At 43.7% G+C, this 72,089-nt stretch overlaps 1 protein-coding gene and 1 long non-coding RNA gene across 2 annotated transcripts; both read left to right on the top strand.

Moving 5' to 3' along the window:
• The first annotated feature begins 51,795 nt into the window (after positions 1 to 51,795).
• Positions 51,796 to 52,380, top strand: LOC114280691 (uncharacterized). The gene has a single exon (XM_028223064.1). It carries the CDS (start codon positions 51,796 to 51,798, stop codon positions 52,378 to 52,380), a length of 585 nt encoding a protein of 194 aa, XP_028078865.1.
• Positions 52,381 to 68,026: 15,646 nt separating this feature from the next.
• On the top strand, positions 68,027 to 70,955 carry LOC145797191 (uncharacterized). Its single transcript, XR_014338407.1, has 3 exons — positions 68,027 to 70,052; positions 70,134 to 70,232; positions 70,449 to 70,955. It is a non-coding gene; the product is annotated as an uncharacterized LOC145797191 (long non-coding RNA).
• Positions 70,956 to 72,089: the final 1,134 nt, after the last annotated feature.

The following is a 72,089-nucleotide window of genomic DNA, read 5'->3' as shown; positions in this document are numbered from 1 at the left end:
TTAATTAACTACCCTAGATAATTAATTATTACAAAACCTTAACTAATTAAGCAAATTAATTAAATTACAAAACCAACTATTTAAGAAAAGAAAGAAGCTGAATTTGAGTTGCCACAGCTCTGCCTCGGGATGATGAATGATGCATGCTCGATCGCCTCACTCGTAAATCCGTTGTCGTGCCTCATGTTGCCTCTATCTGCACTGTTTTTGACTTCAGAAAACTGTGAAAATTTATGTGATGCTTTTGAACCACCTCATGGATGTGCTGAGAGGCCATCGGCCAAAGGATGAGGGTCATCGACCAGTTATGAGGCTATCGGCCAAGCATTGTTAGCCGATCGGCGCACCAGATAGCCGATCAGCCATCTCTTCCTGTAGACTGCTCCTTTTGTTGCAGAAGAGTACAAACAAGGGCATGGCAATACATTTGCAAGAAAATGTTGTGCAACTACACCCCCTTATCATATTTGAGACTCAAAAGAGTGTAGTGTTCGACTCTCGAGTCATCAACCACGTATTTTGATGCATGATGGCCAAAGAGGCCGAATTGCATAAATCAATATGGAATGAATGCACAAAAATACATGAATGCCTCACACTTTATCATGTTGGATCAAGAGTGTCGGCGACCAAGAATTGAGGCACGTTTCATCACTTCAAGTATGAAACGTCCCTCGTTCCTCGTGTTTGGTTTAACACCCAAACCAAACACAATGCAATGCATGGAACATGGAGATATTATGCAGTGCAACATAAGTATGCCAAATGTAATGTAACAAGCATGCAAAATGCAAAGATGGACTTAAACCAAAATGGGCAGACCTCAGCCAGGCCCAAATCAGTGGCCAAGTGATGAATTGATGACATGAAATGCAAGGCAAGCATGCATGCCAATTGGCCCAAGAATTAAGGCATGAAGACACCAACTCTTAAGAGCACTTAAAGAGTGAAAAGTGTGGACAAGTGACAATACTATAGGCCCTGAAATTAAGCATGGAATGATGCAAAATCAACCAAACAATGCAAGTGTAGCATATCAAGAGGCTCAAAGCCCAAGGTTAGCAAATTGGCTTAAACCATGGCCATGCAAAGCAAGCCTCAAAGGACTAAGGGCAACCAAAACAGTCCCAAGGTAGGTTAATACAAGACCAAAAGCATGCTCGAATCTAGCCAACACAAGCTAGAACAAAAGACCAAAAGCATGAAGCATACAAGGCTAACAAGGGGTGTTACACTACACCTATTAAAACCAAACATGGCATGACTTAACCAATAAAAATTAGAGTTATGGCATGTCAAAATAAGTCCAAAAACCCATTGAGATGGCATCCTGCAGGCCTAAGCATAGAGGCATGCACAATGGTCCCCTCTTAAGGCATAAAACACCAACTCTTCAAAGCATTGAAAGAATGACAAATGCAACTGTATGGCTACACTACATGGACTAAAATCACATATGAAATGATGCCAAATCATGAAAATGGTCTAAGCAATGCATGCTAATGACTTGGACACTCAAAGCTAACAAGCTAGATTGAACCATGGATATACAAAACAGTGCACGCATGACTAAAACAACATGAAACAGAGCTCAAGCATGGTAAAACATGACTAAAAGCTTCTTTGAGTTGAGCCAAAACATGCAAGAATGATGATCCAAATGCAAGATGCATGTTAAGACAATAGAGAGGATTACACTACAAGTGCATGATGCATGTAAGTGGCAATCAGACCAACTTTAGATAGAGGTATAGCATGCTAAGATAACACCAAAAAGTTGCTGAAATGGGGCCAAAACATGCCAAGAAAACATGCTACTATTATGAGCCATTTACACTAGCAAATGAGACACAAGGAGAGGGGGCGTCCCTCTCCTATTCAAGACTCCAAAACCACCTTTCCACCACTGAAAATCCTTTGGATTTCAGTGGTAGAAAGGTCATGCAAAGGCTAGAACAAGGGCCAAAAGGGATGGCTCAAAACAAGGCCAAACAAGGCCTAAGAGGGGGTAGACCACCCCCGACCAAAAAGTAACCTTAAACAAACATCACAAGCATGAAAAATCAGAACTTTTTTTAGTTTATAGTTAAGCTTAAAACAATATGCAAGTAGGTTTAAAAGCTTAAGCCAAAATAGGGGATTAAAAGCTAGAATCTCACCCTTGAAGAACACTTTCAAGAACACAACTCCAGCAACTTTTATGAGCTTAAACCACTCCAAAAACACTAAAACCAACTCCTCAGTACCTCAGCAACAAAAGGATAGTGTTCTAGTAGGTGTTTGTGTGCAATAGTGTGAAGGATTTACACTTTTGGGCACAAACAAGAGCAAATGGAGAGAGAGAGATAAAATATAGAGAGAGATATAGAACTTGTATCTCAGATTTTCAGAACCTCTGGAAAGGGAGGGGAGGCTCCCTTCTTATAGAATTTCAATTCTCAAGCTTGTTGAACATGCTTGAGTCTTGATTGCAATCCCTCTATACACATGTATGGAGAATAAGAATTGTGCCCACCAGCTGTCACAGCTGGCACCAAATATCTGTAAAAAGCAGATGGAAAGGTCTCGGCTCAAAAATATGGCTGATCGACCAAAAAGAGTGCCGATCGACCAAAAAGCGTGCCGATCGGCCAACACTTATGGCCGATGGCAAGAAAACATGGCCGATGGCACAAAGCCTTGGCCGATGGGTTGTAAGGATGGCCAACAAGCCACCCTCTTCCCTCAGAAGCAAAAGCACAAGTCCTTGGTCCACAACCAAGCACAAAACAGACAAGTTGAGAGATCCTAAGGCAAGGCGCGTAGCCGAAACCTCCAGAAACTCAAAACAAACACGAGCATGGATGATCATCGAGTGTTCAAATGATGACGTCCAAGTCTTAAGGATAGTCAAAAATGGGGTGTCTACAAGGGTATTCTGTAGGTTGAAGAAGAGATTTGGACTATGTACTTTGACGGCGCGTCTAACCAGTACGGTTATGGGATAGGGGTGTTACTGATAGCACCCGACAATTCCCACATACCTTTAGCTTTCAAACTCTGGTTCAAGGTATCAAACAATAAAGCAGAATACGAGGCATGTATCGCTGGCTTGGAAGCCGCTATGGAACTAGGGGTAAAACGGTTGGACATCATTGGGACTCAAACCTGGTTGTGTCTCAAGCAAAAAAAAAAACTGGAAGGTTAAGGAAGAAATGATGAAAATCTATCACCAAACCTTGGACGTTCTGATTCCCAAGTTTGAGAAGTTAACCTTCAAGCATCTGTTAAGAGAGAACAACATGTTCGCTGATGCTTTATCAACTTCATCTTCCATGATAGACATCTGTAGACACCCCATTTTTGACCGACCTTAAGACTTAGACGTCACCAGTTGAGCGCTTGGTGATATTGCATAAAGTGCTCGTTCAAAAGTTTCAGAGTCGCGGCCGTGAGCCCTGCCTCCGGACTTCCGAACCCTCCTCCGTGCCTTACCTCGGTTCGCGAACCAGACTCGATTTTCTCTGTTTCTTTTCCTGAGGGGAGGGAGAGGTCCTGTAGACCATCTCTTAGTGGCCGTGGGCTACGTTTTGTGGTCATAGGCCATTTTGCCCATTTCGGAGCCCAGTTCCCGGTTTTCGGGACTGTTGGCCGTGTGCCTCGGTTCAGGACCGCCTAACCATCTCCGTTTGTTCTGAATTTTGGCATACATCTTATTTTCTTCCTTTCAAGGGACACTGGGGTCGGAGAAACCCACTTCGTGGCCGAATGCCACTTTCGGTGCTTAACAGCCCATTTTCGAGACCCCGAACTGCGTGTTTTGGCCCCCGAGCATTCGTTTTGCATCGATTTTCGTTCATTTTTGGCAGGTGCCTCTGTTTCATCACCAGGAAGGCCGTAGAAGGGTGGGAGGCCAGCAATTATCCTAGCAACCAGTTATATTCCATTTTTCGACCTCCGGCGCCCGTTTTTCTCACTTCCAAGCCAATGTTGAACACCTTGGAGCTACTTTCTTCAACCCCAAACCACATATTTGTGATGTACACACATGGGAGGACCCTAAAAGTTCATGGCCGGCTAGAAAATCCAATTGACCCTTTTGAACTCCTCCTTCCGAGCCAATGTTGAACAACCTGGGCCCTTTTTCTTGAACTTTGAACCACATATTTGTGTTGTACACACATGGGAGGATCCTAATATCATATGGCCGGCCACTATTTCCTTTTGACCCTTTTGAACCCCTCCTAAAATTGGCTTGTTCTCTCTCCTGTTTTAGAATTTCCAAATTCGAACTACAGGGTTGTGATGAAGAGGCATGGGAGGACACCATTATGTGGTGGCCGGCCACTATTTCAAGTTGACCCTTTTGACCCCTAGCCGGCCGGCTAGGGGGGGTGGCCGGCCGGCCACTTCCAAGCCCAATAGGTGGCCGGCCATGTTCCTCTCTCCTTCCACTTTACAGCTGTGTACCCCTTTCCCCCAGAAAATATCTGTATCCGGGGGATATTTTGTGGGGGAAAGTCTTGATCCTTTTCCCCCACCCTTTCCTTCCATACTCCCTCTCCTTTTGGTCCATATAACCAGCAGGCCATGTTTTATTAAGGGGTTGGAGAAAATCATCTTCAAGCCTTGATGCAAAGTTCATCCTCAATCTCTCTCATTTCCTTGAAAACCTCCAAGTCCAACACCACCATTTCTTCTACACCACCACCCCCATCCTTCCATCCTCCATTCCAGAAGTGTGAAGGTGTTCTCCAAGGCCTAAGGAGCCACAAACTCAAGCCAAGAGGCAACCAAAGTCAAGCCTTCAAAGGTAAGTCCACTTTCCCCCTTTTTGAGCTTATTTTTGTAACATTTTTAAGCCATACATGCTTATTGATTTGATCTCCGACCAAAACTGAAAAGGCCATTTTTTTGAGCTCATTTTATTGTTTCATTAAGGGCTCAACCCTGTTTGAGCCCTCCATATTGCACTTGCTTCAATATCCCTCTTTGGTCCCCTTTTCTTGTATGCTTTGGCAGCCTATCATGCTTCTGTTTTTGGTCTTTTTACAGGCCTAGAAATAGTCTTATTTTGACCTTCTTAACATGTTTCATTAAGGGTCTTTGGCTGTTTGGTGAATGCTTTGCATACTTTGTGTTATAGCAACCTTTTGAGCCTCATTTTGCATTGCATTTCTAGCATGTTTTTATACTGTTTTGGAGTTTTTACAGTTCTGTAAATATGTTTACTTTTGGTCCCTCTTCAATGTTTTAGAAGGGAATTTTTCAGTTTGGGCTTTGCATATACCACTTGCCTCTTTGGCCACCTTTTGGCCCTTTTCCTTGCATAGGAGTGCAGCCATACCTGTGTTTGTTTTTAGGGTTTTTACAGTTCTGGAAAACATCATATTTTGGGCCTCTCTTCAACTTTTTTGAAGGGCCCTAACCTGTTTGAGGACAGCAGCTACGAGTTGCTTCTTAATCCCATGTTTAGGGCCATTTCTTGCATGTTAGTTTTGCCCTATCTTTGCTTGCTGTTCGGCCATGTTTTGAACTGGAAAAATTCTTATCTTGGGATTGCCTTGCTTCTGTATTTTCATTGCATGTCCATATTGTGCATGTTTGGTATAGCTATAAGCCATTTCGGATGCCAAAATTCATGTTTCGGGAGAAATTCCATGCATCGGGTGTGTTTTCGCCTCATTTCGGGGCTGTTTTCCCCCACATTTCATTGCTGAAAATCCATTAACATGTTTGCATATCATTTTCCATGCATTGCATTGCGTATGCCATTGCCTCGGTTTGCGTGCCCGTGTGCACGCATTTTGAGGCACTTCATTTTCATCCACCGGCCTCTTATGTGAGTGTGGCTGAGGCTCTCTCATGTTAGTATAAGTCCATGTTGCATTCTATATGCCATTTCCACGCATTTGCATTGCGTATGACATTGCCTCGGTTTGCGTGCCCGTGTGCACGCATTTCCAGGCACTTCATTTTCATCCACCGGCCTCTTATGTGAGTGTGGCTGAGGCTCTCTCATGTTAGTATAAGTCCATGTTGCATTCTATATGCCATTTCCATGCATGTGCATTGCGTATGCCATTGCCTCGGTTTGCGTGCCCGTGTGCACGCATTTCGAGGCACTTCATTTTCATCTACCGGCCTCTTATGTGAGTGTGGCTGAGGCTCTCTCATGTTAGTATAAGTCCATGTTGCATTCTATATGCCATTTTCATGCATTTGCATTGCGTATGCCATTGCCTCAGTTTGCGTGCCCGTGTGCACGCATTTCGAGCCACTTCATTTTCATCTACTGGCCTCTTATGTGAGCATGGCTGAGGCTCTCTCATTTTAGTATAAGCCTATATCATATTTCCATGTCATTTGCATTGTGTATGTCATTTCCTCGGTTTACGTGCCCGTGTGCACGCATTTCGAGGCACTTCATTTTCATCTACCGGCCTCTTATGTGAGTGTGGCTGAGGCTCTCTCATGTTAGTATAAGTCCATGTTGCATTCTATATGCCATTTTCATGCATTTGCATTGCGTATGCCATTGCCTCAGTTTGCGTGCCCGTGTGCACGCATTTCGAGGCACTTCATTTTCATCTACTGGCCTCTTATGTGAGCATGGCTGAGGCTCTCTCATTTTAGTATAAGCCTATATCATATTTCCATGTCATTTGCATTGTGTATGTCATTTCCTCGGTTTGCGTGCCCGTGTGCACGCATTTCGAGGCATCTCCTTTTTACAGCATAGTGCATGCTAGGTTGTATCTTAGATCGCATTCATGCATTTCCTCGATTTGCGTGCCTGCATGCACGCATTTCGAGACATCTCATTTTCATAGCATTGTGCATACTAGGTTGTATCTTAGTTGCATTTCATGCATATCATGCATATTGCATCGTGTTCGGGATAGGAGTTAGCCCGGGCACGGGAAACGAGGTGCATTTCGTACTCCGAGTGACGGAATGTGTCTCAATTCCCCAGTCACCGACACTTCGGATCATCCATGATGGAGTTAGGTCTTGTTGTGTTTTCATGTACATTCATTCTACATTGAATTGTGCAATTCAGCTCCTCGGCCATCATGCATCGATATGCGTGATTGGTGGCACGAGGATCGAGACATGCATATATTTGTGAAATACATTGCTATGCCCCTTTCCTGCTCTCTGTTGCAGCAAATCAAGAATTAGCAACCTTCTGGAGCTCGGCACGCTTTCCAAGAATAACTGCTAAACAGAGGCCAATTAGGGCATCCCAGTGGATTTCCGCGCAAGGCAGCCTAAATGTACATCATCCATCAGAAGCAAGGCAGTCCCTGGCTTGCATGCCAGTTTTATTTATTTTCTTAGTTAATTTGTTAATTAATTAGGAATTTGTATATTATTTGGACTGTAATATTTGAACTGTAATATTCTTTCATTCGGGACTGTATATTTATTCGGACCCTCTGCGCGAGGGCATAACTGTAATAAGTGTGCGTGTGTGTGTTGTATGTCTTCCAACCCCACGTCTTTCTCCCTTTTATTTATCCGCTTATGATGTTTAGATTAAGGCATATTTCAATTAGCATACAGTATGATAGCATGTTTGCATTCATTCATCTGTATTGCATACACCGGGCTCGGCGCATCATACTAACTGCATTGTACTTTCAATTCCGAATTGAATACATGTTAGCTGTAGCATTTCATATGCCGTGTTTAGAATAGCCGAGCCTGCTATAGTTGCATTTCGCATGTGTTGCATTAGGCATTTTTGTATACTTAGGATCATGCATGATTTCTAATGTAGTTTCTATTTTGGCTTGGAGTATTCGGTAAGTTTTATGCTTTAGCATCCTTGCATGCGTGTGAGTGACTGCCATGAATAGCATGCTTACCATGAGGCTAATTGCTTACATGATATATCTGCCTGAATGCCTGTGGGTGAAGGTTGGGTTATCTGGATTGGAATAAATCATCAAATGTTTGTTTTAAGCCCACTAGATAGTGGCAAAACCATCTTTTCTAAGCCCACCCGAGGGTGGCAAAATCTGTATTTTAAGCCTACTTGCGAGTAGCAAACCATCTTTCAAAAACAAACATGAAATGTTTTGTTTCAATTCGGGAGACCCAGTCTATACTTATATGCTGTGTGCATCACATAGTAACCTAGGCTAACAACCGGAATAAGAACACACAAAGTTTTCAAAAATAGATATCACGGTTAGTAGAGGCCGATCTTTGATCGGGCGAGCGGGGGTGCTCACGAAGTGACCTTCCCCAATCGTACCCAAGTTCCCGAGCCGAGGCAACTTTGGTGATGACGGACACGTGGCCTTTGGCACCGAGTCAGGGTTTCCTAAATTTCCCATTAAAAAATATTTAGGTGGCGACTCTGTATCTGGCAAAGCAGTCCATGTTTGGCACTTCTTTCAAAAAACCTATTTTTTCTCAAAACGATTTGCTGGATTTGGACTCTTTGGTTCAGACTTAGAACCGTGACAAATTTGAGAGTCCTGAGCTGTAGTGACCCAAAAAATGAACAGAACGGGAGCTCGTTCCTCCCGGGGCATTCGGGGGACGTCTACAACATCCCTTTGGGAGTCCGGATACGTCCGATCATTATTGACCAGAGGTATGTGCCGACCTACGAGCTGATTGCCGCAATAGAAGAAGTACATGATCAAAACCCCTGGTATCATGATATCTGGAACTTCTTGGAAAAGGAGGTTTATCCACTAAGGGAAAATATCAAAGATAAGAGGGCAATACAGCGAATGGCTACTCATTTTATCATCAACGGAGGTAAGTTTTACAAGCGGGGCCATCTGAGAATACATAAATTGTGTGTTGATGAAGAAGAGTCGAAGCACCTAATGGAGGCCATCCACGGAGGAGAGTGCAGATCGTACATGAACGGAGTGATGCTTGCTCGAAAAATTCTCAGACAGGGTTACTACTGGTCAACCATGGATGAGGATTGTATTGGTTTTGTTTGGCGATGCCACAAATGTCAAATTTATGCAAATCGCATGAACATTCCGCCGTCGAAGCTGTACAACATGACTTCACCGTGGCCGTTTTCAGTCTGGGGATTTGATGTTATTGGGGCAGTCACTCTGAAGGGGTCAAACATGCATACATCCTGGTGGCAATAGACTATTTTACAAAGTGGGTCGAGGCCCAATCCTACGCAGTGCTAAAAGTGTCACGCATAGCCAAGTTCATCAGGAATAATATCATCTGTCGTTATGGGGTCTCGAATTAGATCATCTTAGACAATGGTTCCCACTTTAAGAAAGAAGTGATCGACTTGTTGGAGAAATACAACATGGCTTTTCATAAGTCATCCACATATCGGCCGCAAACCAACGGAGCTGTTGAGGCCGCCAACAAGAACATTAAACACATTCTATAGAAGATGGTGGAAACCTATAGGGACTGGCCAAATAAATTGTCATTTGCTCTTTAGGGCTACAGGACATCAATTCAGACATCTACAGGGGCAACTCCATATTCTCTAGTTTATGGGATGGAGGCTGTTCTGCCGATTGAAGTTGAAGTTTCGTCGCTGCGGGTTATGGCTGAGTGCCAGATAGCAGAAGCGGATTGGCGACAATGCAGGTTCGAGGAACTAATGTTGTTCGACAAGAGGAGGCTGAAAGCACTGTACCACGTCCAAAGTTATCAACGCAGAATTGTCAGGGCTTTCAACAAGAAAGTTAAGTCCAGGAATCTGAAAGAAGGAGATCTGGTGCTCAAAGACAACCGAGCTCCCATCCACGACCCTATGGACAAGTTCAGACCCAATTGGATTGGTCCTTACATCATCAAATCTATCTAGTCGGGTGGAGCTGTCATTCTTATGGATCTAGATGGCCTTGAATTCTCCCAACCAATCAACATGGACAAATTAAAGAAATATTACCCTTGAGAGGCTCGCTAGGCCGAAAACCCGAAAGGGCAACCTAGGCAAAAGTTAGAGCACAAAACTTTTTAAAAAAAAGAAAAACTGAGCTCGCAAGGTTGAAAACCCTGAAAGGGCGGCCTTGGCAAAAGTTAGAGCACAAAAGGAGAATGTTAATACCCGAGTGAACCTGAACCGAACTACGTAAGGCTTGATTCCCATCTTCGGGATACGTAGGCAACTTCATTCTGAAGTCCAGCCATAAACACTTCCAAATCAACTGTGTCCATGAGATTGTTCTGGTCATCTTTGTCTTTTCTGCATCCAAGTGTTCGGTGGTCTTTACTATGAGAGCTGGTTACAGTGCAGTGCAGTGCTATTCAGATAAGGGGCAACTTTTCATTTACTGGATTCAGAGTTGTACATCTCAAGGATGGATTCTGGGTGTGTCCAGTTATGATCCTTTCTGAAAATGGTTTTGAAAAACTTTAATAAAAGTTGATTTTGTTCAAATTAATCTTTTTACATCTTAGACCATTTTTGGACCAAAAGGAAATTTTTCAGTGCCCACAACCTTCAGTTTCATTGATTTCAATACAGAGTTCTCCACCTCTTGATACAAATCAAAGTTGCTTTTTATTACATTCAAAAGGAAAACTTGAAAGTTAGAATCAAAGTAATAAACTTGGGGCACAGGTGAGTCAGGTGTTCCTGCGTCCCCTTCCAGAGCTTGTGGAAGCTTCAGATGCTAAAGTAGGTCCAGTTTGCGCGTCATCTTCAAGCCAAGCCATGCATTCGCTAGAAAGGGCATAACTGAAATTGGGAGCGGGAGCCAAAAGTTCTCTTGTCTTCCAAGTAGTGGGATATCGAGCTAGTTGTGAACCTCGGATTGGAAATGAAACCGGGTGCTCTACCTCCTCTTCTGGGCAAGTCTGGTCGTGTTCAAACTGACGCCTGAACCGGAATGGAAAGTAGAAAACATAGTGTGTCAAGCCAATCAACTGAATGCCAGGTTGTCGAGATATGCTGTAGCTTATCTCGGGCAAATCAAAGTAGATGCAACGCCAAACAATGTCAACAGCAGACCAGTTGCACATCCAATGGCACCACCACCCCTCGTTTGGAAAATTAACTAGCTATTGGTGAAAGAAATAGCCTTGTGCTGAATATGCAGGGCAAGAGTCCACTACTTTTAACCCGTACATGAGCCATATCTGGGGAGGGATGAAAAATAAGAGAGATTAAAGAATAGAGAGGTGTATGTGGAGAGAAAAAGTGAGAAAGGGTTTTAGAGAGAAATACAGAGCCTGAGGGCCAAGTGATGTGAGAAACACACATGAGGTAGGATGGAAAACATTACCTGCAAGAGTAGTGGAATTCTTGCGAATTTGGTTGTTTCTTGCTGGTGGAAAGCATCCAAGCCCATCAAAGTCTCGACTAGTGTCAAGCCAATGCAACTCTTGCCCTCTTTCAAGCCTTGGGCTACTTCGATCAAGCGAATGCTAGACCCTCTGAAGCCAGGGGCAAACAGGAAATGGGCCAACATACACAAGCAAAGGGCATGTTGCCGAAAGCGTTGCCAAAAATAGTCACCGCAGTCGCCAGCGTCAGAAAATTGATGAATCAAACTGGGAATATCCAACTCCCCATTGTGAACCAAAGATCGGGCGTCGTGTAAAGTGAGCCCACACATCCTTCCAAGAGCTGGGATGTGACCAAAACGAGACTGGGGAAAGATTTCCTCGTCACGCCGGGATTCTATCAAAACTTGGAACTCTTCAATTGTTGGACATATCTCTTGTCCCCCAAAGCTGAAAACATGCGTAACTGAATTCCAGCACCTAGCTGCGGCATGGAGGAATGGAAAACACAGCAGGGTACGACTCAGCGAGAATAGTGCATTTATTCCGAAACCTGGGAAATTCAGCTTTTTCGAGCCATCTAAAATTGCAAGCCAATTTGAGAGTTTTTCGACAAAGAATGGCTTCATTTGTGGCAAAAACAGAGCTGGAATGAAGAAATCACGAAGCTGGAGCTTTAATAGAAGATAAGGTAGTGAGTGGAGGGCAAGTGTCAATATTTTGGAGGTTTTGCACATTGATGGCCAGCAGGGCTCATTGATGGCCGGCAAAGGCTCATCAATGGCTGGTAGGGGCACATTGATGGCCGACAGAGCGAGTAGATGGCCGGCAGGCCATCCTTCATAGCCGGTAGCCTCCCCTTTTATGCCCACTGTCCTCCTTTGTGAAGATCCAGTTGCATGCAGCAGTTGTATTCTGCTATTCACGTCTTTTGAGGTCTTATTTTGAGTCCTTTTTGGGCTTATTGAGTTGCATTTGTCTAGTTTTGCTTATTGAGTTGTAATTGTGTTGTTTATCAAGTCCTTATTTTGCTTATTGAGTTGTATTTGCATTGATTGTCGAGTTGTTGTTTTGTTTATCGAGTTGTTTTACTCTTTTTGTCTTTTTAGTTGTTGGTCAGTTCATTACATAATTAAGACAACACTAATAGAATGTGCAAATTTTCAATCAAGGCCAATCTCATTTCTTTTTATGCTGTGCAATGTTATGCGATGCTCAGAATGCAAAATATAACACTTTTTTCATCAAAAGTTGTTTTCATTCCGATCATGGTCACTTTTTGCAAAAGAGTACAAGCTTTTAAAGAAATAAAACTCATCTAAACTGTACAAAGTGCCAATACTACTAGCAAAAAGAAACTAAGTCAAAATATAGAAAGATCAGTGCCAGCTGTCTCAGGCTCGAGAGGCCCTCTTCGTCTTCTTCCTCGGTGGAGCAGACTCTGAAGCACTGTCTCCATTGGTGCCACTGTCCGAATCTGAATCAGAGTCTGAATCGGAGCCCTCCTCAGCTTCCACAGCCTCACCATTAGCAGAATCCGAGCCAGCATAGTCGTCTCCGTCCTCAGATGACTCTGACTATAGACTCGCTGCCTCCTTATCCTAGCTCATCTCATCATCATCGTCGCCGAAGATGGGCTCTGAAGGGCCACTCCCATCACCATCGCCCCTAGCTCTACCTCGGCTGCGTACCGAAGCCTATCTCCCTCCCCTCCCTGCTGCTGGAGGAGGTGCTGAAGGTCTTGCTGCTGCTGCTGCTGTCGGTAAAGGTGGGACCTGAAAAGATAATTGGTATGTGTCAGCTATAGTATATGTATCAGATGCAATAGTAGTATGCAGAATAGGTACATGCAGAATATGAATACAATGCGAGAATGTTGTGTGCCTGGTGTGATCTATACATGCAGTGTATTAGTGCAGGGTGAAGAAGTGCTAAGTTGAAATGTTAGTTTCAGTATGTCAGCAGAGATATGATGACTGAAATGCAAGAAGACTGAATTTTTACCTCAATGCCATGGAAGTCGAGTATCGACTCCCTCCTCAAGATCATGCCTTCGAATGAGGCCAACATCTTGAGTAACCCCTCAACGTACCCTGTGGAGGTCTGCAAAATGCAATTTGAAATGATCAGTGTTTGGAATGAATGAATGACTGAGTATCTAAACAAGAATGAAAACTGAAATGAAAATTAAAGTGCGTACCGAAGGTGCATCAAGCGCCCTGACGTATCTATAACCTGCCAATGGAGGCTTGATGGAGATCTGATAAGCCTCTCCGGAGTACCGCCAACCAGTGAGCTCGGTCGGAAGCTCCGACCAACCAGCCCTCTACTCTACCTGGGGAGTCTCTCTGCCATGGGCTGTGCTCGCTCGACTCGCTCTGCGTGTCACCGTCACGGTCGGAGCTCTCACTCCCTCACCTCCACGAATGCCAGTCAGAGGCGGCATCAGGTGTGGCTGAATGAAGGTCGTATAATCGCCCTCTAAACGGAAATACTCTGCCGCCAACTCTATTATGAACTGAATCACCTCGTCAGCAGACAGTCTGTGTGTCGCTCTCATGGACGCTGGAGGTGCCATCGGTATGAATGGGGCAGGCAAGCCCAAAGTCTGGCGCGCGAAGTGCTCGCTCAAGAACCAGGTGCGGTAAATCGGGCCCTCGAGAAGAATGTGATGGCGGGTGATGACCAGAGCTGTATCATATTGGGCTCGGAGCCCTGACAGTATCATGGCCCAAGGCTGCCATGTGATCTAAAATAGAAAGTAAACAGAGTATTAGTCACTATTAGCTGTTAATATGTGGATTCAAATGGTTGAAAAGTGGGATAACTTTGTTTTAGGTTACCTCATGCGCCGCGACGACATCAAAATACTGGTCGGTGGTTCTACCCCTTGGCCGGTGACATCCCTCAGTGCTCGGGGAGTGGTTCAGAAGCAGCTTTGGGACTTGTGCAATTTTTAGAGGCATAAAACAATGCAAACAGAGGCAATGTAACGCCCTCAAAAAAATACGTAAAACCCATCATTTTAGACATGCAAGGATATAAGAAGATAACCATCTTTCCATTAATCAGAGTAGTTCTTACAAAAGTATTACATGTTAACAACAAAAGCAAATGCCCTACGGGCTTACAGCTTTCCAAGTTAACACTTGGTTACGAAAAGAAGAGTACTAACTCAATACATATTAAGCCCTTGGCTTGAATTTACATGTAATACATCAAAAGAAAACAAACAACAAAAGCAATCTGTCTGCCTCTAGCCTCTCAAACTATGTCCTTGGAGGTGGCATGTTACCTGTACCTGAAAATGATGTCCCATAAAGGGTGAGCCACAGCCCAGCAGAAATACACTAAACCAGCTATGAACAATGACTAAAAGATTAGTAGTTGATAGATGGTCAACACCGATACACTCACTTATATCACATTCCAGTTTCATGACATTTAAGTCCATGTTACATTTCATTTCTCATTTCTTTTTCAACCTTGAGTTTGAAAACAAGGCTCAAAACTTAGCCAAATAACTTAATGAGAATAAGACTCATCTTAAAAACACTTTCGAAATTCATGATGGATACACATTTTGATGCTGTATCAATAACACATAAAGCCCTCCCATACTACACAAATGATACACATTTTGGTGCTGTATCAACATAACATTGAAACACTTCTATACTTCACAATTAATAACGATATACATTTTAGTGCTATATCAAATCAATTTAAACACTTCCATAATCAACACTTGATACACATGGTAGTGCTGTATCAATGTCATACACAATCCGGTTTAGAGGTTCATCCCCTATCTTCCCCTAAACCGTGGAGTACATCCCCTATCTCATCCCACACACACAATGTATATAAACATAGATCATATACATAAACAATCAATACATAAAGTTGATGTATTATTCCAACCGCTATATTCGATAGCATACTCAATCGATTAGTTTTAGTTTGCCTAATCATCATGATTTGTCTACAACAATCAAGACTATTCTCCATCGATAGCCCAAAGCAGTTATTTCTAAACAGAAAGTAAATGCACCAAATGGATATATTATCAGCATTCATCCTGGGTGAGCGATTTAATGAATCCAACTACACCCGTTAATCCCATAATCTTTTCAATTTGAATATTCTCAATTCAATTCCTTATTTCTCAAAATTAATTATACAAATTAATTTATCCAACTAATTAGGGCATTTTCCCACAATTAACATAACAACCCCAAGGTTCCACTTTCATCTATAGTTCATAATCTATATCATTTCTCTATGCCAAACATGCATATAGGTTTAATTATAAATAAAACCCATCTTTTGTAAAATTACACAAAGACCCAAACTTTCTCAAAATTACCCAACAACCCCCAACATATCAAAATGCTAAAATTCAAAGACAAAGCTCATAAAGAGGAGTAGGATATCCCTACCTCGAAGTTAAAGCTCAAACGGGGAAGGAAAAGAAAATGAAAATCCTCCAAACACCAAGATGCTCGGATCAAAACGAAGCCCTCGATGATCAACACACTTTTTACAAAGGCCGGAGGATAGGGAGACACTCTAACTAGATCAAACCCTAGAGAGAAGGGAGATCCAAGAGAGAGAAGCTCTCAAAAAGTGTTTTTAGAAAGAAGAGAGAGAGAGAGAGAATGTAAGAAGTGATTTTAAAACGCCCAGCTGCCAATTGATATACGACATTCCCACTCGAGCGGATAACAGGACACTCAAGCGTCAAGAACGGAAAACTTGGTCCGCTCGAGCGCCAAGACACAAAGACAAAGCACACCCGCTCGAGCGTATATTTTCATCTCCCAGAACTTTCACCAACGAGGTACTACCTGCTCGAGCGCCAGCAAGCCTGCTCGAGCGCAACCCACTCGAGCGCAAGAAACCCGCTCGAGCGTAGAAAACACAACTGCAGAAGTTTTGCAGGGACTCGAAATGCTGGAAGGGTGTAAACCCCGCTTGAGCGCACCACTCAAAAGCTGGGCAACAACAATGGGAGCCAAAGCTCTACCAACCTATAACAACCAAGCCCAACACATCCTAAAACTCAAACAAAAAGATTTAAAGGACGACAACAAGATAGATACAACTACCAACTCCATGGAACCGAGTCCGGAATACAACTGAACAGAAAAGGGACAACCGGGATCGCTATAACCTCCCCCCTTAAAGAATTTCGTCCCCGAAATTAAATGCAAGTTTTCAAAAAAAATAAGTTTTCCTCAATTCCCAACAATGTTATAACACAACATTAAACAACCCGACTCATTACCGGTCGATCTCATCTCTTTTCAAGAGGCAAAACACATTATATATATATCAACCTGCATTATCAACATGCATTCCCTTGAAATTTACCAATTTCAACACATTTTCCACAATTCTACCACATCTGCAACATTAATGTCATATTTGCATTTCCACAATATTTTAACATACACGATGTTAAAACAAACTTCCATTTTCAAGGCAAGTTCTACAACATTTCCATAAACCAAAACATCACTATGTTTTACAACTTAAGACATATACAATGCTCTTAAAGCTCAATAATATTACAAAATCTCAATGCATAATTATACATCAACAAACAAGTCCGGATAATTCTCACGGACATCCGCCTCACGTTCCCAAGTGGCTTCTTCCACTCCGTGATGTTTCTACAAAACCTTTACCAAGGGGATGGTCTTGCCTCGCAAGACTTGATCCCTCCTATCCAAGACCTGAACCGGTCTCTCCTCATACGAGGCATCCTCATCAACCTCTAAGTCGGTCCAATCCAATACATGGGACGGATCCGGCTCGTACTTCCGAAGCATACTCACATGAAATACGTCATGAACTTTGGACAACTGCGGCGGCAAAGCTAAACGATAGGCAACCTCGCCAATCCTCTCAAGGATCTGAAAAGGGCCAATAAACCGAGGGGACAACTTCCCACTCTTCCCAAACCTCATCAATCCCGTCTTGGTGATATCTTTAGAAAGACATGATCACCCACCTCAAATACCAAAGGTCGCCTCCTACGGTCAGCATAAGATTTCTGACGACTCTGGGCTGTAACAAGCCTCCTACGGATAAGCTCAACTTTCTCCTTCGTTTCCCTCACCAACTCCGAACCCAACAAAGGTGTATCACCCACCTCGGCCCAACAAACTGGAGACCTGCACGGTCGGCCATACAAGGCCTCAAACGGTGCCATACCGATACTCGACAGAAAGCTATTGTTGTAGACAAACTCCATCGAGGGCAAGTGCCTCTCCCACATCCCACTAAAGTCAAGGACACAACCTCGAAGCATATCTCCAAGGATCTGAATAGTACGCTCGGACTGCCCGTCAGTCTGAGGATGATAAGCCGTACTAAAGGTCAACTTAGTACCTAAGGCACTCTGCAAACTCTGCCACAACCTGGCAGTAAAACGAGGATCTCTATCTGAGACGATCATCACTGGGACCCTGTGTAACCTCACTATGTCCCGAATATACAAGTCGGCAAGATGATCTACCGAATCTCTCGCGCGCATAGGAATGAAGTGCGCCGACTTAGTCAACCGGTCTACAACCACCCAAATGGCATCACTACCCTGCTGAGTCCTCGGAAGACCTACAACGAAGTCCATAGTGACATGCTCCCACTTCCACTCAGCAATAGGCAAGGGTTGTAACAAACCCGCTGGCCTCTGATGTTCGGCCTTCACTTGTTGACAAGTAAGGCACTTAGATACGAAAACTGCCACATCTTTCTTCATACCCCGCCACCAAAACTAGCGACCCAAATCCCGATACATCTTAGTGCCTCCCGGATGCACTGCAAGGCGTGAATGGTGGAACTCTCGGAGTACCTCCTCTCGGCAAGACTCCGGTAGAAACAAACGGTCTCGGTATCTCACACTCAGGTCAGGATACAGCATCAAACCCTTCTCAACTTTCCCGCTGGAGATCTTCTCTCGGAGGGACTCTACCTCAAGGTCACCTCTCTGTGCCTCTAACACTTGTGTCACAAGTGTAGGTTGCGCGACAACAGAAAACAAGGCCGCAGCCTCAACAGATTCACCCAAAAGCAAATCAAACTCACCAAGAGCACCCAACATCTCCCACTCCCAGATGGCTATACAAGCTACATCACTAACGAATTTCCTGCTAAGGGCGTCGGCCACAACATTGGCCTTCCCCGGATGATAATGCAACTCGAAGTCATAATCCTCAATAAACTCCATCCACCTCCTCTGCCTCAAGTTCAAGTCTTTCTGTGTAAACAGGTATTTCAGACTCTTATGATCCGAGAACACCTCGAATCTCTCACCATAAAGGTAGTGCCTCTAGATTTTCAAGGCAAAGATCACTGCTGCTAGCTCTAGATCATGTGTAGGGTAATTCTTCTCGTGTATTTTCAACTGACGTGAGCCATAAGCAACTACTTTCCCCTCTTGCATCAACACACAACCCAAACCCTCTCGTGAGGCATCACAATAAACTACATAACCCAACCCTCTCTCCGGAATAATCAAAACCGGAGTGGTGGTCAATCTAACTTTCAATTCCTGGAACGACTTTTCACAAGTCTCATCCCATACAAACTTGACTCCCTTCCGAGTCAGTCTAGTCAACGGCGAAGCTAGCTTAGAGAAATCCTTCACAAACCGGCGGTAATACCCAACTAATCCCAAAAAACTGCGGATCTCAAAAACGCTCTTAGGCTGTGCCCAATCCTGCACTGCCTCAATCTTGGATGTATCAACGGACACCCCTTCCCTGGTTACCACATGGCCTAAGAACTTGACTACCCCTAGCCAGAACTCACATTTCCCAAACTTGGCATACAGCCTATGGGCTCTGAGCTATTCAAGCACCACTCTCAAGTGTTCCCCGTGCTCCTCCTCTAAAGGCGAATAAATCAGGATGTCGTCCACGAAAACGACTACAAAACGGTCTAAGAATTCCCGGAAGATCCGGTTCATCAAATCCATAAAGACTGCCGGTGCATTGGTGAGCCCAAACGGCATCACTAGAAACTCATAGTGGCCATACCGCGTACGGAATGCCGTCTTCAGAATATCCTCCTCCCTGACCCTCAACTGGTGGTAACCCGATCTCAAGTCTATCTTAGAGAAATAACGGGAACCCTTCAACTGGTCAAACAGATCATCTATACGGGGCATAGGGTACTTATTCTTGACTGTAGCCCGATTCAACTTCTGGTAGTCTATACACAGTCTCAAGGCACCATCTTTCTTTTTAGCAAAGAGGGCCGGAGCTCCCCACGACGAAACACTAGGACGAATAAAGCCCTTATCCAGCAACTCTTGGAGCTGAACCTTCAACTCAACTAACTCGGCTAGGGCAAAATGATAAGGTGCCATAGAAATCGGCGCCATGCCGGGCACTAGATCAATAGAGAACTCAATCTCTTGATGAGGTGGCAAACTAACGAGATCCTCGGGAAAGACATCCGAGTACTCACAAACCACTCTCGGCAACACAGTCTGGGTCTCACCGCACTCACTACTCAAAAAGCTAGCAAGTAGACCACTAAGCTCACTCCGCCCTCACGGATCATACACCGGTGGCAATACACTACCAACCCAATCTCCCAAGAAATGGAAGCACTCCCCGCTCAAGGTGCAAACTATGACCCTCTGGCGGTAGCAATCAATAACAGCTCGGTATGACGATAGCTTGTCCATACCCAAAATAACATCAAATCCCGACATGGGCATCACCACAAAAGGAAACGGAAGCCGGCAATCGGCAACCTCTATATCACGACCTCTAACACCTTGTTTCAAGATCAACTCACCGCCAACAGGTGATACTACACATATAGGAGAGGCTAACTGTGCCAATTCCAATTCCAAAATGGATGCAAATGCAGCAGATACAAAAGAATGATATGCACTCGTATCAATCAATACACTAGCAACCGAGTTGCAAAACAAGAAGGTACCTCTCACAACTGACGGAGCAGGTACAAGATCTTGCGCGGTAACAGCATACACGCGCCCTGTAGGCCTCTGATCCAACTACTCACCCCTCGGAGCAAACGACTGTTGCACTGACTGGGACGACGAACCTCCCGGATTGGGCCTCGAGGCCTGCACGGACTGAGCTGGCTGAAAACCCTACATCTGCCTTGAACCAGACGCGCCCGAAGTGGCACTCAACTGTGGGCGAAACCTCTTCAGGTGCCCAGGCTGACCACACTGATAACAAGACAAGGGCTGGCCCCTGCCCTAACTCTGGCTCTGCGGTCTAGCAGAAGATGAAGCAGCTCTCTGACCTCCTCCCTTCTATGGGCAAACTGAAGCCTTGTGGCCCAACTGACCACACTTGTAACAGGTGAAATCCCCCTGATTACCTCTCCCTGAGCCTGCACTCAGCACCGGAAAGGTCGATCTAGCAACACCCACCTGAGACTGCTGAGGGTTAGCACTCCTCTGTCTCCTGCCATCACCCTGACCATCCTGGCTCCTCTTGGAGCCTCTCTGCCCCTCCTCTTCCTGCATCATGATCTCCATATGGGCTGCAGCATCAACCAAGCGCCCATAGTCTCGGATCATCGAACCTCCAACCCTCATCTTGAGGCTGCGCCTTAACCTTTTCTCGAACTCGATACAGCGGCGTTCCTCGGACGCCACAAGTTCAGGTGCTAACCTGGACAAGCTAGTAAAAGCAGCCTCATACTCGGCTACTGAAGAACTCAACTGCAAAAGCTAACAGAACTAGTCTCTCAGCTTCTCCCTTACTGCTAGAGATAAATACTTCTCCTGAAAAGCCTCCACAAAAGCCTCCCACGTGCCAGCAATACGGCCCCTCATGTATTTCCACCACTGACCCGCACCCCCTTTATTCTGGAAGGATGCCAAGGTCACTTTCAACGCTCCGTCCTCGATGCCAAGCATCTCAAACGTCTTACTCATTTGCTCTAACCACTCGTCAGCCTTCAGTGGCTCCTTCGGATCCCCAATAAACTCGTCCGGGTTAGACCAGAAGAACTCCCCTTTCAAGAAGGAAGGCCATGCCTCAACAACCTGGGCCTGAACTGGAGCCTGAACTGGATTCTCAGCTCTGAGAATTCCCATAGACTCCCTCAAAGCATCGGCTATTCCTCGGGCTAAAGCGCCCATAGCCTCCTGACCTGTTGGGTCGGCCACATTGGCCTGGCCAACCCCCTCCTGCTGTGCCGGAACATCATCCGGTAAAGGCATCTCCTGCCTACCACGTCTGCCTCGTCTGCCACGTCTATCACCTCTTCCTCATCTTGACATCTTAATAAAGGTAACGGAGAACATTAGCACATTCATAAATGTGCCCAAAACTAAACACTCGCGTTCTAATACATGGACAACTGTAATTCATTCCACGCAAGCACATAAACACATAAGCACTTACGAATTTCATTTCTGGATAATGATAGTCCCGAGGCGTTACTAGAGTTCCAGTTAGAAACAGCATTGATCAAGTGCTTTTCCAACAAGACACACAGAAACCCAAGGATCCAATCAACATCTTAGAAACTAAATCCCATACCCAAGTAGTCATATAAACATGTTATCAAATAAACACATAATGTCACACATAAGTCTCTAACAAGCGAGACAAACCCATTGTGATACTAATCACTTCCCACGTACTCAAAGTATTCGAACCCGGTACACTCTAATACCAAGTTGTGACGCCCTCAAAAAAATACGTAAAACCCATCATTTTAGACATGCAAGGATATAAGAAGATAACCATCTTTCCATTAATCAGAGTAGTTCTTACAAAAGTATTACATGTTAACAACAAAAGCAAATGCCCTACGGGCTTACAGCTTTCCAAGTTAACACTTGGTTACAAAAAGAAGAGTACTAACTCAATACATATTAAGCCCTTGGCTTGAATTTACATGTAATACATCAAAAGAAAACAAACAACAAAAGCAATCTATCTGCCTCTAGCTTCCCAAGCTATGTCCTTGGAGGTGGCATGTTACCTGTACCTGAAAATGATGTCCCATAAAGGGTGAGCCACAGCCCAGCAGAAATGCACTAAACTAGCTATGAACGATGACTAAAAGATTAGCAGTTGATAGATGGTCAACACCGATACACTCACTTATATCACATTCCTGTTTCATGACATTTAAGTCCATGTTACATTTCATTTCTTATTTCTTTTTCAACCTTGAGTTTGAAAACAAGGCTCAAAACTTAGCCAAATAACTTAATGAGAATAAGACTCATCTTAAAAACACTTTCGAAATTCATGATGGATACACATTTTGATGCTGTATCAATAACACATAAACCCCTCCCATACTATACAAACGATACACATTTTGGTGCTGTATCAACATAACATAAAAACACTTCTATACTTCACAATTGATAACGATATACATTTTAGTGCTATATCAAATCAATTTAAACACTTCCATAATCAACACTTGATACACATGGTAGTGCTGTATCAATGTCATACACAATCTAGCTTAGAGGTCCATCCCCTATCTTCCCCTAAACAGTGGAGTATATCCCATATCTTCTCCCACACACACAATGTATATAAACATAGATCATATACATAAACAATCAATACATAAAGTCGATGTATTATTCCAACCGCTATATTTGATAACATACTCAATCGATTAGTTTTAGTTTGCCTAATCATCATGCATTGTCTACAACAATCAAGACTATCCTCCACCGATAGCCCAAAGATATTATTTCTAAACAGAAAGTAAATGCACCAAATGGATATATTATCAACATTCAACCTGGGTGAGCGATTTAATGAATCCAGCTACACCCGTTAATCCCATAATCTTTTCATTTTCAATATTCTCAATTCAATTCCTCATTTCTCAAAATTAATTATACAAATTAATTTATCCAACTAATTAGGGCATTTTCCCATAATCAACATAACAACCCCAAGGTTCCACTTTCATCTATAGTTCATCATCTATATCATTTCTCTATGCCAAACATGCATATAGGTTTAATTATAAATAAAACCCATCTTTTGTAAAATTACACAAAGACCCAAACTTTCTCAAAATTACCCAACAACCCCCAACATATCAAAATGCTAAAATTCAAAGACAAAGCTCATAAAGAGGAGTAGGATATCCCTACCTCGAAGTTGGAGCTCAAACAGGGAAGGTGAAGAAAATGAAAATGCTTTAAACACCAAGATTCTCAGATCAAAATGAAGCCCTCGACGATCAACACACTTTTTACAAAGGCCGGAGGATAGGGAGACACTCTAACTAGATCAAACCCTAGAGAGAAGGGAGATCCTTGAGAGAGAAGCTCTTAAAAAGTGTTTTTAGAAAGTAAGAGAGAGAGAGAGAATGCAAGAAGTGATTTTAAAATGCCCAGCTGCCAACTGATATACGACATTCCCGCTCGAGCGGATAACAGGACGCTCGAGTGTCAAGAACAGAAAACTGGGTCCGCTTGATCGCAAGAATTCCCGCTCGAGCGCCAAGACACAAAGACAAAGCACACCTGCTCAAGCGCGAAAGACCAGTCCGCTCGAGCGCAGATTTTCATCTCCCAGAACTTTCACCAACGAGGTACTACCCGCTCGAGCGCCAGCAAGCCCACTCGAGCGCAACCCGCTCGAGCGCAAGAAACCTGCTCGAGCGTAGAAAACACACCTACAGAAGTTTTGCAGGGACTCGAAATGCTGGAAGGGTGTAAACCCCGCTCGGGGGCAAGATGACCCGCTCGAGCGGACCACTCAAAAACTGGGCAACAACAATGGGAGCCAAAGCTCTACCAACCTGTAACAACCAAGTCCAACACATCCTAAAACTCAAACAAAAAGATTTAAAGGATGACAACAAGATAGATACAACTGCCAACTCCACGGAACCGAGTCCGGAATACAACTGAACAGAAAAGGGACAACCGGGATCGCCATAGGCAACATGTGGCATGACAACGGGTTTCCGAGCAAGGCGAATCGAGCATGCATCATCCAATCATTTCGAGGCGGAGCTGCGGTGGCCTCTTTAATTTCATATTTAGGTTGCTTTGTAATTAATTTGTTAATTAATTAAGGGTTTTGTAATATTTAATTAGCTAGGGTAGTTGATTAATTATTCGGTTTGTATTATTCTTTCGGTCCCTCCGTCGAGAGGGCGCAATTGTTTAATAAGCGTGCGTGTGTGCGATGCATGTCTTGCAAACCTCCATTTCTTTCTCCATTTTACTTAACCGCTTACGATGGTTAGTTCTAGGTCATTTTCAATTAGCATCCTTATGCTATGCATGTTTGCATCATTCATCTGTATTGCATGCACCGGGCTCGGCGGATCATGCTAATTGTATTGTATTTCAATTCCAACTTGAATACATGTACTAAATTGCATCTCACATAACATCTTATATTAGCCGAGCCTATTCTAGCTGCATTTTGCATGCGATGCATTAGCCATCTTAACATGGACTTGGATCATACATTTGATTACTAACATGTTCTTTGTTTTGGCTCGGAGTACACTGTAAGTATTTATGCTTTAGCATCTTGCATGTATGTGAGTGTTAAGATGACAGCATGCTTGCCATGAGGCTAAGTGCTTATATGATATAACCGCCTGAATGCCTGTGGGTGAAGGTTGGATTGCTTGAATTGGAATAATTCATCAAAATCCGTGTTTTAGCCTACTTGCGAGTAGCAAACTCCGAACCATTTCCAAACAAACGGATATGCTATGCTTTGTTCCGAATTAGGCGATCTAGTCTATACTTGTGTGTCGTGCGCATCACATAGTAATTCTAGCTAATTAACCGGAATAAGAACGCATGTTTTTTAAAAAACAAGATATCATGTTTAGTACAGGCCGATCTTCCCCAATCGTACCCAAGTTCCCGAGCCGAGGCAACTTTGGTGATGACGGGCACGTGGCCTTAGGCAACGAGTCAGGGTTTCCCAAATTTTCTCAAAACAAAATATTGAGGTGGCGACTCTGTATCTGGCAAAGCAGTCCATGTTTGGCACTTTTTTCTTAAAAATCAATTTTCCAAAACGATTTGCCGGATTTAGACTCTTTGGTGATTTATCAATCTCACATTGCACATTGTGATTCGGACTCAAATATTCACGGTTCTTAATCTGATCTCACAATGTGCAATGTGAGATTGATAAATCACCAAAGAGTCTAAATCTGGCAAATCGTTTTGGAGATTGATCTCACAATGTGCCATAGAGACTGTTCCAAACTAGGACAGGTTGCTCACCCGAATGTAGGTTTGTTTGAAACGCTTGCTTGCGTAGCGAATCCCTAGTTCCTAACGAAACTAGGACAGGGAAACCCTACCCCATCATACGGATGTTTTGGCTCTCACTTGCTTGATATGTGCTTTTAGAGTGTGACTCTATAGGAATGTATGTATCAGTTGCAAGTCTGAGGATTAGTTTGAGGGTATCAGTTTTGAGATAGAAATTTGGGACAGAAATCAGTGTTTGAGTACAGATTGTCCAGCTTATGATTTCAACTGTGTTGTCCTTGTCTAAGCTGAGATGTTGTGCGTTTACTGATTGTTGTTTCTTTTTTTACTTTATTTTCTTTTTACAAGGTAGTATTTCACAATTGCTTCCGACGAGGTAGCTACCCCCCGAGCACTCTAGACTCGAGTCAGGAGGATTTACCGATCTGAGGATCTCATTGGAGGACAACCAGTGTTTGCTTCGCTACCTCCAGTTACGAGACAGAGGACAGTCCGGCATAGATCGCTGGTTCAGTAGTCGCCAATTCAGCGGTCATTATCTACGTCACCTGTGTGCAGTCGGGCCCAGTTTTCTGTTTCCACCTCAAAAAGAGAGTATACACCGATTCTGATAGATCAGCACCCCTCAAACAGTATGGAGGATATGATGCGTCAACTTCAACAAACCATCGAGGCCATGTAGCTGGACGCTGCTTGCCAAACGGAAGTTACCGCTCGCTAAACAGAGATTGTAGCCCAGCAGGCTGAACTGATTGCTAGGCTTCAACAGTAACAGCAACCCTAACAAGCAGCACATTCTGCTCCGCATTCATCCCTAGTCAGGGTTCTAATACCCGGGGATACAACTAATGCCCAGGAGAATACGGGCATTCCAGCAGGGCCAGTCCCATCTCAGACTTCCAAAGCACCGGTCTACCCAACGGAGGCACTGTTTGAGTTTGAGGTCGACCCTCCGCTCTGAAAATGAGCAAGCTCGAGAAGCTTTTCAAACGAGGTCAGGGTGTCAATTCGATCCCAGATATAGAGGACGGCTATACAAATTCAGCGGTGACATTGCCGGATAGATTTAAAATGCCACACATAAACCGCTTCGACAGCTCGGGCGATCCCATGGTCCACTTGCGGCTATTTTCAGATATTCTGCGACTGATGGGCCTGACTAGATTGCAGAAGTTATCCCTCTTTGGCCGGACCTTGTCGGGTATCGTGGCTATTTGGTATGCTAAATTGGAAAATTCTGTGAAGAGGAGCTGGGAAGAGATGGCTGAGGCCTTTATCGCCCAATATTTCTATAACACTCAAATCGAGGTCACAACTCGTGATCTCGAGGCTACTCGTCAAGAGCCGAAGGAGGGCTTCTCTGATTTCGTGACACGGTGGAGGGCCAAGGCCTCCATGATGACAACCCGACTAGCTGAAAAGGACCAAATAAGAATGGTCGTACGTAATCTACAACTGAGGCTGCTGTAAAAGATGATAGTCCTACCTCTACCTATATTTGTTGGCCTTCATGAGATAGGGGTGCAGATAGAGTATACGATGAAATAGGGTCTGATTGACCATGAAAAAGGGCAGCCCAAGAGGGCTTTTACACGCAGTTCAAATGCGGCTATGAGTAGTAACGCAGCTGCAAGGACCTCTAATGTTGGTATGGCCACCACCACACCGAAAACAGCCACCCATTTACCGGTACATCCAGAACTACGCCACAACCTGCAAAGTACCCACCACGAGGCCAGAGGGCTTTCAGCCCACTCTACATGTCTCTATCTGCGGCCTTAAGGGTCCTGATCAGAAAGGGGCATCTAAAGCCCCTGGAGCCGCGCCCATTGCCTAATCCCCTCCCTTCGACACACAACTCGGCCAAGTATTGCGCCTTCCACCAGCAGCATGGTCATGATACCAACCTATGCTTTAGACTCCGTCATGAGATTCAGGATCTCATTGACAACAAAGTGAGAGCGCATCCTAAAAAGCCTAATGTCACTATGAATCCCCCCCCACCACATAACCAACCCCTACCACCTGGGCAAGTAAACCTTATCCAAACAATGGTCGTCCCATACGACCCCAACATATATATCACCCCCTCTCACTTGCCTAAGCCAGCGCTGTTCATCCCAAAAAGCACAAACTTGTGCATGATGAGCGCGTCCATATCCCAACCTAAACCCGTGGTAGTGGCTGTGGTAGAAGAAGGTATGCCTGAGGGCTCCATGAGCTTAACTAAAGAAGAGTACAACCCCTGTCGCTACATTGTACCAACAAGTCAGGCCAAACTAGGGGTGGAATTGTCGAAGGGAATCGAGGTTAATGTAGTCCAGGAAGACGGGCCAAGCCAAGGACTGGACGACTTAGCTGAGCTTGAGGAGGACATCAGTAATCTGCAGTTCTTTGATGAACAGGATCTGGGGAATGTACAGATTGGCTGGTTTGATATGAACGAATCAACGAATAATTCAGGGTGGCTTAGTGATGAGCCGGATGTTGATGAGGGGTCTCAACCGAAACAGGAACAATTGGAAATGGGGATTGCTGCAATGGCCGGAATGGTCGACAATAAGGGGAAGTTGCTGGAGAGCACCGGTAATAAGAATTTTGTTCAAGAATTGGGTAGTGTTTATACAGCCAATACAGAATAGGAGGCTGTGCTGAAGCGGTTCAAGCATGAAAGAACTCAGACTGATCAGAAGGTTAGAAAAGCCAAAAGCCCTGTGGGGACTGACTGGGTTGCGGATACAGAAATGCGTACAATGGAACCGGACAACTACCAGTCGGTTGCCGAAGGAATATGGTAGGAAGATGATGATTTGTATCTTGCCCACACGGATGAAGATTGGGGATAAAATCTGCCAGATGATATATGGTATGCTGAGGAAGTTGATCACATGACTCGGAGTAGGCGGTACTTTAAGCCCCCACAGTTGGACCAACCAGAAGCATCAGGGAAAGATAAGGAGGCAGAGAAACAGAAAGATAAACTATTGGAAGAGGAAGCTGTACTGAAGTAGCTGAAGGAGATTCAGGCGGATATATCCATTTGGGGATTGCTCATTGCTTCACGGGTGCATAGACAAGCCGTCCTATCAGCAATGGATAAGGCCAAGCTCTCTATCGACACAACCCCTGAGCAGTTAATGGGACTGGTTTTCCCAAGTGGCGCTTCACCGACTTTGACTTTTACAAATAAGGAATTGCCGCCTGAGGACTTCGAGCATAACAAATCACTATACATCTCTGTTGAATGTAAAGAGAAGTGGATACCAGTTATCTTAGTTGATACTGGGTCTGCAATTAATGTGTGTCCGTCGCGCACGACCTATGCTATCGATTTGAAACCCGCAGACTTCGCACCAATGGCCCAGGTGATTCGGGCTTATGACAATACTAGTCGGGAAGTGATGGGGATAGTTCGGATCATAACTTAGGTTGGCCCGGCACAACAGGACATTGAGTTTCACATCCTAGATGTTCCCACCTTTAATTTACTCTTTGGACGTCCGTTGCTGCACCAAGTAAGAGTTGTCTCTTCCACTTTGCATCAGATGCTGAAGTACCCCCATGGGAAGGGGGTAGCTATTGTTTTTGGCAAGTCTTCCATACATCCTCCGCTCGAAGTCACTACACCGGTACTAGAAATTGTACACGGCGAGGTGGATGTCTTTTTGTCTGGATTCACCTTGGCCGAGGCCCGTGTTATGCAAGATATTCTGGCTATTGATGAGGGGTTGTATGTCAATGCTTAATCCGTCTACTTCATGAATAAGCTGTAACATGTACCGAAATGGGATTGGGAAGGAGCAGCCAGAAGAGCGTTGTTGTGTTGGCCGAAGTGCCACACAACCCTCACACCTTTGGTCTAGGTTACACGCCTACCAAAGAGGACTGGATAAGAAAGGGAAAGGAAATGGCAGAAAGAGCCAAGGCTAAACAAACTGGGAAGCACTACGAGCTGGTACATAGGCCCATTCAAGGAACCCTGAACGGCTGTTTTATCCAGGAGGAGGAAGATTTTCCATTTTACGACTTTACCGAGCCATGGCTGAACTTTGAAAAGCGGCGTTTGCCCGGTTTTGAGATCTTTTTCGACCTACAATTGCAAGGGGATGAGGTTGCAGAATAGCAGACTGACCTACCAGATGAGGCTGAACAATGTATAGAGGATGAGTCAGATGGCATAGAACTTGAGATACGAGCAGCGCTGGCTTATTTCCTTTTAGATCCTCAGATCACACCAGAGAGCTTGGGGGATGACTTCTCTGTTTCCATGATTGGAGATCAATCGGCTGTGGGCCCTTCTTCCGGCATTCTGGATGCATCTATCACACCCTCCCTTATTTGGCAGTTCGAAGAGGGCTTTTTTGTCTAGCAGTTCTGAATTAGATAGTGAACCGAAATCTGATTCCATAGAGTCTGTGGAGTCGGAATCAGATTCTAGTTCTTCTGAGTCAGAGTCCGGTATTCATGGGGTTGATAACTTGGATGCCGTTGTTTTGTCCAGGTCGTCTTTTTCCTTTTCTTTTGAGTCGGTTGTAACAGAGGAATTGGACTAACGGGAAGCTGTGAATGAGAATGGTACCATTGCTATTTCTGAGTACTTTTCTGTGCCACTTGTGTATTGCATTAATCAGGACTTTCAAAACTTTGATAAAAACGAGGAGGAAAAAATTCCTTTGGTTTTGAAACATTTGATTGATCGAGAGGAGGAGAGGTTTGTAAAACCCCTGGTTGATTAAATCACTTCAATTAACATTGGTACTGAGAAGGATCCACGTCTAGTCCAGATCGGGTCCACGTTGTCTTCGGAGAAACGCGAGCGCTTAGTCACTTTATTAACAGATTTCAAAAATGTTTTCGCGTGGTCTTACGAAGACATGCTTGGAATCGATCCTGAAATTGTACAGCACCGAATCCCTCTTGACCCTGAGACCTGACCCGTCAAGCAGAAGCTTCGGAGAATACGCCCGGATTGGGCTCTGAAAATCAAGGAAGAGGTCACCAAGCAGATAGATACAGGGTTCTTGCTAGTATCTGAGTATCCTACTTGGTTGGCCAACATTGTTCAAGTGCCGAATAAAGATGGCAGAATTCAAGTGTGTGTGGATTTCAGAGAACTGAACAAAGCTAGTCCGAATGATGAGTTTCTTCTACAACACATCGACGAATTGGTGGACTTCGCCGTAGGCCATGCGTTGCTCTTCTTTATGGATGGGTTTTCTGGGTACAACCAGATCTTGATGGCACCCGAGGATAGGGAGAAGATTGCCTTCACCATGCCGTGGGGAACCAATTGCTATAAGGTGATGCCGTTTGGTTTGAAGAATACTGGGGCTACTTATCAACGGACTGCAACCACGATCTTACACGATATGATCCACAAAGAGGTTGAGATGTACATGAACGACATGATTGTCAAGTCCAAGGAAAGAGAGGGCCACTACACTGCCTTGAAGAAGTTTTTCCAATGGATTAGAAAATATCTGTTGCGACTGAATCCTCAGAAATGCACTTTTGGTGTCACAGTAGGGAAAATGCTGGGGTTCTTGATTACACAAAGGGGCATTGAAGTCGATCCTTTCAAAATCAAGGCCATCCTAAAAATGCCACCACCAAGGACTGAAAAGGAGGTGCGAGGCTTTCTAGGTAAAGTGCAATTCATAAGACGGTTTATTACAAAATTAACCTTGACTTGTGAATCACTATTTGGTCCCCTGAAGAAAGGAAAGAAATTCCAATGGGATGACCGATGCCAGGTTGCTTTTGAGCAGATCAAGCAGTATCTACAGAACCTACCCATGTTGTCACCGCCAGAGTTGGGGAAGCCGTTGATTTTGTATCTGTCAGTAACCGACACAACAATGGGCTGCATGCTTGCGCAAGAATCTGAGGATAGAGTGGAGAAGGCCATCTATTACCTGAGCAAGAAGATGCTAGAATATAAGACCCGTTACACTCCGCTGGAGAAGGCTTGCTTGGCCTTGGTATGGGCTACTAGCAAGTTGAGGCACTACCTATTAGCTCACTCCATAATTCTAGTTTCGAGATTGGATCCTATCAAATATCTCTTCAAGAAACCAGCACTTACAGGTAGGCTAGCTCGTTGGTTGCTTCTTCTCTCCGAATTTGATTTGAAGTATATGACTTGTAAGTCTGTGAAGGAGAGAGCAGTAGTGGAGTTCCAAGCCGATCACCCAGTGGAGGGAGACGAAGTAGTAAAGTATTTGTTCCCAGATGAGGCCATTCTGCAGGTCGAAGAAGAGATTTGGACTATGTACTTTGACGGAGCGTCTAACCAGTACGATAATGAGATAGGGGTGTTGCTGATAGCGCCCGACAATTCCCACATACCCTTAGCTTTCAAACTCCGGTTCAAGGTATCAAACAATGAACAAAACCAAGTTCATCAGGAATAATATCATCTGTCATTATGGGGTCCCAAATGAGATCATCTTGGACAATGGTTCCTACTTCAAGAAACAAGTGATCGACTTGTTGGAGAAATACAACATGGCTTTTCATAAGTCATCCACATATCGGCCGCAAACCAATGGAGCTGTTGAGGCCACTAACAAAAACATCAAACACATTCTACAGAATATGGTGAAAACCTACAGGGACTGGCCAGAAAAGCTGCCATTTGCTCTTTGGGGCTACAGAACATCAATTCGAACATCTACTGGGGCAACTCCGTATTCTCTAGTTTATGTGATGGAGGCTGTTCTGCCGATTTAAGTTGAGGTTCCGTCGCTGCGAGTTATGGCTGAGTGCCAGATAGCAGAAGCGGATTGGCAGTAGAGCAGGTTCGAGAAACTAATGTTGTTCGATGAGAGGAGGCTGAAAGCACTATACCACGTCCAAGGTTATCAACGTAGAATTTCTAGGGCTTTCAACAAGAAAGTTAAGTCTAGGAATCTGAAAGAAGGGGATTTGGTGCTCAAAGACAACCGAGCTCCCATCCATGACCCTAAGGGCAACTTGAGACCTAATTAGACTAGTCCTAATATCATCAAATCTATTTGGTCGGGTGGAGCTGTCATTCTTATGGACTTAGATGGCCTCGAATTCTCTCAACCAATCAACATGGACAACTTGAAGAAATACTACCCTTGAGTGGCTTGCTAGGCCAAAAACCCGAAAGGGCGACCTAGGCAAAAGTTAGAGCACGAAAAATTAGAAATAAAAAAAACTGAGCTCGCAAGGTTGAAAACCAGAAAAAGGCGGCCTTGGCAAAAATTAGAGCGCAAAAGAAGAGTGTTAATACCCGAGTGAACCCGAACCGAACTACGTAAGGCTTGATTCTCATCTTTGGGATACGTAGACAACTTCATCCTGAAATTCAGCCGTAAACACTTCCAAATCAACTGTGTCCATGAGATTGTTCTGGTCATCTTTGTCTTTTCTGCATCCAAGAGTTCGGTTGTGATCTCCAGTGCAGTGCTATTCAAACAAGGGGCAACTTTCCAGTTATTGGATTCGGGGTTGTACATTTCAAGGATAGATTTTGAGTGTGTCCAGTTGTGATCCTTATCGAAAATGGTTTTGAAAAGTTTTAATAAAAGTTGATTTTGTTCAAATTAAACTTTTTACAACTTAGACCATTTTTGGACCAAAAGGAAAATTTTCAGTACCCACAACCTTCAATTTCATTGATTTCAATACAAAGTTCTCTACCTCTTGATACAAATCAAAGTTGCTTTTTATTACATTCAAAAGGAAAACTTGAAAGTACAGATTAAAGCAATAAACTTGGGGCACGGCTGCGTCAGGTGTTCCTGTGTTCCCTTCCAGAGCTTGCGGAAGCTTCAGATGCTAAAGTAGGCCCGGTTTGTGCCTCATCTACGCATTCGCGAGAAAAGGCGTAATTGAAAGTGGAAGCAGGAGCCAGAAGTTCTCTTGTCCTCCATGTAGTGGGATAGCAAGCTAGCTGTGAGCCTCGGATAGGAAATGAAGTCAGGTACTCTACCCCCTCTTCTGGGCAAGTCTAGTCGTGTCCGAACTAATGCCTGAATCGGAATGAAAAGTAGAAGACGCAGTGTGTCAAACTAACCAACTGAATGCCAGGTTGGCGAAACATGCTGTAGCTCATCTCAGGCAGATCAAACAAAAGGGCAACGCCAAGTAATGTCGACGGCAGACCTGTTGCACATCCAGTGTCACCACTACCTCTCATTTGGGAAATCAACTAGCCGTTGGCGGAAGAAATAACCGCGTGCTGAATACGCAAGGCAAGGGTCCACTAATTTCAACCTATCCATGAGCCATATCTGGGGAGGGATGAAAAATAAGAGAGATTAAAGAATAGAGAGGTGTACTTGGAGAGAAAAAGTAAGAAAAGGGGTTTTTGAGATAAAAACAGAGCCTGAGGGCCGAGTGATGTGAGAAACACATGTGAGAAGCGTGGGAAATATTACCTACAAGAGTAATGGACTTCCTGCGAACTTGGTCGTCTTCCGGCGGTGGAAAGCATCCAAGCCTATCAAAGTCTCAGCTAGTGTCAGGCCGATGCAGCTCTTGCCCTCTTTCAAGCGTCCGAAACCAGGGGCAAGCAGAAAATGGGCCAACATACACAAGCAGAGGGCATGCTACCGAAAACTTTGCCAAAGACGGTCGCTGCGATTGCCGGAGTCAAAAAATCGATGAATAAGATTGGGGATATCCAACTCTCCGTTGTGAACCAAAGATCAGGCATCGTGTAAAGTAAGCAGACACATCCATCCTAAAGCTTGGATATGGCCAAAATGGGACTGGGGCAAGACTTCCTCGTCACGCCGGGATTCCATCAAAGCTTGGAATTCTTCGATTGTGGGGCATATCTCTTGCCCCCCGAAGCTAAACACATGTGTAACCGGGTTCCAACATCTAGCTGTGGCATGAAGGAACGGAAAATATAATGGAGTATGACTTAGCGGGAATAGTGTATTTATCCCGAAACCCTGAAAATTCACTTTTTCTGAGCCATCTAAAGTCGCAATCCAATCGGAGAGTTTTTTTGCGAAGAATGGCTCTATTTGTGGCAAAAACAGAGCTGGAATGAAGAAACTACGAAGTCCTAACTTTTGTAAAAGATAAGGCACTGAGTGGAAGACAAGTGGCAGCAGTCTGGAGACTCCCTGCATCACTGGCCGACCGGCCACCTTTTGTGGCCGACAATCACCACCAAGTGGCTGACAGCCACTGCTTGTGTCCAACAAAATGTCTTTGGTCTTCCTGTGTGTTGAGAATGTTGAGAACTTGTGTTTGGTTCTACTTTGGATGCATTCTGCTGCTTCGTTTTAGTAGTTTTGTTGAGTTGCTCTCAAGTTTGTTTCAATTTGTTTATCGAGTTGTCGCAATTTGTTTATCGAGTTGTTTTGTTATTGCTTGTCGAGTTGCATTTGTTTCATTTATCGAGTTGTTGTTTTGTTTGTCGAATTGTTGTATTAGTTTTTTTTATTTGAGTTGTTTTACTCTGTTTGTTATGTTTTGGTCAGTTCATTACCTGACTAAGCAATTGTCAAGACAGTGTACAATATTCAATTTTCATCAATCCCGTTTTTGTGTAAAATGGTACGATGCGATGCTTAGAATATAGAATACAACACGTTTTCATCAAAAAAGTTGTTTTCATTCTAATCATGGTTTCTTTTTACAAAAAGTACAAGTTTTTAAGAAAATAAAACTGCCTAAAGCTGTACAATGTGCTAACACTACTAGTAAAAAGAAACAAAGCAAAAACACATGAATCAGCACTGGATATCTCAAGCTCTAAAGGCCCTCTTCGTCCTCTTCCTCGGTGGAACGAACTCTGCAGAGCTATCCCCATCCGCGCCACTGTCTAAACCCGATGAAGAACCGGAACCAGAGTCGTCATCCTCTGCATCTGAACCTAACTCAGCCTCGTCTCCACTAGTGGAACCCGAGCCGGCATCATCATCTCCGCTCTCGGATGACTTGGTGTGCAAATCCCTGGCCTCCTCGAACTCAGCCTCGCTAGTCTCATCATCGTCATCGCACATAACGGGCTCCCGACGCCTCCCCTGGCCGCGTACCAGAACCTCTCTCTTTCTCTCTGCTGTTGGAGGGGGCGCTGATGGTCCTGCTTTAGTCGCCGCCAGTCCTGTCTGTAGAGGTGTGACCTGAAAAGGCAGTTTGAATGTATCAGCCATAGTATGTGTATCAGATGCAAGTATGGTGTGCAGAGTGAGTACATGCAGAAGTTAGATACGGTATGTGAATACAATGTGTCAGATGTGATCTATACATGCAGTGTATTAGTGTAGTGTGGGGAAATGTTCAGTTGAGATGTCAGTTTCAGTATATCAGCAAAAATATGATGAACGAAATGCAAGAAAGCTGAAAAATTACCTGAATACCATGGGAGCCAAGTATCGACTCCCTCCTCAAGATCATGCCCTCGAATGAGGCCAACATCTCGAGTAACCCCTCGACGTACCCTATGGAGGGCTGCAAATGCAAGTTGAAATGATCAGTGAATGAATGAATGTCTGAGTATCTGAGCGCGAATGAAAAAAAAAATGAAAGCTATAATGCATATCAGTGGTGAATCGGGTGTCCTGACATATCGATGACCAGGCAACGGAAGCTCAATCGGGATCTAATAAGGCTCTCCAGAGTACCGCCAACCCGTCAGCTGGGTCGGAAGATCTGGCCATCCAACACTCTGCCTAGCGAGAGGCACCCCTCTAGCCTTGCCCCTCGGTGCTCGGGCCCTGCTCGTCGAAGGGGCATCTGTTACTCGGGCACTGCTCAACGAAGGGACATCAGCTGCCCTCCCTATGTGAGCACGAATGCCTGTCAAAGGAGACATGAGGTACGTCTGGATATAAGTCGTATAGTCCCCCTCCCCATTGAAGAGGTTTGCATCTCCACCCCACATGAAGTCAATGATCTCCTGAGGGGAGAGACTTTTTGTGGCTCGCATAGAAGGCGAAGGTGGTAAGGGAACCGACTGTAACGGCAGACCTAGCGTCTGGCGCATAAAGCCCTCACTTAGGAACCAGGCTCGGCCTACTAGTCCCTCGAGCACGAGCCATTATCGGGAAGCGCCCAAGCTCCGGCAAACTGAAATCTGGCATCCTCTAGCATCGTCGCCCAGGGCTACCACGTGATCTGCAGACAGCAAGTGCATAGATTGATAAGTTGCCATCAGATATCTAAAATGAATTAGAGCTGAAAGCAAGAAGAACTGTGAGTTTTGAGTTACCTCTACCGCCCTCACTGTATCGAAATACTTGCGAAGGAATGAGAGGCTCTCCCGGGTCCTCAACTAACACCGACCATCGTATCAATGCAAGTATGGCACTCCAAGAGGCATCTCGACCTCCGGCTTGGGAGTAAGTGTCGGGAAATAGGCGTACACCCATAGCTGTGAAAAGAAATAGGGCGATAGTGAGAATACAGATGAGCACAGATAATGTGGAAAGCAAAGTATGTGTGCAATGTCCAAAGAATGCAGAATACAGAGAATACAGAATACACAGATAATACAGAAAGTGAAGTACGTAGTACAATGTAAAGAAAGTACAAATGCAGAGATCAGACTATGTGTGTGCAGTGTACGGTGGGTGCCGTGTACAGAAAGTACAAAGTAGAAAGCACGACAGAGAATGTAAACCAGAAAAGTAAAGCAGACCTCCCAGGCTCTCCAATAGCCGCCAACTCTGTTCTTGCTCTTGCAGGAGGTCGAGCTCATATAACAATACAGGGTAGCAAGGTCGGCGCCGCCCCAACCATAATGCCGAACCTGAGCTAAGTCCACTAAGGCGCTCAAAAGATATAGTCTGACTGTGTTTGCCCTGTCGGCGAATAAGGTAGTGCCGAAGCGGAACATCAGGAAACCTCGAGCATACTGCTCGGTCCCCTCTATAGTCGTTGGGGCTGTCCCTCTGTAGTGGTTTGTGAACCAGGTGTATCAGACTATCCCTGATGTAGACACCCCATTTTTGACCGCCCTTAAGACTTGGGCACTACTGATGGTTTACTTGGTGGTGAAAGGTGTGCAGGGCAAAAGTTCGATTTCTTCGGCAAGAGAAGAGTCAAATCCTAACCTCACACCCCATTTTGGACCAAAGCTATTTTGAATGGTTTTTAGACCTTAAAACCCTCTCTTTCAAAACCTTTTTGAAAATTGGTTCCTACGATGTCCCGACACTCGCATTTTGTTAAATGTTGCGTTTTTCAGCAAACCGAGCAAGGACAAAGTGGAAATGAATGAAAGAGAGATGAAATCTTTGAAAAATCTTTCAAAACACCTTTTTTAGGGGTTTGGAGCTGAAGAAAATGGGAAAGGAGAGAAGAGAACTAGTTTGGGAGAAGTTCGGCATGACTCCGGGTAGGACCAAAACTGCGCGGCTTCACCAAAAGAGGGATATCTCTTAGCACAGCTGGAGGTTTGATGCAAGGCTACCACCATTGGAAAGCTTACTTCCAGGGCTTCAATTTTCACACAAGAATGACCTGCAAAGGCATCCAGATGATGGAGTTAGGCTTTCTTTAAGTCGGGGACTAAGGCTGATTTTTTATGCTGGCCTCTATGGAAGTGTGCCGGCCATTTATGGCCAATGCCTGCCCCATGCCGGCCAAAAATGGTAGGGTGCCGGCCAACAATGATAAGGTGCCGGCCATTGATGCCAGAAAGCAGATTTCAACCGATATTTTATCTCCAGCTGGCACAGCTGTCTTGGCTGAGATATTTTCGACCAAACCTTTGTTTTTTGCTATATATGAGGCCATATATCATATATTCAAGGAGGTTAGAACAATTAGAACTTCTTGAGCAATTTTTGAGAGCCTCTCTCTCTACACCTCTTTCTCCTCTTCCATTCCATGGGTTGACAAAAAGATTTGGCTGGAGCATTGCATACTCCCCTCCATAACTCTCCATTCCAAACTCAAAGCACCCTTTTTCTTGGCCATTTACACTACACCTCTAAGCCTAACACCTCCACCATCCATTCTAGCACCTTGGAACTCATTTTCAGAGGTTCAAAGCTCACTTTCTTGGTCCAGGGTTGGCTGCATTGCTGTGCTACAAGGGTAAGTCCTCATTTCCCCCATTTTTGCATTATTTTGCTCTATACCTTAGCTCCATTTGAAAGCATTTTCGAGCTTTGACATGAACTGAAAAGTGTCTTATTTTGAGCCCCTCTTGAACTTTGTTTAAGGATACTTTCCTGTTTGAGATCATCTACCTCCTTGTTTGCTCTATTCTCTCTTTTAAGGCTTATTTTGCATCATATCTTAGCCTCACTTGAAAACCTTTTTGGACTTCTACATAAACTAGAAAAAGTCTTGTTTTGACCTCCTCTTTAAGTTTGATTGAGGTCACTCTTCTGTTTGGATTCATCTTCTTCCTTGCATGCTTCATTTCCTCATGCTTTGAGCCATGCATTTGAGCATTTGCATTGGCCTTGTTTTGGCCTCTTAGCCACTGAAATCCAATGGATTTTCAGTGGCTTTGATGTATCTTTGAGCTCCAAAATCATAGAGGGGTGACCCTCTCACCCCTCATTCTCTTTACTAGCGTTGTTGGCCTTCCAAAGGAGCTCCATTTTTCATGTTGTGAAGTCATATTCCAGGACTTATTTTGTGATTTTTATAGTCTGCATTAGTTCTTTCCAGAGCCCATTTTGCCATATTTTATGTCTATGATGCATGTGTAGAGCAATCCTATTCAAGGCCCTTCAAAGGGACCTTTAATTGCATGCTTCCTAGACCAATTCCAGGGCCTATTTGGTGAGTTTTAAGGTTGTCATAACTCATTTCCAGAGGTGGTTTTGACCTTTCATGTGTCCATCATATAGGTGTGGAACAACCCCTTGCATGACCCTCCAAAGGAGCCTATCATTTTTGCATGCATTGACTGAGTTTCAGTGGTTATTCGGGCATATTTTAGCATGGCATACTTCTTTTTTTGGCTGGTTTGGTGAGCTCTCATATGCTTCATATAGTTGTAGTACAACTCATGGTTCACTAGCTTTCTTTGCATGCTTTGTTGACCCTTCATTTTAGCACTTTTTGGCCATGCCTTAAACTGATGTTATGCATATTTTGGACTGCCTTAGCTCTGTTTTTGGGTCTCATGGTCGAATGATGTTTGTTTTCCATGCTTGTAGTTCAATACTCATGCTTAACTTTGAGTTTTAAGGCTCATTCCATGCATATACTGAGGTGTTTTCATGCTTTGGGGTCATTTTGCATCATATTTCAGAGCTTGTATGAATGCCATATCACCATGTTTTCTACTCCTTAAGTGTGCTTGAGAGTTGTCCACGAGTGCCTTGTTTTCGGACCATTAAATGAACTCCATTTCTTTGCATTCTGAGCCATCATTTTAGGCCATTTCCCCACTATTTCAGACCTGCCTAGGGTCTGTTTGAGGTTAGTTTTGCCATTTGTGCATTGTTTTGGGTACCTCTAGTGTAACGCACTTCACTAGTTTCGGTACCCGGGCCCCCTAGCATGCATTGTGTGACATATTTGCATATTTCGGGACCATCTTTTGTGCCATTTCAGAGCTGTAGTATATGTCATTCTATGCCATACTTCATCCTCTGCCATGCTTAGTTAAAGTTGCATGCTATGTCTTAGGATCGGTCCTTTGCATCCATGCATGTTTGCATGTGTTTCGGTCGCCTCATTTCCATCATATGGCCACTAATTTGGGCTAAGTTGAGAGCCGCCCACATTAGTTTAAGTCCAACCCTTTGCATGTTGTCGCATGCCTGTCTTGCATATTGTTGTATGCTTGCTCCATCTTTGCATGTTGTCGCATGCTAGCCCCATTACATGTTGTTGCATGTTCATGTTGCATTTTGTCATGTTGTCTAAGGTTGTCACCTCACATCATGCCTATGTGCTTGTTGCATGTCATTAGCCTTGTTAGGTTATTCACATTGCATATTTGCCATCCTTACGTGTTGCATTGTTTGGATTAAGTGTTAATCCGAGCACGAGGAACGAGGGGCATTTCATACTCTGAGTGATGGAACGTGTCTCAATTCTCAGTCGCCGAAGCTCTTGATGATTCATGATAGAGTTCTAGGCTTTACTTGCTTTATTTGTACATTCATTTTCATATTGATTTGCACAAGTTGGATCTTTGGCCATCATGCATCGGGATGCGTGATTGATGGTCGTGGATCCGACTATACCTCTTCCTTGATGTTTTGAGGTGATTTGGGGTGGCATAGTACATATACACCCTTGGGAGACCCTCCCTTTTCTCTATTTTGTGCTTTGTTTCAGCTTCGTGTCACAGCACACCAGTAGCCGGCAGTGCACCACTAATGGCCGGCAGTGTCACACCCTTGGCCGGCAGTGCCCTGTTGTTGGCTGGCATCTCTCCTTTCATGGCCGGCAGGCCACTGGTGAATTCCCCAGCAATGTTTTGGTAAGTTGCAACAACAAACACTGGAAGACACCCTGCAAACAGAGCCTCTAAAGAGCAACCGGAAGGCATTTTGAGGCAAGAAACGGAAGCGAGCATGCATACCCTCCTCTTCTTCAAACAGAGCTGGAGCAATTCTCTTTTACTGCTTACTAGTTAGTTAGCATTTGTTATTTTTAATAATTAATTTGTTAATTAATTAAGTTGTGTAATAATTAGTTGTAACTAGTTATTCATAGGGTTTTGTAATAATTAAGTAGCTTGTTAGCTAGTTAATTACGCGGCTTGTATTATTTATTCGGACCCTCCGAGCGAGGGCACAATTGTAATAAGTGTGCGTGCGTGTGATGTATGTCTTCCAACCCCACGTCTTTCTCCCTTTTATTTACTCGCTTATGATGGTTAGATTAGGGCATGTTTCAATTAACATACTTATGCTTGCATGTTTGCATCATTCATCTGTATTGCATGCACCGGGCTCGGCGCATCATACTAACTGCATTGTATTTCAATTCTGAGTTGAATACTTGTTAGTTGTAGCATTTCACATGCCATCCTTAGAATAGCCAAGCCTACTATAGTTGCATTTTGCATGTGTTGCATTAAGCATTTCTGTATATTTAGGATCATGCATGATTTCTAATCAGCTTCTGTTTTGGCTTGGAATACTCGGTAAGTTTTATGCTTTAGCATCCTTGCATGCGTGTGAGTGACTGCCATGATAGCATGCTTACCATGAGGCTATTTGCTTATGTGATATAACTGCCTGAATGCTTGTGGGTGAAGGTTGGGTTATTTGGATTGGAACAATTCATCAATTTTGAGTTTTAAGCCCACTTGAGAGTGGCAAATCATCTTGTTTTCTAAAGCCCACCCGAGGGTGGCAAATCCACGTCTTAGCCTACTTGTGGGTAGCACCATCAAACCATTTTCAAATAAACAAACATGAAATGTTTTGTTCCAATTCAGGCGACCCAGTCTATACTTATATGTTGTGCGCATCACGTAGTAAATCTAGGCTAATAACCGGAATAAGAACGCATAAAGTTTTCAAAACTAGATATCATGGTTAGTAGAGGCCGATCTTTGATCGGGCGAGCGGGGGTGCTCACGAAGTGACCTTCCCCAATCGTACCCAAGTTCCCGAGCCGAGGCAACTTTGGTGATGACGGACACGTGGCCTTAGGCAACGAGTCAGGGTTTCCTAAATTCCCCCAAAATAAAATATTTAGGTGGCGACTCTGTATCTGGCAAAGCAGTCCATGTTTGGCACTTCTTTCAAAAAAATCTATTTTCAAAAACGATTTGCCAGATTTGGACTCTTTGATGATTCATCGGTCTTGCATTGCGCTCTGCGAGATTAGATACAGGACCGTGACATTTCAGTCCGAACTGTAGTGAGCCCAAATGAACAAAACGGGATTTTCCTCCTGAGACGTTCGGAGACGTCTACACCTGATCGAAAGATAGGTGGGTGTGCTCCCAACAAATAGGTCCAGGTGACCTCCCACTCGCCCATATCGGTATCATATGGGATCGGCTGGCCCTCTACCTTGAGGCCCGTCAACATGACAAAATCATATAGGGTCATCGTCATATCCCCAGCAGTAGAGAAATGGAAAGAGTTGGTGGTATCCCACCATCTCTCTACCAGTGCACTCAGAAGGGTCCTGCTCGCCATGAGGTGAGACAGCCCCATGCAGAACAAAACCAAACCCTACCTCATCGATGATCTGTCGGACACCATCGGGGAGGTCCATGTACCACTCCCTCACTGAGGTGGACCCATATCCTGGGGTAAAGCGGGAGTCTACCTGTGTTTAGAATGAGTAGAAGAAATACAGTGTGAATGTGTTTAGAATGAGTAGAAGGAATACAGTGTGAATGTGTTCAGAATGAGCAGACAAAATACAATGTGTGAGTGTGTTCAGAATGAGCAGATGAAATATAGTGCAAAAGTATGAGCTATGCAAGAAATGTAAAATACATCGTAGAAAATTTAAGAATATAGTGCATACCTCGGAGGCACCCTGAGACAGGTGAGACTCTGGCTCTCGCAGCAGGAGATCTGCTAGTGCGCCTCATGCAAATCCACTGAAGTGACGGACTGTACTGGGTGGTAGTGCATACGCCTCAGGGCGGTACCTCTCCAAGTCAAAAGGTCGGACTCTAGGCGGCAATTGTATGTACTCAGGCTCTCCCTCCATCCTTGGAGAACCTCCATCGTGAGGAGCGTCGTCTGCCATCTGGAAAGAAGAAGAGAAAGTAGGCAAAAATGAGCAAAATATGTGGAAAATGCCAAAAGTCAATAAGAGTCAACTCTCGAAGAGAGAAAATGGAAGAAAAAATCAAAGCCCAGGAAAAGGCATCAAACTCAAGATAAACTTGAGGGAAACAAACCTCAAGTGATGAAAATGGAGAAAAAAGCTTCGAAGACAAATTTTAATCGGTTCAAAACGGAGGAAATCGAAAGGTTTTAGCGAATCAACTTCGCGAGGGGTGTTGGAAAACGCGTGGAAGTCACGAATCTAGGAGGAAAAAGTGTCTAGGGATGAAGAGCAAGCAATTTTGGCAATGGGGGTGTGAGGAAATGTGATTTGGAAATGTGTTTTTAAAGATCTCTATGCAAAAAGACCAAAATGGCCCAGATTTACCACAACTGGCCGACCGGCCAGTTTTTGTGGCCGACAATATGTGCAACTAGCCGACACTGCTTCAGGGTGGCCAGCAGGTGTCCAGTGTTCTCCCTGTGTGTTTTTATGTTGTTTTGTGTCCATGGCTCTCGAGAAAGTGCAAGAAAAGTCCACTTTTCAGCTCAAAGTGTTTCTGCGGAAGTTTCAACTCATGCCTTTGATGCATGACTCATCGTCAGCCAGCATGAACGAGGTGTATCCTTTTGAAATATATTATAACTCCTTCGAGAGGTAAATCGGAGGTTGCAATTGAATTGGTTCTATTAGGACACGTCCTGTTTGTCACTACATAGAATGCACGTTTCTTTATTCGGTGTTTTGCATCGAACATGCTATTGATGTTGCATTGAATATGCATTGTTATTATTGTGCACAGAATGTGTATGTTGCATTACATTTCATCACACATGTTCTCGTGTTTGCATAGAATATGCATGTCACATTGCATTGCATTGTACATGCCTTTACATACGCATAGAAAATGTTCGTACCTGTTGCATAGAAGATGCATTTGGTATTTAGCATAGAACGTGCTGTTAATCTTGCATGGAACATGCATTCCTATCTTGTTGTATCAGTTAAGTTTCTTTCTTATGCAGGCATGATATTGTATGTACGGTTCATTAAAAGCTGGTGCAACTAGACGATATTGTATGTATAGTTCATTCAAAGGAACTACAGGTAAGATCATTCCTGTCCCTTAAACATCTTGTTTGGTTAGAGACACTCGGGTACGCCCGGTGTTTATACCACCTCTTTGGTTAGAAACATTGGAATGTGTGCTCGATGTTTATCCCCCCATTTGGTTAGAAACATTAGGTCGTGTGCCCGATGTTTATACCTTGCTTTGGTTAGAAACATTGGGACATGTGCCCGATGTTTATACCACCCTCCTGGTTAGAAGCGTTTGGAAAGTGTTCCGATACTTATACCACTCTGTTTTGGTTAGAAACATTGGGACATGTGCCCGATGTTTATATCACCCTTCCGGTTAGAAGCGTTTAGAACGTGTTCTGATGCCTATACCTTACTTTATTTAGAAACATTGGGATGTGTGCCCGATGTTTATACTCCCGTTCCGGTTAGAGGCGTTTGGAACGTGTTTCGACGCTTATACCACTTTGTTTTGGTTAGAAACATTGGGACGTGTTCCGATGTTTATATCACCATCTGGTGTTCGCACCACTCTCTTTTCCCTCTCGCACGCGGCGCGTTAGGACGTTTTGGTTAAAAGCATCCGGACGGATTCTGATGCTTATATCGCTCTTTGTTTTGGTTACATAATGGTTGGATGTGTTTCACTTGTTATCACCATTCTCTGTGGTTCATAGCCTTAGGGCGTGTCCCTGGCTTCACACCATTTCTCTCCTCGCGTGTGCCATGCGTTAGAATCTTGTTTCACGCCTCGGATGCGCCTGAGGGTTGTGTTGTTCTTTATCTTTCCTGCGTGAGGCGCAGTTAAGCTTGCATAATTTTCTTACATATCCTTTCTGCATAAAATATGGTTTGGTTCATGTTTACTTGCTTAGGTACGAGTTTGTTGTAGCGTTTCTTTGCATAACATTTGCATCTAGATGTTTCATTACAGCACTCATTGCATAATCATAAGTTATGTTCTACATCGTGCATATCATTTGCATCTTGCCCCAAAACTACGCTGGCTTGATTCCTTGTAAAGAGATGCGTAGGCAGCATACAGGCGCAACCGTTCTTTGTTTTGTTTGCTTGTTTGTCTGAGACTTCGGCCTTGTCAAAAATGGGTCGTCTCTGGGCTTTGACATTCACTCCCGTCATTTCAGGACTTCTGAGTTCTTTCAAAGAGGGGCAACTGTAGACACCCCATTTTTGACTGACCTCAAGACTTAGATGTCATCACTTGTGCACTCGATGATTGTGCTTGTTTGTGCTTGTTTTGAGTGCCTGAAGTTCTCGACGGAACGCCTTATCTTTGAGCCTCTAAACCCCTTTTGTTTTGTGCTTGTTTTTGGGCTAAACCTTGGTGCCTCTTGCTTGGAAGGAGGAGAGGCCTTGTCGGCCACTTTTCTCTCTTATCAACCACTTGAAGTGGTCGGTCGTCTAGTTGAGGTGGCCGGTCGGCCACCTAAAGTGGCCGATGGCCATTTTTCTCGTTTTTCAGATATTTCTTAGCCAGCTGTGCCAACTGTTGTTCACTGAAGGCCATCTCCATACACGTGCATGGAGAGATGAATACAAGCCTTTGGCTTGATTTTCTATATATAGGGGGGTCTCTACCCCATTTTGAGGGGTTGGATATTTTTGAGCAAATTTCTCTCTCTCTCTCTCTCTCCTCTCTTGTTTTATGCTTGATAGTTAGAATTCTCTACACATTTGCACACTAGCCCTTAACCAATTGGACCACCTTGGAGCTGAGGCCTCTTAGAACCTATTTTGGGTTGTTGGAAGGTTGTTTAAGCCTAAGAGAGTGGCTATTTTGTGCTATGCTTCAAAGGTATAAGGCTTACCTCATTTAAGCTCTTTGTACATACTTGTTTTGCCATCTCTTTATACTGTTTTGGGCCTAGTTTTCAACTACAACAAGTTCTAATTTTTTGGCCTTAACATGTTGGTTTGAAGTCATTTTGTGTTAAGGGGTGTCTACTCTTCTTGTTGCGTATTTGTTTGAACCTTTGCACCATCTTTTAGCATGTTAAAGTCAAACTTTTTGGGCCTTTAAACCACTGAAATTCAGAGTTATTCCAGTGGTAAAACGTATGTTTTGAAGTCCAAATATGGAGAGGTTAGCCTCCCCTCCTTGTGTCACACTTCCATGCCTAGTTAGCATCACATGGTAGCATGTTTTTGTAGCTTAACTTAGCTTATTTCTAGCATGTGTTTGCCTCTGATTTAGCATGATTTAACTATGTTTTGGGCTGCTTTGGTCATGTGGGCTTTGTTTTGTATAGTTGTAGTGCAAATGGCTTCACTAGCTTGACATTTTAGGCCTCTAAACATGTTTTGCTTGGAATAATTGCATGTTGTAGTGTCTTTTAACATGTAATTTTAGTGTACACAGCTCTGCCACATGCTCATTTATTTCACTCTTTCATTGCTTTTGAGAGTTGTGTCTTGAGTCTTGTTTGCAAGCTAACATGTGAGCATGTTTTTCTAGCCCTTTGTACCTCAATCTCAGCATGTTTTAGCCACTATTTTGGCATATTTTAACTCTTTCCAGAGCTAGTTTGGTCACTTGAGCCTTGTATTGCATGCCTATAGTGTAGTGATCTTCACTAGTTTGGTGCTTTTGGCTTTTAAACATGTTGTGCATGATTTGCTTGCATGTTGTAGTATCATTTTACATGTCATTTCAGCACTAAAATATCTACAACCTCCCTCATTTCTTCACTTTTCCATTTTCTTTGAGGTTGGTTAGCCTTAAGGTTATGTTTAAGCTTGAGATTGAGACTTGTGCTAAATAGTTTTAATCCTCTTTTGAGGGTTTTTACTAACCAACGACATGATCTCTTTCATGTCTTAAGCCAACCTTTGGTTGACCCCTCTATCATTAAAGGACACTCACCTTGGACTTAACCGGTTAAAGAATGATTTGGTAATGTAAAATGTGTAAACAAATTGGACAAGTAAAACATGAACAGGATAAGCATGTTGTGTTGCATTGCATGTGTTTGGATCGGACGTTAATCCAAACACAAGAAAAATTGGACGTTTCATACTCAAAGTGATGAAACGTGTCATTTTTCTTGGTCACCGTCACCCTTGATCATGCATGCTAGGGTGGTGGTTGTTTTAGTCTTGTTTGTGCATTCATTGACCTTGTATAAGCTTGGCTCTTTGGCCATCATGCATTGAAAATGCTTGATTGGTGGCTTAAAAGCTAAGAACCACACTCCTTTGAGCTTGAGAGATGACAAGGAGGGTAGCAGTACACACATTTCTTGAAAATGCATTGCTTTGCCTCTATTTGCTCTCTGTTGCAGCAAAAGTAAAAGTCCGGAAATGGAGGTGGCCGACCGGCCATTTGAAGTAGCCGACCGGCCACTTAAGGTGGCCGACAGCCACTTTTTGTGGCTGATCGGCCACCAGTGAATTTTTGTGCAATTGTGTTCTTGTGTTGGAGCAGAGGCAATCTGGAAGTTGGTATAGTTTTCTGAGATCAAACGAGTGCAAACAGAGGCATCCGATGGCAAGGCAAGGGCATTTTTTGGTGGAGCAACCGAGCATGCATGCGTCCCTCGTCCCTCAAGGCCGTTTAAATCACTTTACTAGTTAGTTAGTGTAGCTAATTATTCAAGTCAAGTGTTGTATTTTAATTAGCTTAGCATAGCTAGTTATTCAATTGTGTTGTAATAATTAGTTAACTAGAATAGTTAATTAGTTTCGTTTTGTAATAATTAGCTTAGCTTAGTGCTTAGTGTAGCTTAGCTTATTCATTCTAACCCTCCTTCGCGAGGGCGCAATGTTGTAATAAGTGTGCGTGTGTGTGCGTGTCTTCCAACCCCATGTATTTCTCCTTTTTGTTTAATCGCTTTAGATGGTTAGATTAGGGACACGTTTTGATTAGCATACCTTGTGCTCGCATGTTTCCATCCATTCATTTGTATTGCATGCACCGAGGCTCGGCGCATCATTCAAATTGCATTGAATTTCATACACTTATTTGAACATGTGTTTCAAAGCATGTTATCAAATTGTATCACATGCCATATTAGTAGCCGAGCCTATTAATTGCATTACTGCATGTGTTGCATTAGGCATCTTAACATAGTTAGGATCATACATTCTTTCTAACTAGCTTTTATTTTGGCTTGGAGTACTCGGTAAGCTTTTACGCTTTAGCATACTTGCATGAGTATGAGTGTTGCCATGATAGCATACTTGCCATGAGGCTATTTGCTTAAATGATTAACTGCATGAATGCCTGTGGATGACGGCTTGATTGTTTGAATCGGAACAATTCGACAAATGTACGTTTTAAAGCCCACTTTGCGAAGTGGCAAATCATGTTTTAAGCCCATCATGTTTGATGGCAAATTCGCGTTTTAGCCCACTTGAGGGTGGCAAGTTCAAACCATTTTCGAAGAAACAAACATGAGTTGAATTTGTTCCAATTTTTACGATTTTAGTCTATACTTGTATGTGTGCGTCACATAGTAAAGTTAGCTAAATAACTAGAATAAGAACATATGTGTTTATAAAACAACATATCATGATAATAGAGGCCGATTTTTGATCGGGCGAGCAGGGGTGCTCATTTCAGAACCTTCCCCTCTCGTACCCAAGTTTCCAAGCCGAGGCAACTTTGGTGATGACGGACATGTGGCCTTTGGCACGAGTCAGGGTTTCCTAAATTTTTCCAAAATAAAATATTTAGGTGGTGACTCTATAATCTAGCAAAGCAGTCCACTTTTGGCATTATTTGATCTAAAATCTGATTTTCCAAAATGATTTGCCGGATTGGACTCTTTGGTGTTTATCAATCTCACATTGCACTTTGTGAGATTAGATTCAGAACCGTGACAGGAGTCTGAACTGTAGGACCAAATCGAGCTCTCCGAAAGGGAGGTGCGAAGAAAGTCGAGCTACAGACACTGATATACCTACCCAATCTAGCGGATCAAGCGGTACGGGGTGATCCCGATTCCATGGCCTGTGCTCCCACCATATTAGAGCCCATGTTCGTCTATCCGCCCAAAGCCGAATAGCCGTCCAGGATAACAGGTGATGAGCACAGGACCTAGGCACACCAATGCATGAAATGCAATGAACATATAATTAAAAATAAAAATCATATCATGGAGTTTGAGTCAAAGTTTCTTAATGTCCCCAACAGAGTCGCCACAAACTATAACGTGCCCAGCGGTATCCGCGCGCGTTAAATATTTCGGACCCTTGATTTCTTCGATCTAGTCTCATGAGTGCAATATGAAACATAGATGAGAGTCTAGATTCGACAAGTTTTATAGAAATTCATTTTATTGCAAGAATCTTTGCCATAAATATATTGCACCTTTAGATCTCAAAGTCGCCACCTAATATTTTGAAAAAATTAGGAAACTCGTGACTCGTGCCAAGGCCACTGACCATCATAACCAAGGATGCTTAGCTCGGAACCTTAGGTATGAAGAGGGAAAGTCATTAATTGAGCAACCCCACTTAACCGATCAAAAGATCAGCCTTTACTAAACCATGATATGATTTTTATTTACTTTATATGTTCATTTTCTAAATATTTAATAAATCCTAAAATTTACTATGTCAAGCAAACAAATATAGACTGTGTCATTCATTTTGTAATAAACTTGATTTCATTATTTTGAAAATGTTTTGACTAGTGTATAAAACACAGAAAATTGAATTTTACAAACATGAAAATCAATTTTATTCCAAATTAAATAACGCAACCTTCATCCACCGGCATGCATAGAGTTATATCAAATAAGTAAATACCCACATGATACGATACTAAACATAATAAGAAAAACACACACAGGTAGGATGCTAAAGCACGAAAATTTACATATTTATCGACATCCCGCAAATAATTACAAAAACAAAATTAGTAAACACATGCATGATCCTATATATAAGATCCTAATTTAATTCACTTATGAAATGCAACTAAAGATCCAGCTTCTAATATATGATATCTGAATCATATCAAGACATGAGGTAGCGCACAAATCACATAATAATTGATTAAAACCACATATACAAATTTAGCTGAATCTTAATGCCTAAACCATGGTTGCAAAAAAATGGATATGATGACAAGCAAAATATACTACATATTTACAGATAAGGAAAACAAGTAAAAGAATGGGATAGAAAGAAGCGGGGTGGAGAATTATTACATCACTTGAATAATTGCATTTCCGAATAAAGGAGGAGGAGGAGGAGGAGGATGAGGAGAAGAAAATATTACAACAAAATAAAACTCACAAATCTCTCAACAAAAAAAGAAAAAAAACAGAAACTGCATAGGTTTTGGAGATCACCTACCGAAAATTTGTTTGTCGCTCTATTTCGCCTTTGGAAAATTATCTAGGAATTCCTTCTGAAGAACTGATGAACCGCAACAAGACTAGCATAGTCTACATCTCCACACTAAGAGACCTGCACCCCTTGACAAAATACCTGACACCCTATTTTGACTGATCCTAAGACTTGGGCACTTTTTTCCAAATATCAGATGATGAAAATTAGAATATGCTATTTTGTGAAATTTCGCAACAGAAAGTAAGATTTGAGTTTTAATTCCAACCTCACACCTATTTTCACAAAATTATTTTAAACTTATTCAACAATATTTTTCAAATTTTTTTCTTATCCGAATAATTTAGCACTTTTAAAAAAAAATTAGCTTTCATATCACATGAGATGGCCACGTGGTTTTGAGAAATGGCTTGTGGGTAGCCATGTCGTTTCTTAGAATTATTTTGGAGGGTTGAGAAAAGTCTTGATGGCAAGAAAGTCTTGTGGGGTTTTTGTTTGGTGAGGAAAAGGAGGGATTTGGCTTTGATTGTCAAAAAAAGAAGAAAGGACTTGTCGGATCTTGGATTGTTGGTTTTGATTGTCAAAAAAGGAGAAAGGAGTTGTCGGATCTTGGATTGTTGTCTGAGGAGAGAAAGGAAGTTGATTTAAGAAAAAGGGGTGAGGGTATTAAAGAAGAAAAAGGAGAGCAGAATGAAAAAAGAGAGAAAAAAATTAAGTTAAAGGAGAGGGAAAAAAAAAAAAAAAATCACCTTTCTCTCTCTACCTTTGCATGTCATTAACCTCTCATTTCTTCGCTAAGATACCACTCAAAACACTAAAAAGTCACAATCAACACAACAAAAAAACTTAATTTATGGTGTAAACAGATACCTAAGTAGAATCTTCAATGAGAAACATGCATGCTGATTTCTTTTGTCACTAACAATTTTAATTTTTTAACAGCTTGTATTAGTCTACTAATTTTTTGATTGAAAGTTGCAAAAGTGTTATTATATGGGCTTTATTATATTCAAGAATTTTTTTCAATCTCTTAGTGAAGTAATTCTTTTCGTGTGAGTGAAAAATTGTTCATATCACAATCATCTTTTTCTTTGGCAAAAACATTTTGAAAATATGGTTAAAAATTGACGTTTCGATTTTTTTTTTTTTTTACTTTTTCCAAAAAAATATATAAAAATTATGAAAAATGATATGATCCAAAATAAATTAAAAGCTAAAAAATGATTTTTAACCTTCCCAAAATAGGCCATTTCTCTTTAGTAAAATGCATATAAATGGCCATTTTTGTACATCAACTATGTTTCAATTATACGGTTCTCAAAATGGTGAGTCACTCTGATGCATACAAAGCAGCATCAGGGAAGAAACAAAATTCCATCGAAATCCTCCGCAATTTCTGGAGAGAAAATGAAGGCACGATACCGATAGTAGACCGACGTGGCAACACGATCCTCCATTTCCTTGCCATCCACGGCAACATAACTGCCATTAAAAAGCTGGACAAGCATGGCTTACTTACCACTGAACAGCTTAAGAAAAGTAATGCAAATGGCGAAATTGCTTTGCATGAAGCTGCGCGGTTTGGCCACAAGGATGTGGCAGAAACAATGCTGGAGAAGGAAGGAGATTTAATCAATGCGCGCAATGAGTTGGGAGAGACGCCGATTTATGTTGCTGCTGCATTTGGGAATAGGGCTGTTTTTGATTTTTTTTCAAAAATAAGTGATGATGAGTGGTTGATGGGATTGAGGACAAGAGATGGTTGCCCTGTTCTTCATGCTGCTGTGAAAGGAGAATATTATCGTATGTTAATTTCTGTATCCATTTTTTCATTCTTTAACTTCAATTCAAAGTCATAAGGTTAGTCCACAATCTTTATATATATTTGGGATCGTGATACCCGAACTATTTTAGGACGCTCGGGTCAAAGTTCTAATTTTGAATTTTGTTTGGTGAGAAATTCAGGCGCTGAATTAGTTTGTCCATGAGAGGGTAATTTATATGCATAAGTTGGGCCAAGCTAGGTTCATTTGTTTTAAGAGTTGGGCGAGCTAAGTAAATTCAATTCGTTGGGGCACGCTTCCGGCCGAGCTAGGAGCTTCAGTAGCTCGGTCTTGAGTTGTACAAACATTAGGCCGAGGTGTGGAACAGATGAGCTAGATGTAATCAGCAGCTCGAACCGGGGTATGATTTGTATCGTACCGAACTAGGGTTTATCTCGGTCGGGGATCATTCGGGTTTTGTCCAGCGTAGGGCAAGGCCATGCTAGCTCGATTGAGTGTACTACCGAGCCAAGGTAGGAGATTTGAGCCTTTTCACTTGGTTGGTAGTGAGTAGGGTGTTATCAGGATGGATATTATCCTTGGGAGTGTGATTCCTAGCAGGAATCTACTAAAGAGAGTTGGAGTCCTACTAGGATTTGTGCCAGGTGGAAATCTATAAAAGCTCATGACAAGACCTATGTACAGGTATCACAACTCTTACTTTAAAAAACACAAAACTTTTGTGTCTATTGTCTATTGTATTGATTTAGGCATCGGAGAGGTTTCCGGCACACCCACCGTCAGCTAACTCACGTTTGTGTTTTCATGAAGTAAAGCGACGACGTTTGGAGGAGTGCAAACTTGATCAACAGGATTAGACGAGAAGATTATTTCGTGCTCGTATAATTGGCACCGTCTATGGGAAAACACACAAAGAATAAACTTTTTGATCGAGTTTCTCTTAGTTGAAATCTATGGCGCACAATGAAGACTTACCACATTTTATTATTGATGGGCAAATCGCGAAAGAGACGGAAGGCACGAAGGTTTGCCTTTCGTCCTGCAAATGGTAGAATTAGATCCCCAGTGACGGAATCTACAGAGGAACACATGAGAAAGACGGGGTTCCAGTCCTCGTCGCTCCCAAAGCCCTGAAAGTCAGAGACGGGGGTTGGATCCTCAAGTTCTGGAAGATCGCATAAGGGAGCAAGACGAGTTGATACGAAGGATGGCGGCGGACATGGAGACAATGAAACACCAGATAAAAGGCAAAAAGGGTGGCAATAGAAGATGAGCGCAAAGGCAACACATGATCTTACCACTCAGAAGTTCGTGACAGGTAAGTCACACCATCACAAGCTGAAAGAAGAAGCCTCAGAATAGGCAATACACAATCAAGGACTTCCAGGACTTCTAGGACTTGTTACTCCAGGTCTAAGAGAACGAGGACTGAAAGGTCTTATATAGAGGGAAGCAGTTATCGACCCTCACATTCGCACCAAACAACATCTAAGCACACAGAGTTGCCTAGGTCGGTAGACCTGCGGACAGTGCTAGAGGAAAGGGCTTGCAGGAGAGAAGACACTCAGGCTCGCGACCCCTACAGAGTCTCTGCACTACAACGGTTGGCTCCTAGGACACGTGGGAGTGTCAAGGTTGGAATGCCAGAGCCACGCCTTGCTTATGAACCAGCAGACAATGTGTTAGCAAGGTTGCAGAGCTTGCCGTTCATTCCAGTGATAGAGAGCGTACCATTACCCTGAGGCTTCTACCAGCCTGAATTTACTACTTATGAGGGGAAGTCAGACCCCTACATGCACTTAAGCCACTTCCACCAGGTTGTGGCCGTGTATCGGCGAAATGAGACTCTAATGTGTATCCTGTTTCCCTCCAGCCTAGGTGACCTAGGCTTAACATGGTTTGAGAGGTTGCTAGAAGGTAGTATAGCTTCATGGGCATAACTAGAGGAGGCATTTGTGACCAGATTCAGAATAAAGACCAAGACGCCAGTGGAGATTGACCAGCTTCTCTCCATAGACATGGGCAAGAAGGAAACATTGAGGTCATACAATAACTGGTATTGGAAGACTTTTAATCAGATTGGAGATTGTCCCACAAACCTAGCTATCGTACAGTACAAACGAGGTTTGCCGACTGGCAATAAATTAAGGGATTCAATGACGATGACACCACCCCTTACAATGGAGGCCCTAATAAAAAGAGTACATCAGCACATCCGGGTAGAAGAAGATGTCGCGCGCACCAAAACAAAAGCTGGCACAACAGCGATGTCAGATAAAAAACTGGTGGCAAAAGTTAACACGGTTGAGCGGGAAGAACAACCAAACAAAAATGGACGAGGCAGACGAGCCAACAGAGAGGACCCCCAAGCAAGGAAGTTGAGAGTCCGCACTGCCATCACCACAGTATTCAATAAACCTATCATCGGATTCTTAGCAAGATAAGCGATGAAAACTTCGTTCGGCGGCCAGCCAGGTTGGGAGAAGCGCAGAGGGGCTATGATAATAGGTACCGTTGCACCTTCCATGATGAAAAGGGACACCAGACTGAAAACTGTACGCCATTAAGGCAACATTTGGAGGAATTAGTGGCCGCGGGCCACCTGGACCAATATATTGAAGGGGAACACGGCCAGCCCCCCAGGACCGCAACAGGCCGAATCGGATACCGGTTGATGGTCCGCCCCAAGGCATAATCAATGTAATACACGGGATCATCGAACCTGAACGAGTATGTGAACTCAGGGGGATGATCAAAAAGGCTGAGCATATGAGAGAGGCACTGAGTGCACAACCTATCGTGAAAAAGGGAAAAATGGAAGCAACAAACGTCATCACCTTTTCTGACAAAGACTTAGTAAGGTTATGAAGACCTCACAACGACGCACTGGTAGTTACTCTGTGCATCAAGAACTTCAACATCAAGCGGATCCTAATTGACCAAGGGAGCTCATGCGAGATAATGTACTATGAGACCTTCAAGCAACTAAAATTGGAAGACAATGGCCAGTTAACAAGATAATCCTACCAGTCAAGGCAGGAACGATGACAAAACAAGTGGAATTTTAGGTATCGAAAGTCCCTTCCACTTACAACATAATCTTGGGAAGAGAATGGTTGCACGCCATGCGAGCGGTGGCATCGACCTTCCATCAGGTGTTATGGTTCCCTAACGAAGCTGGAATGATTAAAGAAGTCTTAGGAGACCAAATCATGTCCAAACAGTGCTTCGTTACAGTAAACGACAGCCAGGCTGCAAAAGGGTTTGTACAAATGGTAGAAGAGCGAAAAAACAACAAGCTGTTCGCAAACGTCGGTAAAGCAACCGAACAGAAGGCAATGGAAGACTTGATAGAGGTAAGGATAGATGAAAAAAACCCAAAGAAGTTCTTTTTGCTCGGTTCGTCTCTGTCCAGCACCGAGAGAATAGAGATCATGGAATTTTTGACCTCTAACATCGAAGTGTTTGCCTGGACACCGTATGACATGCCCGGCATTGACCACAATTTCATCTGCCATCAACTCAATGTCCACCTAACTACCAGACCAATTATACAACGAACTCGCCGATCTGTACTCCACCACGCAGAGATAGTGGCGGAAGAAGTAGGAAACCTACTGGAAGCAGGGGCAATCAGAGAAGTACACTATTCCAGGTGGATTTCCAACACTGTAGTGGTACCAGAAAAGATCGGCAAATGGTGTGTTTGCATGGACTACAAAACAGTTAACAAAGCATGCCCGAAAGACAACTTTCTCCTACCACGAATAAAGCAACTGGTGGACCTAACTGCGGGGCATAACCGACTGAGCTTTCTTGATGCATATTGCGGTTACCATCAGATCGCTATGTATAAACCGGACCAGGAGGTCACATCGTTTACAACTCCCTGAGGATTATATTGTTACAAGGTCATGCCCTTTGGCCTAAAAAATTCAGGGGCAACATTCCAACAAATGATCACCAAAATGTTTGAACCATTCTTAGGCAGAACATTTGAGGCTTACATAGATGATATGGTGGTCAAAAGTAAGAATAAGGGGGACCATCTCAAGGACCTAGATGAGATGTTTCAAATTTTGAAGACCCATAAGTTGCGACTTATAGACTCGACTTTCTTCGCGCCCTCTTTCGGAGCGCTCAAATTGGTCCTACAGTTCGAACTCCTGTCACGGTTCTGAATCTAATCTCACAAAGTGCAATGTGAGACTGATAAACACCAAAGACTTCAATCCGACAAATCATTTTGAAAAATCAGATTTTGAATCAAATAATGCCAAAACTGGACTACTATGCCAGATTACAGAGTTGCCACCTAAATGTTTTATTTTTGGGAAATTTAGGAAACCTTAACTCGTGCCAAAGGCCACGTGTCTGTCATCACTAAAGTTGCCTCGGCTCGGAAACTTGGGTACGAGAGGGGAAGGTCATGACATGAGCACCCCCGCTCGCCCGATCAAAGATCGGCCTCTACTGATCATGATATGTTGTTTTATAAACCTCATGTGTTCTTATTCTGATTATTAGCTAACATTACTATGTGACGTACACAAACAAGTATAGACTAAGTCGCAAGACTTGGAACAAATCGACTCATGTGTGTTTTCAAAAATGGTTTGAATTTGCCACCCTCAAGTGGGCTAAAACGCGGATTTTCCATCAAACATGATGGGCTTAAAACATGATTTGCCACTTCGTAAAGTGGGCTTAAAACTCACATTCATCGAATTGTCCCAATTCAAGCAACAAAGCCTTCATCCATAGGCATTCATGCAGTTAAGCACTTAAGCAAATAGCCTTATGGCAAGCATGCTATCATGGCAACACTCACACTCATGCAAGTATGCTAAAGCGTAAAGACATACAATGTACTCCAAGCCAAAACAAAAGCTAGATAGAAATATGCATGATCCTAACTATACGACATGCCTAATGCAACACATGCAATAATGCAATTAATAGGCTCGGCTACTAATATAACATATGATTCAATTAAATAGCATGCGATTAAACACGTATTCAAATAAGATATTGAAATAATAATGCAGTTTGAATGATGCGTTGAGCCTCAGTGTATGCAATACAAATGAATGGATGCAAACATGTGATATGCTAATTTGGAACATGTCCCTAATCTAACTATCGAAAGTGGTTAAATAAAAGGGAGAAAGACGTGGGGTTGGAAAAACATACACACACGCACGTGCACTTATTACAACATTGCGCCCTCTCGAAGGAGGGTCCGAATGAATAAGCTAAGCTACACTAAGCTAAGCTAATTATTACAAAACAACTAATTAACTATTCTAGCTAATTAATTATGACAACACAATTGAATAACTAGCTATGCTAAGCTAATTAAAGCAATTAAACCAATTAACTATCTAAGCTAATTAAATAATTACAACACTTGAATTGAAAAGATTAGCTACGCTAACTAACAAAGCAATTAAGGGGGCCTCGCGGGCGAGGGATGCATGCATGCTCGGTTGGCTTCCTTCCGAAAATCCACCGCCTTGCCTTTAGATGCCTCTGTTTGCACTTTGCATTGATCTCTGAACATTGCACCAATTTCCAGACTACTTCTACTCCACCTCAGGAACATTTTGAACAAATTTCCCACTGATGGCCGGTCGGCTACCATAGGTGCCTGTCGGCCACTACTACTGGCCAGTCGGCCACTATTTGTGGTTGTCGGCCATCAATAATGGCCGGTTGGCTGCCCTTTCCCTAGAATTCTCCTTTTTGCTGCAATAGAGAGAGCAAATAGAGGCAAAACAGTGTATTCTCAAACAATATATGTACTATTACCCTCCTTATCATTTCTTAAGCTCAAAGGAGTGTAATTCTTGGCTCTCAAGCCACCAACCAAGCATTTTCAATGCATGATGGCCAAAGGGTCAAGCTTGTACAAAGTCAATGAATGCACAAATAAGACTCTAAGTACCACCACCCTATCATGAATGATCAAGGGTGATGGCGACAAGAAACATAACATGTTTCATCACTTTGAGTATGAAACATCCCACATTTCTTGTGTTTGGATTAACGTCTAATCCAAACACATGCAATGCAACACAAATGCTTAACTTGTTCATGTTTTACTTTGCTCATTTTGTTTACACATTTTACATTACCGATTAATTCTTTAACCAATTAAGTCCAAGGAGAGGGGTCAAGCTAAGGATAGTTTAAGACATGAGAGAGATCATGCCTTTGGCTAGGAGGAACCCTCATAAGAGGGTTAAAGCCATAGAGCACAAACTCTATCTCAAGCTTAAACACAATCATAAAGTTAACCAACCCTCAAAATAAATGGAAAAATGAAGAAATGAGGAGGTTGTAGACTTTTCAGTGCTGAAATGGCATGAAAAATAATGCTAAAACATGCAAGCGACACATGCACAACCTGTTAAGAGCCAAAAAGCATTAAACTAGTGAAGAGCACAACATTATAAGCATGCAACACTAAGCTCAATTGACCAAACCAGCTCTGGATAGAGTTAAAACATGCCAAAATAGTGGCTGAAACATGCTGAGATGGAAGTACAAAAGGCAAGAAAAACATGCTCACATGTTAGGCTACAAACAAGGCTCAAGGCACAACTCTCAAAAACAATGAAAGAGTGAAATAAGTGAGAGTGTGACAGAGTTATATACACTGAAATCACATGTGAAATGATACTACAACATGTTAGAGGCCTCAAAACACTAAGCTAGTGAGGGCCTTTGCACTACAACCATGCATAACAAGTCTTATATGACCAAGACAACTCAAAACAGTCCTAAAAGAACTTAAAAGAAGTCCTAAAACATGCTTGAAGTAAGCTAAAAATAGCTAGAATGAGAGGCCAACACATAGCATAAACTAGACTATTAAGCACCATTGCACTACAAGCATGCAAAGCAAGCCTCAAGTGACCAAACCAGCTCAAAACAGAGCTTAAACAAGTCAAAATAATAGCAAAAACATGGTAAGATCATGTCACAAAATGGTAGAAAAACATGCTCACATGTTAAGCTATCTACACATGCAAACAAGACACAAGGAGGAGAGGTCACCCCCTCCTATTTTGGACCTCAAAACATGGGTTTTTTGTCACTAAAAAACCTCTGAGTTTCAATGGTAAAAAGGCCCAAAAAGTTTGATTTGAAAGTGATGAGAAATGGTGCAAAAAGCTTAACAAGCTAAAGAGCAAAATGGGGGACAACCCCCTAACTCAAAAGGCCTTAAACCACCATTTTTAAGCCTCAAATCAGAGGTTTTTGTAGTTTAAAACCAAGCCAAAAATAGTTTGAAAAGGTGGCAAAACAAGTGCAAAATAAGCTTAAAGAAGGTAAGTGTTATACCTTTGAAGCAAAGCACACAATAGGCACAAATCTGAGCTTAAACCTCCTTCTAGAGCTCAAAGGAGGCTCCAAGAGAGCTTCAAGCAACCTTAGCCCAAAGATGAACCACTTTGGTCAAGGGTGTATGGGCTAAAGTTTGATGTATGCAAGCTTCTAAGCACAAAAGCTCAAGAGAGAGAGAAATCTAGAGAGAGAGGAATGTAGAGAGAGAAAGAGACTTTAGAGAGAGGCTCTCCCAAACTTTCTAACCTTCCAAAATGAGAGATATGGCCTCCATATATAGAAAAATACAAGCCTTGGTCGAAATATCTGATTTAGAGATTGCTGGAGCAGTGGGGAACAGTTGGAGGAGAAATATCTGCAAATTCTGAGCTTTCTGGACATTTGTGGCCAACCGGCCCCATTGGTGGCCGACCAGCCACTAATGGTGGCCGACAAGGATCACTTCTGGCCGACCTATGGTCGGAAAACTCCATTTGTGGCCGACACACTCCCCCAATGGCCAACAGCAAAAACTAATTCTGGCCCGACTTCAAACAGACATATCTCCTTCATCTGGACTTCTTTTCAGATCATTCTTGTGCCTAAATTGAATCCTTGAAAGTCTTCTTTCCAATCCTGGAAGCTTCACATCAAAATTCCAAGTGTGCTAAGAGATATCCCTCTTTTAGTGAAGACTACTTAGTTTTGGTCCAACCGGATTGATACCCAACTTCAACCAGCCATATCTCTTTCATCTGGCCTCAACTTGAGGAGATTCTTGAGTGTAAAATGAAGCCCCGGAAGTCCACTTTCCAACGGTGGTGGTCTCATAGCCGAAGTTCAAGTGTGCAAACGGATCGGCCTGATTTAGCGAGGGCTGCTCGACTCTCTCTTAACGGTTCATGCCCAACTTCTCCCTGTAGGCGCACCCTTGGGCCTCACTACAGTTCGGACTCAATTTGTCACGGTCCTGTATCTAATCTCGCGGAGTGCAATGCAAGACCGATGAATCATCAAAGAGTCTAAATTCGGCAAATCATTTTTTGAAAACAGATTTTTTTGAAAGAAGTGCTAAACATGGACTGCTTTGCCAGATACAGAATCGCCACCTAAATATTTATTTTGGGGGATTTAGGAAACCCTGACTCGTTGCCTAAGGCCACGTGTCCGTCATCCCCAAAGTTGCCTCGGCTCGGGAACTTAGGTACGATTAGGGAAGATCACTTCGTGAGCACCCTCGCTCGCCCGATCAAAGATCGGCCTCTACTAACTATGATATCTAGTTTTGAAAACATTATGCGTTCTTATTCCGATTACTAGCCTAGATTTTACTATGTGATGCGCACAGCATACAAGTATAGACTGGATCGCCTGAATTGGAACGAAACATCTCATATTTGTTTTGAAAACGGTTTGCTACTCGCAAGTAGGCTAAAGTGCGGATTTGCCACCCTCGGGTGGGCTTTGAAAACATGGTTTTGCCACTCTCAAGTGGGCTTAAAACTCACATTTAATGAATTATTCCAATCCAAATAACCCAACCTTTACCCACAGGCATTCAGGCAGTTATATCACATAAGCATTTAGCCTCATGGTAAGCATGCTATCATGGCAGTCACTCACACACATGCAAGGATGCTAAAGCATAAACACTTACCGAGTACTCTAAGCCAAAACAAAAACTATGTTAGAAATCCATGCATGAACCTAACTATACAGAAATGCCTAATGCAACACATGCAAAAATGCAACTACAATAGGCTCGGCTATTCTAAACATGGCTTATGATGATGCTACAGCTAACACGTATTCAATTTGGAATTGAAATACAAATGCAGTTAGTATGATGCGCCGAGCCCGGTGCATGCAATACAGATGAATGAATGCAAACATGCGAGCATGAGTATGCTAATTGAAACATGTCCTAATCTAACCATCATAAGCTGGTAAATAAAAGGGAGATAGACGTGGGGTTAGAAGACATGCATCACACACACGCACACTTATTACAACATTGCCACCCTCGAGGGGTCCAAATAAATAATACAGTCCGAATAATAAGTACAGTCCGAACAAATACAAAGCCCTAATTAATTAACAACTTAACTAGGAAAGCGGATAAATTAGCATGGAAACTATGGACCGCCTCAGCTCCGTTCCGAATGATGAAAGATGCATGCTTGAGTTGCCTGGTGCAAAAATCCATTGCGATGCCCCGATTCGCCTCTGTTTACACTTAATCCCGAAATACTGCACGAAGCTCCAGAAGGCTGTTGATTTCTGATTTGCTGCAACAGAGAGCAAGAAAGGGGCATGGCAAACTATTTTCACATATGTATGCGTGACTACTCTTCAGGGAGTGTAGTCCTCGATTCTCGTGCCACCAATCACGCATCTCGATGCATGATGGTCGAGGAGTCGAATTGCACGACTCGATGTGAAATGAATGCACATGAAAACACAACAAGACCTAAACTCCATCATGGGTAATCCGGAGTGTCGGCGACCAGGAATTGAGACACGTTCCGTCACTCGGAGTACGAAACGTTTCCCGTTTCCCGTGCTTGGGCTAACTCCTATCCCAAACACAATGCAAATGAGGTGGCATACACAATGCGACTAACATACAACCTAGCATACGCAATGCTATGAAATGGCATACACAATGCTCGATGTAACATGGCATATACAATGTTCTAACATGCAACCCAGCATACGCAATGCTATGGACCGAAATGGCATGCACAATGCACGATGTAACATGGCATACACAATGCTCTAACATGCAACCTAGCATACGTAATGCTATGGACCGAAATGTCATACACAATGCACGATGGACTTATACCAACATGAGTGGACCTCAGCCACACTCACATCAGTGGCCATGAGATGAAAATGAGACAACCGAAATGGGTGCACACATGCACAAATACCAAGGACCGAACCTGAGGCATGGAATGCCACTCTACCAAAGCATGGCATGGATGAAACATGACATGGAATAGCATAAATTACAGCTCTAAAACAGCATGAAATATGATCCCAAAACATGCAAATATGGCATACAATGCGAGCCAGGGGGCTCGGGTACCGAAACTAGTGAAGTGTGTTACACTAGAGGTACCCAAAGCAATGCACCAGTGGAAAAACCAACCCCAAACAGACCCTAGGCAGGTCTGGAATAGTGGGGAAATGGCCTAAAATGATGGCTCGGCATGCAACGGAATGGAGCTCATTTAATGGTCCGAAAACAAAGCATACAAGCCCGACTCTCAAACGCATTTAAAGAGATGAAAACATGGCAACATGGCATTCAAACAAGCTCTGAAATGTGATGGATAATAGGCTCAAAACATGAACACACCTCAGTATATGCATGCAATGAAACTCAAAACTCGAAGCTAGGCAAATGCGTTGAACTACAAGTATGCAAAATAGACATCATTCGACCACGAGGCCCAAAAACAGAGCTAGGGAAGTCTAAAATAAGCACATTATTAGTTAAAGACATGGCCAAAAGGTGCCAACATGAAGGGCCAAAACAACACGCAACCTAGGCTAGTAAGCATGGTTTCCATGGCATGTACATGAAGCATAAGAGAGGTCACCAAACCAGCCAAAAATAGGAGCATGACATGTCAAATAAACCCCAAATAACCACTGAAATACATCCAATGCATGCAAAAATGATGAGCTCCTTTGGAGGGCCATGCAAGGGGTTACTCAACACATACAACAAGAACACTTAACATGGCCAAACCAACTCTGGAAATCAATTATGACAGCCCTAAAACTCACCAAATTAGCCCTGAAATGGGTCAATGAAGCATACAATGAAAGGCCCCTTTGAAAGGCCTTGAATGGAATTGTTCTACACATGCATTATAGACATAAAATATGGCCAAAGGGGCTCTGGATAGAGCTAAGGCAAACCTTGAAACTCACCAAATTGAGCCCAAAAAGTGACTTCACAGCATGCAAGTGAGGGGCCCTTTGGAAGGCCAAAAGGGCCAACAAACAAGACAAGGAGAGAGGGGGTCACCCCCCTCTGATTTTAGCTCTCAAAAACACATCCAAGCCACTGAAAATCCACTGGATTTCAGTGGCTAAGAGGCCAAACCAAGGCCAATGCAAATGCTCACATGCATAGCTCAAAACATAAGGAAATAAAGCATGAAATGGGGTAGATGACCCCAAACAGAAAAGTGACCTCAAGTAATCATGTTTATAAGCTCAAAAGGAAACTTTTTTAAGTTTATGACAAATCTCAAAAATGCTCATAAGTAGGACTAAGATATGATGCAAAATAAGCCTACAAAGATGGATAAAGCATACAAGGATGTAGGAGGACTCAAACGGAAACGTATCCTTAATCAAAATTCAAGAGGAGCTCAAAATATGACACTTTAAAGCTTATGATAAAACCCAAAAATGCTTGCAAATAGGGCTAAGCTATCATGCAAAACAAGGCAAGAAAAGGGGAAATGGAGGCTTACCCTTGTAGCACAGCAAAGCAGCAGCTTCTGGACCAAGTTGGTGAACCTTCAACCCATGCAAATCAGTCCCAAAGTGCTGGAATGGATGGTGGAGGTGGTAGGCTATGAGGTGTAGTGCAAATGGTGCAAGAAAATTAGGGTTTGGAGCTTGGAATAGTGAGTTATGGAGGGTGGAGTGTATATGCCTTAAACAAATTTGTTCAACCCTTCAAATGGAAGAGGAGGGTTGGTTTTATAGAGGATAAAAGCCAAGGCTTCTTGGAAAAGCCTTAAGAGGGGTTCAAAGCTTCTCAAAGAAGTTTAACCAAAAGGGTCAAGCTTCTTGAGGAAGCTAGACCAAAAAGGGTCAAACTTCCTCAAGAAGCTTGGCCAAAGGGTCAAGCTTCCTTTAGAAGCTAAGCAAAGGGACCAAAGCTTGCTTAAGAAGAGAAACAAAGGGCTCAAATCTCGGACAGTGGGTCAAATGCTTCACAGCTGGCACAGCTGTGTTACACTTGAGAAGAGCAAAAAGCAGAAAGCTGGCCGACCAGCTAAGGTGGCCAGCCGGCCAATCCCCCTAGTTGGCCAACCAGGGGTCAAAAGGGTCAATGAGAAATGCTGTCTGGCCATACCAGAAAGGTGGCCTCCCAGATGAGTGCAACACAGCTGTATGGTAGAAAACCAAAAAATCTGACCCAGGAGAGAGAAAAACCAGCTTTTTAGAAAGGTTCAAAAGGGTCAAGAAGAATTATTAGTTGGCCTACCCATATTGGTGGCCTCCCAGATGAGCACAACACAATGGAGGTATGAAAAGCCAGAAATTGTTGCTCAAAAGTGAGAAAAACTAGCTTTCTGTCAAAAAAACGGGCTTTAGGAGAAAGAAAAAGAGAAAATTGGTTTCCAAGGGGAAAAGGTGGCCTCCCACCATACTACCACCTCCCAAACAATGAAAATAGGGTCCCTACCAAAAATGGACCAAAACGGATGCAAAACGAGGGTTCGGGGGCCAAAACGCGCAGTCCGGGGCCCTAAAAACAGGTTGTTAGGCACCGGAAGTGGCGTATGACCACGAAGGTGGTCTTTCGGGCCACAGTGTCCCTCTAAAGGGAGGAAACAAGGTGTGTGCCAAAAATCGGAGCAAACGGAGGTAGTTAAGCGGTCCCGAACCGAGGCACACGGCCGACGGTTCTGAAAATCGGAAACTAGGCTCCAAACGGGAAAAATGGCCTATGACCACGAAACGTAGCCTATGGTCACTGAGAAATGGTCTACGAGACCTCTCCCTCCCTTCGGGAAGAGAAAACAGAGAAAACATGACATGGTTCGTAAACCGAGGCAAAGCACAAAAGAGCCCCGAAGTCCGGAGGCAAGGCTCGCAGCCAAGACTCCGCAACCTCAGAATGAGCACAATATGCAACATCACCGAGCGCTCAATTAGTGACGTCTGAGTCTTAAGGTCGGTCAAAAATGGGGTGTCTACAGTTTCCCCTCTTTGACAGAACTCGAAAGTTGTAATTGACGTGAGTGAATGTCAAAGACCAAAGACGACCCATTTTTGACAAGGCCGAAGACTTAGACAAACAGGCAAGATAACGAAGATGCGCCCACAAGCATGCCCGCAGGCAAGGGGCAAGATGCAAAACGATATGCACAAAGCCGGACGTAACTCATGATCATGCAAAGCAGCAAGCTGTAATGAAGTGCACACGCAACAGTTTTAAGCAAGAATGCAAAGCAACAACTACGTTTCATACAGTTTAAGAATGCAGAGAATTATTCAATTCTCGCCACGTCTCACACGGAGAAGATACAATACCTGCGCGATTCGTCTGGTTGCACCAGCTTCAAATGAACCGCACATACAATATCGTGCCTGCAAAAGAGAGGAACTTAACAAGCACAACATAGTTAGCAACACATGTTCAACGCTATATCGAACGTAGACAAACAGGGTGCCGATGGGAAAGTGCATCGCAATGCGAGAGACACGCACGTGTCAATGCAAGCTAAGCGTGAGGGTATGACAATACCCATGAAACGTGCACATCAATGCAAGTGGTATGCATGAGAATGCAAGTGACGTGCATAACAACGCAGGATAAGTGCAAACTCGAATGCATGTTTGACACGAAACAACGAGCAGAGAAATACAAGTTTTGATGAGTGCGACTCAATCGCGACCTCCGGTTTACCTCCCGGAAGGGTCACAGCGTGCTCAAAAAGGATACATTTTGCTCTTGATGAGTGACGATGAAACATGCATCGAAAGTTGGAGTTGAAGTTCCCGCGGAGGGATTTCGCGACAAAAAGTGCACTTTTCTTGTACTTTCTCGGGTGCCGGGGACTCTGATCACTACCAAAATTTGCAGGGACCTTAGAGACCATCTTGGGAACACCACCGACCAGGTTTGTAGTCCACTAGAGGCCACCGACCAGGTTTAAGTGCAGGGGGTGGTCGGCCTACCAGAAAAGGTGGCCGGCCGACCACCTAGCCCAAATCCGGGGCAATTTTGACTTTTCACACTCATTTCTTTAAATATACAAAGCCAAACACTCTTTGCTCACAACTTCAGCTCCGAAAACACCTCCTCCTCCTTCCTAGACCTTTCTCTTTCGCAGATCTGCGCTCTATACGTGTTTTCCAACACCCCACACCAAGTTGTTTCGCGAAAACTTTCAGTTCTCTTCACTTTGAACCGATTAGATTTTGATTTCGGAGCTTCTTTTCTCATTTTCACCACTTGAGGTAAGTTTGTCTCGACATTTGGAAGATTTTCTCAGGAGTTGACTTTTGTTGACTTTTTCATTTCCCGAGAGTTGACTTTTGTTAACTTTTTCTAATTTTGGCACATTTTGCTCATTTTTGCTCCTTTTTGCAGATATCTTGAAATGGCGGGTCATTTCCCTTATGGCGGAGGTCCTCCCGGTGTTAGAGGTGATCTAGACATCATGTCCTTGCCCCTGAGGGTTCGCTCATTCATTCCCGAGAGGTATGATCCTCCGACGCACATCCTCCCTCAGGCGGTTTTTTATCATTTTACCGACTTTGATGCTCGGGCACCTGCGGACCTGCTATTACGGGAGCCGGAGTCCTATCTCTCTCATCAGGCACGAGAGGTATGTACTTCGCCTTTTTTACATTTTCCGCCTTAATTCTGCATTTTCTGTGCATTTTATGCTGTGCAATGCTTATTTGCTCGCTCTGAACACATTCGCATGCCATACTTCTGCTCATTCTAGCACACAGCTTGTTCTAAATGCTTAGTCTATAACACAGTACTTTGTTTGCATCTTGAACATACAGTTCAATCACTTGAATTTTTGAACACGTAGCTCATATTTGATGGTGAACACGCAGCACACACTATCTCGGAATCTGAACACATAGCTCATATTTGTTTGTGAACACGCAGCACACGTTTCAATCCTGAACACACAGCCCATATTTGATTGTGAACACGCAGCACACATTTGTTGAAAGTTGAACACGTAGCCCAAACTTTGAATTTCTGAACACGCAGCCCATATTTGTTGAAAGTTGAACACTCAGCCCAAACTTTGTTTGTGAACACGCAGCACACATTTGTTGAAAGTTGAACACGCAGCCCAAACTTCGAATTTCTGAACACGCAGCCCATATTTGTTGAAAGTTGAACACTCAGCCGAAACTTTGTTTGTGAACACACAACCCAAACTTCGAATTTCTGAACACGCAGCCCATATTTGTTGAAAGTTGAACACTCAGCCGAAACTTTGTTTGTGAACACACAACCCAAACTTCGAATTTCTGAACACGCAGCCCATATTTGTTGAAAGTTGAACACTCAGCCGAAACTTTGTTTGTGAACACACAACCCAAACTTTGAATTTCTGAACACGCAGCCCATATTTGTTGAAAGTTGAACACTCAGCCCAAACTTTGTTTGTGAACACGCAGCACACATTTGTTGAAAGTTGAACACACAGCCCAAACTTTGAATTTCTGAACACGCAGCCCATATCTTGTTGAAAGTTGAACACTTAGCCCAAACTTTTTTTGTGAACATGTAGCACACATTTGTTGAAAGTTGAACACACAGCCCAAACTTTGAATTTCTGAACACGCGGCCCATATCTTGATTGTGAACACGCAGCACACACCTCGATTCTGAATGCACAGCTCATACTGAACACGCAGTGCACAGCATTGTATTTGATCTCATTTGCACACAGCTCATACATTTTATTTGAACGCAACTTATTCATTTCATTCTGAAACTGAATACATGTGTTCATTGTGAATGCAGGTGTCCTCCCGTGTTACACGGGGATATGGCTCCATTGCTGCGAGGGAGTGGTATGCAGAGCTCCCAGAGGCCGTTCATGATTCGGTTGATCAGGCAGGGTTTGGGCCCTTTTATACTGGGATATCTCGCTATCCTGCCAGCAGGACGTTGATGGGCGCCCTTGTGGAGAGGTGGTGGGACACCACCAATTCCTTTCATTTCTCAGCTGTCGGGGATATGACTATGACCCCATTCGACTTTGTTGTGTTGACAGGCCTCGACGTGGGAGGCTGGATGATTCCCTATGATGAGGACATGGGCGAGTGGGAGGCCGCCTGGATTTATCTATTGGGAGCTCGTCCACCGGTCGACCGATCCTCGAGCCAAGTCCGGTACACCTGGTTTTCTTCATATTTCAGACAGAGGGAGCCCGAGACTCCCGAGGAGATAGCACAGTATACCCGGGGGTTTTTGATGTTCCTCTTCAAGACCACTCTATTCGCCGATAGGGGGAACACCGTTGGGCTATATCTGCTGAGTGCCCTAGTAGACCTCTTGCAGGTCAGTCAGTATGACTGGGGTGGCGCCGGCTTGGCTACCCTCTATTGCTACATGAGCGCGACCTCTCGCGGACGGGGGAACATAGTTGGTGGCTACTGGAGAGCCTAGGAGGTACCTTCTGCCCTCTTGATTTACATTTCTGCTTTCCATTATCTGTACATTGCACGCACGACAAACTTTACATTCTGTACTCACATTCTGCACTCAGCATTCTGTACTCGGATTCTGCACTCAGCATTCTGTATTCTGATGGCTTTTGCCCTGTTTTCCACAGTTATGGGTTTTTGTGTACTTCCCGACGCTAGCCCCAGAGCTCGAGGTGGAGGCGCCCCTCATGACCCCCTACTCGCTCGTTTTCGAAGGCCAGTACCGGCCGCCGGCCCGGGAGACTCTCCCCTACCTACGGTAGTTTTTTGACACAGTGCGGCTGACAGAGGTAATTCAGAACTCTCAGTCCTCCATGTTTTCATCTTTGATTTATTTTGCACATTTACGATTTCTAATCAGATTATGCATTGGTTATTTGTAGATTACATGGCAGCCTTGGGTGCCTTTGGGTGGGGACCTCCGATTTCAGCTTGCCGGAGGATGGGCCGCCTCTCGGTACAGGATCCTGTTTGAGGGGCTAGTTGGTAGGGCCTGGTTCCTGGGGGAACGCTTCCTTCGCTAGACTATGGGTTACCCCGAGCAGAGTGTCCCTGCAGCACCTCCGGTCGACATGCAATCCGCGGATAGGCTCACTCCCCAGGGTGTCACTGGGGCCAGGTTGGGCACCGATGTATTGCTACACTTGGAGGACGGGGAGTACGCGACCTACCGTCGTACATATTTGATGCCTCCATTGGCAGGTGTCCGTACTCCCACGAGGAGACCTACTGGCATGCCATCCTCGAGTCGTATCCGAGCTAGAGACATTCCTTCGACCAGTAGGGCTGGAACATCTAGGGGTGGGGCTGGACTGGTCCCCCCGATTCCCCCGACTTATCATCATGCCGGATGGCCAGACATTCTGACTGAGTTGACGGGTTGGCGATACGGGACTTCCTACCCGATTCCGATAGAGCCTCCTATGCCTGATCATCGATATGTTAGTGATCCTGACTCACCACCGGTATGCTCCACTGCTTTTCATCTATCACTCAGACACTTAGACACTCATTTATTCATTGATGATTTGAGCTTATATCTGCAGCCACCCAGAGAGTACATGGAGGGGATGCTCAGATTGGTGGCCTCACCCGAGGGCATGGTCTTGCGGAGAGAGGCGTAGCTGTCCATCATGGGTGTCTCGGTACTCTTTAGTTTTCTTGCATTTTATCATACTTCTGATGACATGCTGAACTTGATCATTTCACTGCATTGACTGACTGTATATGTAGAGCACATCTGACACACACCACATTCATATACTATATCTGCATACATCCACTCTATGTAGCTCTTTTTATCTGTGCATCTGATATACATATTTCGGCTGACGCATTCGAATTACACTCTTTATTTTCAGATGCCTCCGCTATATACTGAGCCACAGGCCGGGCCATCTGGGCCTTCCCGAGGAGCTGGGCCATCTAGGCCTTCTCGAGGAGCTGGGAGAGGGGAGTCATCTCGCAGACGAGGTGGGCGCAGAGCACATTTCATCGATGAGGGATTCAGCGAGGAGGAGGAGTCAGCGCATCCTCAGTCAGAGACGTCCGCTGGCAGAGAGGATGACTCTGAGTCCAGTTCCGACGGCGGAGGTGATGTCGAGGAGGGTTTCGAGGACAACGGCTCCGATTCAGATAGTGGTGCTGATGGGGACGACGCAAGGGCGGTTCCGCAGAAGAGGACGAAGAGGGCCTCTTTTTCTCGCGCTTGAGAGCACAGATGTTCCTGCTTTATTTGCCTTTTTTACTAGTAGTTGTAGCACATTGCACATTATTAGACAGTTTTATTTTCTGTAAAACTTGTACCCTTGTTGTAAAATGTTGTAACAAAAGAAGCATGGTGGAATGAAACAGCTTTTGTTCAAAAAGTGTTGTATTTTATGTTCTCAACATCGCGTCGCATCATATCATTTTGCACAAAATGAGATTGAATGGAATTGTGCATTTGAAAATTGCCAAGTCAGGTAGTGAACCGACGCAACAAACAAAGCAACTTAACTTACTAAGAAAGAACAGAACCTTAGCAAGTTTACAACTCGATAAGCAAGACACAACAATGTTGATTAAACAAAGAGTAACAACTCGATATACACAACTCGTCAACTCGACAAAACTTAATACCTCGATAAACTAAACAACTCGATAAGCAAAATAACAACTCAATAAGCAAAATAACAACTTGATAAGAAGGATTTAACAACAACTCGATAAACAAATGCATTTTGGACGATCTGGTGACGGAACGCATCCGAAACAGAGGAAAACACGCACCTTCAACACCACCAATGCATGGAAATGCTAGGAACTTTCTTCTAGAAGTTAGAACGAGACCAAAGCCTCCTTCCTCTCTATGGCCGACCACCAAAGGGAGCTGGCCGACCAGGTTTTTGCATTGGAGGGGAGAGGGGTGGTCGGCCTACCAGAAAAGGTGGCCGGCCGACCACCTAGCTTGGCAGCCACCAAATTTTTGATACGTGTCCCCCGAACAATGCCTCATCCTCTTTAAAAGTCCCAGCTTCGTGGTTCATTCATTTTATCTCAGTTTTGCATCAAAATGGAGGCGTTTCTCATCCAAAATCTCAAAGCTTGGATTACTTCTCTAGATGGCTCGGAAAAGTTGAACTTCCGGGGCTTCGGCTTTAACGCACTATTCACGCTGGGCCGTACTCCGCTGCATCTTCCTTTCCTCTATGCCGCGGCAAGGTTTTGGAATCCGGTAACACACATCTTTAGCTTTAGCGGGCAAGAGATGTGTCCTACTTTCGAGGATTTCCAAGTTTTGATGGAGTTCGAGCGCAACGAGGAAATCTTGCCTCAACTTCAATTTGGCCACATCCAAGCCCTAAGACGAATGTGCGGCCTCACTTTGCATGATACTCGATCATTGGTTCACGACGGGGAGCTGGACATCCCAAGCTTGGTTTGTCGGTTTTTTGATGCTGGTGACCGTGGCGACCATCATTGGCAGGGCTATCGGCAACACGCGCTTTGTCTGTGCTTGC

This window comes from Camellia sinensis, chromosome 8 (assembly GCF_055761805.1).
Source record: "Camellia sinensis isolate YWXY chromosome 8, ASM5576180v1, whole genome shotgun sequence".
NCBI classification, from domain to species: domain Eukaryota; kingdom Viridiplantae; phylum Streptophyta; class Magnoliopsida; order Ericales; family Theaceae; genus Camellia; species Camellia sinensis.
Note: the sequence above shows the minus strand (reverse complement) of the source record. Positions and strands in the feature narration are given on the sequence as shown.

Bases quoted from the DNA above. Each gene is read 5' to 3' on its own strand.
- LOC114280691 (XM_028223064.1), top strand. From the start codon at position 51,796: ATGGCCATTTTTGTACATCAACTATGTTTCAATTATACGGTTCTCAAA.